Raw genomic sequence first — 72089 nt, 5'->3', positions numbered from 1 at the left:
CCCTTCATCTCCATAGAGATCACAACACACTCCACACTCCAGCCTCTGATCGTCTCGGGGCACCACGGTGCACCCGGCGTCCAGCACGGACGAGCACAGTGGGTCCTGAACCCACCTGGGCAGATGAGCCCGTTTCTTGAAATCTGCACGTTTTACCGCCGGCGATGAGTCAGACAAGCCTGGCATCCCTCTGCCAGCTAAAACCAGCAACAGAGAGGAAAGACAGAGAATGTTTTGCTCAATTTAGAGTCTACTTGAAATTAATGGAGAATAAATGTTCCAAATTCAAACCTTTCAAGGGACAATTTCCATTACGCCCAAGCTCAGCTTCATTTCTGATCCACTGTTGCAAGGAGTAACAGCTGTTAGGGGCACTATAACCGCGAGCAAGCCGCCGAGGCCATAAACTCTAAAAAGAAAACTCTCTTTCTGATGGTCACCGGGAGAAAACAGAAGTGAATGGCACATTGGATGAAATCTGATCACGCCTCCAGGGCCGGCCAAATCCTCGAAGCCGCAGTAAAGGTCATCATACGGAGACGCTGGCCCACCAGGCGCCGCCCGTCCACTCCCCTTCGGTGGGCGAGGCGAGCTGGACGGAGCAGACGGGCAGGGAGGGCTTGGGGACAGCACGCCCTCCCGACACGCGTGGTGTGGGGCAGAAAGCCACGGGTCCTGCGAGGAGGGATCGGGGCGGACCCCCTTCAGCCTGTCCGCCTTTCAGGCGTCAGGCTCCCCCGTCCAGCACAGCCCCAGACCTGGAATACGTGCGAGATCAAGTTCGCACACCCCTTCACACGAGCCTACGACCCAGAAAGGGAGCCAGCGGGGGTGTAAACACTTGTGCAAAAAAGACTTCCCTTTAGTGATGACAGCGGCTCCGGCACCTGAGCGAACTCGGCATCACTGTATCCTACAGGATGTCTGCTCCCTGACAGACCCGCTCTGCTGAGGTGTCCACGGGCCAGGCTGGACCGCAGGACAGCAGACAGGAAATGAGAGGGACAGCCCAGCAGGAAATGGCGCAGGGCCGGAGTCAGGGCGGGTGAGACTCCCAGGACCTGGAAACAGACCGTCACATGTGGGGGCGGTTCTGGTCTCCGTGATGGTGGTCCATGGTGCCGTACTGAGAAGGGCTGTTCTACAGGAGGAAGAGAGACTCTTCCAACCTGCTGCCCCCACAGTTCCCTCCGGGACCAACAGAACCGAACGTGACCCGTTGGTCTCCTAACAATGAGCGTCACACGTCCTGCGTCTAATTCAGTGATTACCACGCGCAGGGAGAGTGTATGTCCCAGGGGGGACAGCGTCAGCTGTGTCCAAGGTCTTCGAAACTCAAGTAAGATAAAGGCCAACATTTCCTGTTGGATTCTGCAACACAGAGGACGTTGGCTGCCATCAGAAGGACATTTTGGGAAGTGGTAGAAATACAAAGGAGGCAGGCGCCAGCTGGAGCGCCCAGAGGAGAGGACGGGCGGAAAGAAAGGATGGAATACACTGATGATCCCTTCAAAAAGCTCGCCGCCGTGCCTCTGCTTGAGGACGGGGACCATGACTTTCCATTTCTGTGTTGCTATCAGAGGCCCAAGCTCACGATACGAGGTGCACACGTGCTGAGGATCCAGGGATGAATGCATGCCTGTCCGGGGAGGTTCAGAACAGGGAGAGACCAGCACCAGCTGTGCAGGCTGCACGGGCATGGGACCGAGCGGAAACGGGCGCCTCGTGGAGAAAGCCCCAGAGAAGGTCCCCGCCCCAAGGGGGGTGTATGCAGGAGCAGGGTAGAAACGGGGCGTCCTGCCCAAAGGGACAGCAAGCCCGTGTCCCTGCACGGAAGGGCAGGCCAGACTCGCGGACGGAGTCTAGGCTGGGGGGGCCTCGCTGCCACACTCAAAGCCCTGTACTAACTTCAGGAGGTCGCGGGGAAATATCCAAGTCCTGTGAGCAGAAAACACCACGGTGGGTTGGACACGGACAGCTCTGAGAATATGAAGGGCAAGACGGAGAGACCCAGAGAAGAGCCCGAGCTTCTCAGCGCGGAGGCAGAAGGAGCTCAGCCAAGAGTGCGTGGGCGGAGGCCGGCAGAAGGGGCCGTTCTCCATCCACCAGCGGAGGCTTCGCGAAGGAGACTCGGTCTTGTTCAATGAGCCTTGGAAACTCACCGTCCTGGTATTTAACATTCAGTGTCTTGCTCGGTGATATGAGGAAACGCTACGATATAAGACCCTTTTGAAAATCTGAACGTGGCTCCTCGGGAACTCAGCACCACAGAGCAACAGCACATGCGTAGGGCTGGGAGTGGCGAGAAAGCGCAGAGGACTGTGGGCTGGGGGGGGTGGGCTCTACGGGCTCCGTAAATGAGATCCAGTGGGACACAGCTCCTGGGAGGGGGACGCACTTCTGGAAGTCTCCGGCAGCTCCTGCCAGGAGAACAGGATGAACCCGCACAACTACAGAGAACCCACCACGAGGGGAGAGGGTCGGACGCTCCAAAAGTGGGATGTTAGCCTTGGAAAGAGGAGGAGGCGTGATTCTAACTTTGAGAGCAGATGAAGTTCTAGGGTAGAGAATTAACCAGGTAAGGCCACAGATATAGCATTCTCCACTCACGGGCAGGAAGCGCCGCCCAGCTGGATGGAAGCTAGATCAATTTGAGTTTCTTAAAAATTGGATGGACGCCTGCATGACCAGCCCCGTCCACCCCCCAGAGCTCCGAGGCCCTTCTGAAGCAATCCAGCCATGAGGTCACTGGTGTCAGAATCCAGATGCATCCAGCTGGCTGAGTCCACTGGTCGGCAACGCTAAGCCCCTCTCCTGGCCGAGAACCACGTTTGCACCCCGGGGCTCAGTGTGTGCGTTGACACCCTGCTCTGTGGGGCTTTCTCTGCTCACAGTCAATGCACAGGGTAATCCCGAACTACAATGGCCCAAGGAGCACACAACAGACTTTCAAGTCCCCCTCGTTTTTCTATCACACATTTATCTAAAAAGAGCGAACAACGCAGTGCTTGGTGCGCCCGTCCAGGTAACACGGCTCTGTAAACCTCTGTACGGGTCAGCCGACCCAACGGCCAGGAAGGGCCCCAGAGGCCCTGCATTCCCGGTGTCCGAGCTGAGCCGGGTAGTCATCCCTGTGCAGGGGTCATCGGAGGTGCGGTGGGGACCCAGGATGGGGGCTTCCCTGAACACCCCCAGATCTAGGCCTCAAATCACTCTGCCAGTCCCTGCAGAAAATTCTGGTTAAACTTCACTTTAAAAATGAGTTTTTAGAAGGAAATGACAAAAGACACTGAGCACAGCGGGAGGGGTAGAAAGCCAGGGAGCCCAGAATGGCCACCCTGGGCCACTCACAAGCCTCCCACTCTCTCAGCTAAGACGTGTGGACGTGGAGAGAAAAGCAGGCAGTGATCTCCGTCCTTCCCAGCTTCCGGAAACTCCCAGTGACCATGCTCCTCTCCTAAGTGGAAATGCAGTCCTTCATCAGCAGCAAGTATGAGTTAAGAGGCACCATGTTCTGGGGCATTTGGGGGGCTCAGTGGGTTAAGCCTCTGCCTTCGGCTCAGGTCATGATCTCAGGGTCCTGGGATCGAGCCCCGCATCAGGCTCTCTGCTCAGCGGGGAAGACGCTTCCCCTCTCTCTCTGCCTGTCTCTCTGCCTATTTGTGATCTCTCTCTCTCTCTCTCTCTCTCTCTCTGTGTCAAATAAATAACTAAAACCTCAAAAAGAAAAAAAAAAGAGGCATCGTGTTTTCCCAGAAAGAGCAGTTCTCGGTCACTCTGGAGGAGCGGCTGCAGCTCAAGGGCCAGCTCCTGCCCCCACGGAGCATGGCTTCTCCACCGGGGAGCTGTCAGCAGTCCGCAGGCCCCGTGGCAGAGTGTCCTCCCTGGGGACGCGTCCATGGCTCCTGGGCTTCAGGGACCGGCAACACTTCCCCACGGATGTGCTCGTCTAGCAAAATCAGTCTGGCTTTTCATAAAGATTTCTAGGATCGGGATCTTCCCGCGTTATTTTCCTAAAGAAATTAGTATGGAAATAAATGCTCTTCCTGCTGTAACTATCAACTTTGATTCCGAAGCAGGTGGCAATCAGTTTGTATTTATTTTGGGAGAACAGCCTGGCCTGGATGCTCTCTCCTAAGTACCCTGCACCCTCCGAAGAGGTGGTGCTGACGTGATTCACCTGGAAGAGCCACCTCTCCTGATTAGCCTGATTGGAAATTCAACAAAACCTGATGGGCTGCTCACCGGGCAAATCCCCAAGCATGATGCTCACAAGCGCGCAGAAGTCCGTCCCAGTGACGACGTGGGGAGGAGAACCACGGCCTTGCGCCCCACCTCCCAAGTCAGACCCTCCAGAGCACCTGCCTCTCCACCACGGTGCAGGACTGGGCCAGGCGGCCCCCAGCACCCTGGCTGGACCTGCTGTCAGGTGTCGGGGCGCCATGCCCAGCCCAGTCCTGCTGGGGACGCACGCCTAGCACGGGGCTCTCCGTTTCCCAGTAAGTCACAATGATGCCCCAGGTTCCCCACTATATCTTCATGTGTTTTCCCCTGTCACACCTCTCACAACTATAATTAAACTATGACTTACATAATGACTTGATTAATGTCTGTTCCCCACCAATGAAGGTCTGTTATGCCAGGGACCCATCTCTCTCTTCAATCCCATTATCCTCGCGCCGACGAGCACCGTGTCTGACATGGAGGAGACATCCGGTGAGTGGCTGGTGAATCAATGAATCGATAAATCAACAAAGCCATGTTCTACGGTGACATCTATTTTCTCTTGTTCGGGGCATCCCGTTTTGAAGAGAGCTGCTCGAGTTTCAGGAAGGAACCGGGAGCGGCGGGGTCCCTCTCTTGGGCCTTGTCCAGCATATCAAAACAGGGTCCTGACGGATTCCTCTTCCAGCCCAATGTGTTTGGGTCCCATAGACAACGGACCCCTCGGAGGCCCGGGACAGTGAGCCCCAGACGCATCCCGGCCAACACAGACCCTGCTCCCTGGTCCTCGACGTGGGCTGGGGGTGGGCTGGCCAGCCTGGGCCAGCTCCCAAGGACTGACTCTGAATTGCCCCGGCCCCCCCACCCCCTGCCTCACTGAGACTGTGTGCTCCCTCCTGGTTACAGAGCAGCGGAGAGGCCACGGGTCTACGTGGGGATTATCGGATTTCCAGCTCAGCAACTGACAAACACAGAAAGACCTTCTGTTACCGAAATAGAAAACACAACGTTAATTTCTTTCCTCAAAAGAGAAAAGGTCCTTCCCAGAGATCTCAATCCCAGGGAAAGTGTCCCCTCTGAACGAGTGGGAAAGGACTCTCCGTCCCGGAGTCCTGGCAGGTAATCCATCCACACGTGGTGCCCTCGTCTTGAAAGGCAAGCCTGGAGCCCCTTCCGCTTTGGCAAAGATAGACACCTGCAGATGTGGGCTGACTGTCCCTGAAAATCTCGTGGGTGCAGGCGGGGAGGGTGCCAGGAAGGGCTCGAAAGCAGGGATCTGGTACAATCTGCGTTGCACAGAGGAAGGACCCCCCCCTCCGCTGCAGGACCCCAGAGCAGGCAGGGTCCTCCCCCGATCACCGCCTACCTGCTTCTTACACCTTTCCTCGTTCGTGCCCTCCCATCGCTGCCCCCCGCACTCACAACCCCACCTCCAAGAGGGAGGGATCCCCGCTGTCCCGTCGACAGGAACCGCAGGGACGAGAGAAAGCCTCTGGGCTGTGCTCACCCCTCTGCAGAGCTGACAGGTCATGCCTGACCCTCCTCACGCGGGAGCCCCACAGGCCACTTGCACCCCACCCCCGGCTGCTCAAGACGTACGATTCCATAAGGCTCATAAAGAGAAATATATGTCCTCGGTAAGAACAACACTTAATATTCACAAGTACGAAATCACAGCACTGGTAGCATAACAGTGTTGAGAACTTAATAACAGGAGGTTAATAACCATAACGTACCCAGATCCGCTTTCCTGCGGGACCAAGCAAACACTTCCAGCGGCTCGCCTGCTCAGAGCCGGTTCCTGGGAAAAATTTGGACGGAGCCAAAACTTCACGCTCCGCACACCAGCACCAGCGTGTGTCCCAGGCACGGGCCTCGAGCCGAGCTGTGCCTGGGCCACGTGCGTGGGGGGTTTCAAATTTGACTTAAGCTGCAGCGCAGATAAGACACAAACACACAACAGGAAACCTAGAAAAACGGTAATAACGCATCATAAAGTCGACACCCGTGATGCAAGTTTGTGGAATTACATTATTTCAGGTTTCTAAGTATTTTCAATGTGCCGAGAAAGGACCCTGAGGACAGCCTGGGCCCTTGCCCGCCCTCCCTACCCTTCCTCTCCGGTACCCCGGCCTCCCGGACCCCCCGGCATCCCAGACCCCCGTGCCTTCCCATCAGTGACAGGTCTTGTCTTTTCAACCATGTAGAAGTGAGTCTATTCTGTGCACCCCACGTGTGGAAAAAAATTAAAGTCATAATTAAGGTGAAATACAGTGACAAAGATGACGGGTTCTGCACACACCTGCTCAGACGCCCTTTCCCGAACCATCCGTGTGGTCGTCTGGGAAGCCCCGGGCCTGCCCTGACAGCAGGTGGACGGCAGCCTGGGGCGGGGGACGGGGCTTGGTGCTCCAGAGCGGAGGCTGGCGGAGCACGAAGGAGCGTGAGGCCCGTGTCAACAGAGCAGGCACGTGAGTTATGGAGGCTGAGCCCGCCAGGCTTTAAATCCCTCTGAAGGTCATTCCAGAAAGACATCTGTAGAATGAGCTGTCTCGTCCAAAATTCAAAACCCTCTTAGCTGTAAGGGCTCCAGGACATTTGGTGACTACGGTCTTGTGTGTCCAGGGTCAGGAGGAAATGGGGGGCTGCAGCCTCGTGTGCAGACACGCACAGAACCCCGCCCCCCGCACACACTTGTGCCCACGCCAAAGAGAACTTCAGATCCCAGCTGCCTCCCAAGCGGATCCCTGCAGGCTCCGGTGAGAGTGTGCGGCGGCCCTGGGGGGCGCTTCGTCTGGCCTCCGCGGCTCCACCGGAAGCCCCTGCTCCTACACGCCAAGGCAGCATGACGGGCCCAGCCTCCAGCAGTGGGGAGCCTCCCGGTGGCTTAGGGGACATTCCTCATCACACCAACAGAACTCGGGGTGAGCAGGCCCTTTAGACCGGGCTTGGCTGGGAGCTTCTCAGGCCCAGGCACGGGCCGAGCGCAGGGCGCCAGCTGCGCCCAGAGCCCACGGCCGCAGAGGGAGATGTGAGCCCCAGCCCAAGCACCGACCCTCTGCCTTCTGCCCCAGGAACGGTCCCTGAGCAGGCACAGCCGTCGCGACACAGCGCGGGAGCTGGTCTCACAAAACCCACAAGGGAGCGATCATGTTTCCTGAACTCAGTCCAGTACTGGAGCGGCCGCAGGGACGGTGAAATGGGTCCACGGGCCGTCCACCAGGCCTGGTCCACTGCCTCGCACGCCACGCGGGCCTCAGTGGCCGAGGCTGGGAGTCGGGAGCCAAGGGGCCCACGAAGCAGGCCCAGAAGGGTCGGGGTCTCGGGGTCAGGGAGCCGAGGTCGGAGGCTGGAGCAGGGGATGGTGGGCGTGCTGGGCCCCAGCTCAGAGGGGGGCTGTGGGCCCGGGCAGGTGTCGGGCTCCCCCAGTAGCAGCGGTGCATGGAGGCTGCGACACAGGGCGTGGGGACCCCAAGGACCCGGAGAGCCACATGGAGCCAGCCGGCGTCTCCCGGCTTGCTGTTGGGGGGCGCGGGGCTGGGTGCAGGGCTGCAGAGAGCCCGGGGGAGCCCAGGGCAGCCATTAGGTCTCAAGGGCTACAAACCACTGTTTGTCTGATTTCTCCCCCAGAATCTCCTTTCCTAGAAAAGGCTGAGTCTGCTGGATGCACTAGTTAAACAGGGAGGCCTCTGAGGGGGAGAGCCAGGGCCCGGAGACCCGCCACGGGCTGCAGCCTCCTCACTCACATGCCACGGGCACACGCGTGTGCACATGCAACACACAATGCAGCAAGCACACACGGGCACACGCACACACAATACACACACGCACACACAACACACACAGCACACACAGACAACACAGACATATGCATAGCACAGAGACAGACAACACACACAGACATATACACAACCTGCATACACACAACACACACACAACACAATGCATAAGCAACACATGTACACACATAACATATACATACAGCACAACATACACAAGCACATACACAAGGCAACATCTACACACCTACACACATCGCACACGATACAATATACACGTAACACACATAAACACAACGTACCTACAGCACACACACCACACAAACACACAAGACAACATACACACATGTACCTACAACACAACGTTCACATACCAGTACAACACACACACAGCACATACACAAGGCACACAGTGCAACATCCTCACATGTACACACAACACAGTGACATATACGGTGTGACACACGTAGACACACATGGTGTGACACAACATGGTGCGTACACTCGTGCTGCAGGAGCACACACACCCGTGTTCTGGAAGCACGAGGAAACTCAAAACACATCCTTCCCAGCAACATCCACGGGCCCCTTCCCGGGAGGAGCGACTCCCAGCCCTAAGTCTGGGCTGCAGACTCACTTCCCCCAGGAGCTCGGGAGGGAGGCGAGAGCAGCCTGGGGGCCCGGCGGACGTGGCCCCAGCCACGGGGGTGGAGGTGCGCATCCGCGTGGCCGGTCACGTGGGCAGGGCGGCCGTGGCTACGACGGGTGTGAGGGAGCCTCACTCTGCTCTTCCTTCCAAGAACACGCCCGGCTCCACCGTGGAGGTACGTGTCCAAAGTGCCCAGTCTGAGCCCTTCAAACGGTCGAGGTCGTCACCGCGAGGTCATCACAGATGAAGGCACTCGGACTGTCACCATCCACGGGAGCCTCGGGCCGCGCTAAGCGGGAGGGGACGCCCAGGCCGCATCCCGGGACAGGAGGTGGACACACGGTGAAACAGAAGAAAGCGTGCGCTTTCATCACACCTAAGGCATCTGTGCCGTGTGCCCGTCGGGACGCGAGTGTCACAGCAGGTCCGACGTCAGCCGTCGGGGACACGGCCGTGTGCGCTCTGGGACACCCCGTCCATCTTTACAGCTTGTCTGTCAGTCCTAAACTACACTCAAATAGGAAGTTTATAAAAATTACACTAGAATGCCATCGCCTTCGCCGGGGATGCTGCTGGAAGGGCTGCCTTCGTCCGGCGTGGCAGACTCTGCGCCCCCCACCGCGGGCTCGGGCCTCACTGCCTGCTCATACGCTGGAGTCTGCACCGTGCGGTACCTCTCGTAAGTTCACACGGTGGAAGAGGAGGTAAGTTCTGGCATACTGCAGGTATCACTGTTGAAAAGAAAACCGCGTCGTCATTATTCCGGAAACCAAACGGGACCTCGGTGGTGAGGCATCCCGCGCCCAAGGTCACGCTGCGGACTTCCACGGAGAAGCCCCTGGACAGCTGGAAACCTCACATACTCCTCCCTGCTTCCGCTTAAAGCTGTCCCTCCGAGCCCCCTCCCACAGCGTTTTGTCCCAAAGGGATCAATGTTCGTGCCTGAGACGGTGTCCCTCTCCCTCCTAACCACACGTCTCTGCTCGGGGGTACTGATGCCAAATACAGACCTACTCTTGATTGCCAGTGACCAGGGGCTCCAAGTGTTAAAAATAATCTTCTTCTGGATTGGATTTTTCTACATTATTACTAGCATAACAAATCAAAACCACATAAATGTTATCTGTATTTCGATAGACATACATTAAGCATAAAAATAAAATGTTAGGAGAAGTGCATCGTTTGACGAAATGGATGGGCTGGTTTTTCCAAACGGCTCATTTATCCTGCAGTGATTCCATTACTTACTGCTGGATGGGGACTGGGGTCAAGGATAGAGTCTATTTCCATTTATTTCTTACAGATGTATGGATGGAGGAAGCTTCCCCTAACGTGTGTCAATGAAAATGGAGTTTTGGGAGGGGTCTGACACGCACGGCCGCGAACTTCTTCCCGGGTACGTGTGGCTGGGCTGGAATCATCCACTAGGTTGACCAGACCAGGCCCTTGTTCGATTCTGTCTTAAACCCAGGGACTGGGAGCAGGACGTGGGCACCATGAACTTGGCTCACTTTGTTAGTTTCCCCGACGCGGTGGGCAACGTCTCCAGTTACCCCGACTGTTCTGGTCTTCATACCTGGGCGTGAACCGAGGTGCGACCAGAGGGCAAGTCTTTACCTGCCTTCCCTGTGTGAGGGGGGAGAAGGGCAGGCGTGGCGGGAAACAGCAGGGCACCAGGTGGCGGCCACGCTGGTCAAGTTGAGGGAGGGTAGGAAGTAGAGTACATGCAAAACGACTTCCCCAAAGTGTCTCCTGTCCACAGACACGCTCCCGAACGGTTTGCCTGAGCCCCAGAACCACTAAGAATTCATGGACCTTGGAGGTAAAATGCCCTCAGGAGTCCGTGGACTCCAGGGACAGTAGGACTGAGGGGCACGCGGACCCCCAGAGTGCAGGGACCCGGGAGCAGGCAGTCAGCACTGAGCTGTTGTTCCGCAGGAAGGTAGTGCCTCCCACGGCCTTCAGGAACCTTCCTGCTGTGCCATTTGTGGGGTGAGCCCCAGGAGCCAGCATCCACGCCATCGAGAAGAGAAGCACCCGGCTCTTCCATTCTACCTGGGGCGCTCGTCTCTCAAGCTAGTGGACAGCCCCAGACGAGCCCCTCGGTGGGAGGCCGCGCACAGGGCAGACGTAACACCTCTTAGTGCCCAGTGTCCCGGCCGGGGTGTTCAGGGTCACGGGCACGGCACCCCCTGGTCTGGCCCACCTCTGCACAAAGCGATGCTGGGAGGCACCCCCACCCTGAAACAGCCCCTAGACCGTGCTCCGTCGGGAGAGATCAGCCTCTCTGAGATTAGGCAGCTCAGCTCGCCCGCTGCCAGCCCGTCTCCCACGCCTGTCAAACCACCAGTCCTCCTGTCCCCCAGCTGCGGGGGGGTAAGCCTGGACCCCGCCTCCCTCATTTCTCCACGCCGAGGAGGCCGCCACGAGTGGACGAGGCTGTCCACTACTACTGCATAATGTGCCCGCCCGGAAGCCAAGGTGACCGTCACGTCCCAGGTTCCCTCTGCTGCGCAAGGAGAGGAGGGTCGGTCGGCCTCCAGCGCCGAGGGAGGACAGGCTCCTGAGGAAGTAAGGGAGTGGCCCAGGAAGAGGGCAAAGGAATTCTAGAGAATTCCTAACTGCAAGCAGCCATGACCTCTCTGGGCACATCTGGAGCCGCAGAGGTCAAGAAGGAAAGAACTGAGCATCTCAGGATTTCCGGAACATTCTCCCACAGGTCCCACTCCGCAGGCAAGGCCAGGGTCAGGACAGCCTGGAGCTCACAGCCCAGGGGGCCAAGCGAGGAGGTGGGGAAAGGGCCGGGGCCCCGATGGAGGGGTGTGAGGCTGCTTCTGATGGCGCCAGGCCGCTTGGGGGGCAGAGAAGCAAACGTCACGACCCTGGATCCAGGACTCAGACCCCAGGTCTGAGACTTGGTGAAGGCAAATCACTTAACCCCCTCCTCTGAGCCTAGTGTGATCCTCCGTGAACAACAGGGCCTCCCACGTGACCTTGCCAAGTAGGGAACCCCGTAGGGGCTGTGTTGATGGTCAGTCAGGAGCCCGGCCTTCTGGCACCGGCTGGGGCTCAGCACTGCCCAGGGCTTTCCGTGGGCGGACAGGCCTCCACAGCACCCTCAGCCCTACACGGGCTCTCCGCAGGAGTGGGCCCAGTCCATCGGGATGACTCAGCTAAGAAGAGCACAGCAGAGTGAGGGGCACACCTGCTGTGCGGGGAGGCCTTGGTGTGCCCTCAGCAAGTCCCAGGCCTGGGCAAAGGCCTCCTGCAGGCCCTCGGAGTGAGGCCCAGGGGCAGCCACAGCCCAGCCGCTGTGGGCCCAGAGGCAGCCCCTGCCCACTGCCACTCTGGAGGCCAACCAGCCCGGAGCTCCCATGACACACCCACAGGACAAGCCTCAGAGGTCAGCTCGGCCACACAGATGGCTCCAGGAACAAGTGTTTTCGATGTCTAGTGCGTGGCTCCCCCTCACTTAGGGCAGCAAAATAATGAGCGCATAATTACAGGCGATGGTCAGCAGTTTGGCTTCGGAAAGGAAAGGCCGGCCTGGTGCTGAGGTCCTGCGGCAGAGGAACAGACACGGTGTCGTCTGCCAGGACCGCGCCTGACACACACAGGACGCGCAGCCCATGTCCTCCCGGCCCCTGGGGCGATGCAGAACTGGCCGGCCTTCCCTGGGGACATGGGTCCTCGAGCATCACGTACCACCCCTGAGAGCTGTTGCATGGGCCTCGAGGGCTCGGGCGCGGGCACGGCCCTGGATCCCGGGCTGGCTTCCAGGCTGATGAGTAACAGCAGGCCAGCATTTATGACGTCCTGTAAGCTTATTTGCGCAATTTGAAGTAGCAGAACACTGAATTGCATTTTCTATTTTAGCCGAGCTCCAAATCCCAGAACTGCCACGTTCAAGGCTGCAGAGGCTTTGTGACACTGCCTTCAAGAACCAAAGAACAATTACTGGCAAAAAGCAGGAAAAAAAAACAAAAAATAATGTTATGCGTATCGGTCCCTGGCTGAGGAGGTCTCTTGGGGGTTGGGGCGGGGAGCAGGGGGCACGAGGAGACGCCTTGGGTTCTACCTCCTTTGTGTGGTGTCCGCGTCTCCGGACACACTTTGCAGCCCTCCGTCTGTGCCGGAGACACGGGTCTGGACTGCTAACGACACCGGCTGCTTTGAAAGCCTCCCTTGGAGTCGAACATCATAATTAAAATTCACAGCAGATGCTACTGAAAACATGTAATCTATGCGCAGAGGAAAAACAGGGAAACAAAGAAATAGACCAGGCCTGGTAAATTGCTAAAGAAAACTTCAAATAACCAAGCGCGCGCGCACACACACACACACACACACACACACAGAAAAGGAACGTGTCACGGAACATCTCTGCGGACAGAATAAACGCTGCACCCACAGGGAACGTGCCGGACCCCGCCCCGCACACCCCTGCACTCGGCCCGGTGGGACACAGGGCCCTGCAGAGGCGGTGGGCGCTCCTCCCTCTTCACTCCCGCAAGGGACTGCGTGCCCCAAGAGCCTCCCTTGCTCTTTGGCCAACCATCGATCTGGATTTCAGAAGAAAATGAATGCAAAGATCTGGAGTTCTCTTCTCTGCAGCCGTCGACAGTGGACACGGCACCTCTCTGACTCTGAGTTCACAGGGAGGACACGCCAGCGGGCAGTGCCCCAAGGCCATCTGCTGGAGGACGCCGCTCACAGGCTCCCCCTGCACAGCCCCTCCCTGCTCCCTCCCCAGCTCCTCCCTGCTTGGCACTGACACCTGAAATCCTCGAAGAGGCCAGTGCAGGGGACACGGGGCGGGGGGGCGCTGGGCGGAGCACAGCCTCGGAGGACCCGTTGCAGGGATGCAGGGAGCTGCTTGGAGGTCATTCTACCAGCAGGAGCTGATCTGGCCTTGCGGCTCCCACACGGGACTGTCCTCGGGGGCAGCGCCCCCACCTCTGGCAGCAGAGGGCGTCCCCACTGTGGGCCTTGGCCTCCATCCACGGCATACGCGGAGTTCGACGCCTCGTGTGTGTCCCGAGGGCAGAGGCCGGAGGAGTAAAAACCAGGGACGCCACAGATGCATCAACCTTGTGGAAGCAAGCGCCGACCAGTCTGACGGCTCCACGGCAGTGTTTAGGTAAGTGCACTGTCTCGGTGAAGGGTAGCCCCTAGAATCTGCAAACATCCATCCTAACAGATGCTCTGAGATCGCTTCATCAGGAAGCCCCCCACTGGTCCACGCCGGAGATGGAAAGAGCAACTCCTCACCCCCACACCCGCCCCCGCCCTCCCGCCGGCAGACCCTCCCCAGGCCCTGGCCCAGGACGCGCGACGGCCAGCAGTCTGTGGGTCCACGTCCCACGGGCTCCCGTCAGGCCTCAGCACCCGACACGGTGCTCAACCACATCCACGGGCAGAGGTCCAGGTCCCCTCACTTCTCGGCATTTCAAGACACACGCGTGTTTTCTAGACTGTGACAGTACCCTGGGCGAGGTTCTAGAGATCCAGCGGGTCGCGGACCAGCTCCTGCTGGAGTCACAGGCACCAGGCAGCCTTGAAAGCTCACGGAGCCGGATGCCGGTGGCCAAGCCCGAATGGGACTCCCAGGCTTTCAGAAGGCCACGACCAAGCACAGGCTCCTGACCACAGCCGGGCTCTCCCCCAGCAACCAGTCAGCCGCCCCTCCGCGCCTCGGCGTCCATCCGACCCTCCGGCTTGTGGAGAGGGAAGGGTTTTCCTGAAGCCAAAGGGTTGGCCTTTGCTCTTGGGTGGGTTCAAACAGCTCTCTGCCGGGGCACAGGTCCCGCTGCTGCCCACCAGCTCCTACCGTGTGCAAGCGCGTCTGTAAATGGAGACACAGTCCTGGAGGATAATTGAAATTTCAAAATATGAAGAACTTAGAGTTTTAGGGATTTGGTTTTATAACAGAAATAAATAAAGGCTTGCCATATTGGCAAATAAAAGCTGACAGTTAAGAAATTAGATTTGCATACCAAATATTTTATGTTATGAATTAATTGGCAGCAAACTCTGCTCTCAGCCAGCCCATAATGGGAGGGGCAGGTACTGACCCAGAAGACTTCCGACGCAACGCGCCCACTGAGTCTAAAAGCAGCCCCGGAGCGCTCCAGGGCCTCCGACGCTGCTGGATGGTGAGGACTGCAGGGCTCCACACTCCACGCCCAGAGACGCCCTCCGTGAACCTGGCTAGGCGGACGCTGAGATTTCCCTCCGAGAGCGACATAGCCCGCGAGAGCCAGGGCAGAGCCCAAACATAGTGAGGAGGACGCAGCCCAGGGAACTAGAGTGATCTGAAAATACCCAAGTGCCGGCTTATGTCTTAAAGACCCATGTCCCCTCGGTCGTCCCCCTCCCCCCACACCCCAGGGGCAGCTGCTCCCGGCCCCCAGTCACCTGGAGAAAGCTCTCCCCGGTCCTTGCAGCTCGAGGACACAGCGGAGGGCTCCAGCCAGGGCCGTGGTCAGCACTGGCCAAATGACAAATGACAAACGAACCTGGTCCCCATCCCCCATCTCCCGTGATGTACAGAGTCGAGCCAACCTGGCTCCCCCAACCAACGCCAGGGGGCACAGCTCACATGGGATCTGGTGTGACGGACCCCCCAGAAGGGTTCTGCCTGGGCGTATGGTCACGGCTGTCCTTGGAGGGGGACGGGATGCCAAAACGGCAGGCCCAGCAGACGGCGGGGGCAGAAAGTCGAAGGACATCACAAAATGCGTCCTTGTCCCAGAAGTGGCAGTTGTGAAATGAGCCGTGTAACGTGATGTCTGCGCACAGTCAGGACACACGGCTCCGTGGGAGAGGGGCGCCTGCCGACGGCTCCCAGTCGGACAGCTCAAGACAGGCACTCGGCAGCCCCACCGCCCGCCGGGCCCAGTTTTCCCCAAGAGACTCCCGTGGTTCACGGAGTGTGGACGGGGCTCCCGAGCAGAGGTCGGGGTGACACGTCAGGCACGCAGGTGCTCCCGGGTCACCCGGCAGCCACCAGCGTGCTCAGGCCTGGGCCGGCTGGCACTGGGAAGGCGGCCGGACACTCCACACAAAGTAAGGCCGTGCCGGGCTCGTCCGCCATGAAGCGGGCTTCTCCCCAGCATGGCCAGTCAGCCACAGCCTCTCCGCACTGGCCTGAGCTCCCACGCCCTCTGGAAAGGGTCCAGTGGGACTGGCGATGGAAGAGAAGCAGTGGATCGTCTTCTAAATTAATGCCTTGTGATTTTGTGGAGTGACGGCTGTGTGCCGGGAAGTGGTCTAGAGGCCCCAGAGCCAGCGGTGACCAGACCAGACCAAACCCCTGTGGTCACGATGGCCACATTGAGGCAGACAGCCCGCCGTGAACGTGCCCAGTGCGGGAAGTGCCGTGGGAACAGGGGACAGGTTGGAATTCTGGACCAGAGCTGCCCGCACACACGGGGGCCCAGGGAGGGCTCAATCGGGCCCACAGCCCGAGCCACTGGGCCCTCCAAGCCACCACAAAGAAGAAAATCCCCAGCAACGGGTGTGATGTCCTGCTCCCGAGATGTCCCAGTCCCGCTCAGAACCTCCTCCGGAGGCCAAAGGAGGGGCACTTCCACGGGGAAATGAGGGCGGAGATGTGCCTGACCACGGCAGCCGCGCTTTCTCAGCCAGTAGGCGGCCGGACCAAGTCCAGAGGCCCACGTGTGCTGTGTCCCCACGTGAGCTTTGTCCCCACGTGAGCGTCCTGGCTGTGCGTCCTTCTCGCCAGGCGCTGTGGGCTCACTGGTTCACCAGGAGATGAGGGACACTCCTGGCACCACACCACAGCACGGAGGAGGTGGTGTCCCTGAACGGAGCCACGGAAGGAACAGGCTTCGCAGAACGTCAGGGGACAAGAGGGGCGGACGGGTTGGGGGCGGGTGGGGGCAACGGAAGGGGAGCCACCCAGAACCAGAACCTCCGGCACAGATGCCGGGGACCCTTCGGAGACGGGACAGGGTGAGGACTAAAACTTGGCCGAGAAGGGAGTGGCAAGCACGAGAAGGAGCCTGTGAGCTGCCGCGAGCCCCTCCTGCCTGACCCAGAATTCCTCAAATGCTCCTTATCCCAACCCTTCACCAAGCAGAAGCTGATATTCATAATATTAGTCACCCGTTGACATACTGTGAGCCAATTAAGATAAAGTTGATTATCACCGCTTAACACATATTCAAAATATTTGGCTGACACCAAAAGAGCCTGGGTCATTTCTCTCCATCTAATTACCTGTGAACATGGCCTGGGACCCACTCCCGTCAGCACGGAAGCTCTCATCCCTCCAAGACAAGCTGCGGCATCTCACAGGCACTTTGTGGAACAGCGCATGAAGCCCACCCCGGCTCACTTAGCCATGAGCGGTCCAGTGGAGAACCTGCTTTATTTCTCACCCCAAGAAGTTGTCAAAAGTCCTTAATGAAAACATAGCCCCCGAAATTGTTTTAAAACACATTATATTATAAGAAACAAACCTGAGCCAGAATCTAATCTTAATATCACAGAAGGAAAGAAAAGGCATGACTCCTGAGCCCTCTAGAAAAGGGTAAAGACAGCTGAGACCAGTCTCAGAGAGCACTTCCTCCAGGAAGCCTTCCTGGTCCTCCCCAGTCACAAGCAGTCTCCCGAAGCCCCATCTTTCTGAGAGAGTGCTGTCTACCCCATGATAGAAAAATGTTTTCAGAGATATTCAGGCACAATTCAGAGATATCGTAAGTTTGGTTCCAGACCACTGCAACAAAGCAAATATCGCAATAAAGCGGGTCAGGTGAATTTCTGGTTTCCCAGTGCACATAATCATCAGGCCTACGGGACACTGCAGCCTGTTAAGTGTGCAAGTGCATTAGGTCCACGTACACACCTTCACTAAAAACACTATTGCTGAAGCACTAATCATCATCTGAGCTTCCAGTTAGTGGTAACAGCTGATCACAGATCAGAATAACAAATGTAATAATAACAAAAAAGTTTGGTATGTTTCAAGAATTACCGAAGGGTGACACGGAGACACCGAGCGTACAGATGCCGTCGGAAAGATGGAGCCAGCATTTGCGCGACGCAGGGCTGCGGCCAAACTTCAAGTTGTTACAAGCAGGGCATCTGCGACGTGCAACGAGGTGAGCGGCTCGGAAACAACGTGCGCCTGCCACGGGCTCTACAGGCAATCGTTACGGGTACTGCGGTGCACCTGTCCCCCTCGTAGCTGCGTCCTCGAGGAGGGCAGGCGTGTGACACACGCATCGTGGTGTTCTCAGCCTGTTAGCACGTGATCATCAGCTCAGGTGACAAAAGCCAAGAAGAAGGAACCTCCCAAAAAGGACCCACCAGGCTTGGGAATGCAGCCTGGTCCTGTGGAAGGAGACTCCGGCAGTCCTGGGCTCGTCCTGCCTCTGCAGCGATGGGTCCCACGATGGGGACGAGGCTGACGGACGCAGGAGCAACGGCCGGGCAGGGGAGGAGCTGCCCAGTCGGGAGGGGACACTTCCGCACAGTCCCCTGCACAAGGATGTCTTGTCTTTCGGGTTCTGTCCACAGCTAGAAAACAGTATGCTCCTTCTTCCCGCCCTCTCTTCTAGAACCAGAGACTCACCTCTTGGTTTTAGTTTTTATCATTTTTAAAGATTTATTTTATTTATTTGAGAGAGAGAGAGAGTATGTGAGCACCACGGCTGGGAGGAATGACGGTGGGGGACAGAGCGGGAGGGACAGAGAAACCTCAGCAGGCGCAGAACTCCATCTCACGATCCTGAGATCACTCCCTGAGCCACAATCAAGAACAGGAGCTTAACTGACTGAGGCCCCAGGTGCCCACACCTCTTCATTTTAAAGACAGAGAAAGAGGGCCTGCTTTTTTTTTTTTAACTTTATTTTTTCAGTGTTCCAAGACTCATTGTTTATGCACCACACCCAGTGCTCCATGCAATCCGTGCCCTCCTGAGTACCCACCACCAGGCTCACCCAAACCCCACCCCTCCCTTCCATAACCCTCAGTTTGTTTCTCAGAGTCCACAGTCTCTCATGGTTCGACTCCCCCTCCGATTTCCCCCAATACCCTTCTCTCCTTCTAATGTCCTCCATGCTATTCCTTATGCTCCACAAATAAGTGAAACCATATGATAATTGAATCTCTCCGCTTGACTTATTTCACTCAGCATAATCTCTTCCAGTCCCATCCATGTTGATACAAAAGTTGGGTATTCATCCTTTCTGATGGAGGCATAATACTCCATAGTGTATATGGACCACATCTTCCTTATCCATTTGTCTGTTGAAGAGCATCTTGGCTCTTTCCACAGTACAAAGATCAACTAGAAATGGGTAAAAAAACCTCAGTGTGAGGCAGGAACCCATCAGAATCCTAGAGGAGAACACAGGCAATAACCTTTTCAACATCGACCCCAGCAGCTTCTTTCAAGACATGTCTCCAAAGGCAAAGGAAACAAAAGTGAAAATGAACTTTTGGAACTTTACCAAGATCAAAAGCTTCTGCACAGCAAGCAAACAGTCAACAAAACAAAGAGGCAACCCACGGAATGGGAGAAGATATTCGCAAATGACACTACAGACAAAGGGCTGATATCCAGGATATATAAAGGACTCCTCAAACCCAAAGCACAGAAAATCGATAACCACATCAAAAAATGGGCAGAAGACATGAACAGACACTTGTCCAAAGAAGACATACAAATGGCTAACAGACAGACAAAAAAATGTTCATCATCATTAGCCATCAGGGAGATTCAAATCTCCCTGAATCCCTGGTGGTACATTGAGGTACCACCTTACACCAGTTAGAATGGCCAAAATCTACATGACAGTAAACAACGTGTGTTGGAGAGGATGTGGAGAAAGGGGAACCCTCTTACACTGTTGGTGGGAATGCAAGTTGGTGCAGCCTCTTTGCAAAACAGTGTGGAGATTCCTTAAGAAATTAAAAAGAGAGCTTCTCTATGACCCTGCAATTGTACTACTGGGTATTTACCCCAAAGACACAGATGTCGTGAAAAGAAGGGCCATCTGTGCCCTGCTGCTTTTGGGTGAGCCTGTGCATTGGGATGGAGGACAGAGCTGGTGTGGGAGTGGGGAGGCCTGCAGGCTAGTCCCCACCTGAGCCCCGGGCCCTGTGACCCTGGGCAAGTCCCTGTGTCCCCAGCGTAGGGGGCTGCAGGAGACTGCTCCCCGGGGTCCCTCCTGCTCTGGCCCACAGTGGGGCGAAGCAGTGCCCACAGAAGGCACCCACTGTCATCACGGGAGCTGTGTTCACTGTAAAGCCGAGAAGAAAGGGAATACCAACACCGCTGTACTCCGGGGACAGAATGCCAGATGCGGGGCACGGGGCGGGCCTTGAGAATAATGTTGTTTTTGTGCTATTTTGAAAATTAGGTTTTATGCCATTTTACATAAGAAGCATATACTATAGCTTTATAATCCTAAGACGACGATTCTTAAAGTTCACGCACTTTGGCACAAGACCAGTGGCGTCTCTGAAGCGGCATCTGCGGCTACACTCGCCCCCGTTTACCAATAAAACTGGGTGGACAAACGTTCAGCCCACGACTCCGAGTGCCATGGAAGACCACGGGTGCTGTCAGAACAGGCCTTTCCTCAGACACACACCCCGGCTGGGTGTTTTTCCTGCCTTCTTCCTCCTGCTGGAAGCTTGTGGGATCTAACTGGGGGCCTCCCACGCCACCTTCCGTACACAGCTGGCCAGTGACTCGGTGGACCCTGGGGCAGGAGGGGGTGGCAGCCCCGGCCACGTGCACTTTCTGAAAACGAAGGGCCCGCAGCTTCTGTTCCTGACTCAGCCCATTACTCGCCAGCGTCCACACCTGGGCCTGAAGTTAGGTGACTGGTTCAGGGAAAGCTTCGCCCTCCCCAGCATCCCGGGAGGGGACACATCTGAGGCAGAAGAGCAAACCCCAGAGACCGCCCCCCCCACCAGGAATGGCCCAAGGGTCTCTCTGCAAGCTCAGGAGCCCCTGAACCACTTGTGACCGCCCCACACCCCCACCCCCCCTGCCCAGGCCCACAGATGGTGGGGTCAAGAGACAAAGGTCATCAAACCCACCCACCCCATTTGAAAGGGTCCTGAGTCCCGCGGTGGTGTCGCCCGTGCGGGAAAGCGCTGTGTCCATCAGCGTGCTGCCCACGCCTCACCCTGGAGTCGGCAACATGAGCTGCCAGGCTCTTATGGCTCTCGTTACGCCCATTTCGCGGACTGATGTTGACTCAAGGGTTATGTCGAAGTGTGACGAAGACGGACCTACGGCTGTGTCGCATGACCCATCAGATGGGGGGCAACTGAGGATGTTCGTCGAAAATGTGGTGAGCAAGGAAAACAGATGGACCAGAAAGCACAACATGCCCTGAGGCGGCCGCGTCAGCCACTTTCCCCCTCTTATTTAGGGGAAAAACGGGGCTATGTGCCACTTAGTTTTCCTTTAATCTAATATATTCTGACTTTACGTAAACTGTTTTTGCAAATATGATCATGTAATTGGAGCATCTGTCTTGTTCATCATTTAGCAAATGTGTCCTTTTAGCACCCGTCCAAATGAAATTTGGGAAATTCAGCTAATCACAATTTAACAGATGTTTTGTCCAGTTCTATGCAATCTTCATTTCAACAGACACACGCCTCCACTCACGGCGGCTTTAATTGGCGTCTCTCTACGCCTATACAGAACCGCAAAGGTAAGGGCATCATAATTTTATCACATCCAGCCTTGTTCCTGCAGCTTTAATTAATTAAGTGAAATCCCATTTGACCCTGACAATAGCAATTATTTAAAGCAAGCCTTGACAGTGTGTTTCGCGTAGCACGCATCTTCTCAACAATGCATCTCAAGAGCCTCCCGGCTCTGACATCTGAAATACTCCACAGCTGGCGTTCCAGGCTCCTCCACGAGGGCTCCGACGAGAACGTGCCTGCACAAGCACAGAAAGAACCAGAGTCTGTCTCTGTCTCAGCATCCAGGAGGGGCAGAGGGCAACCACTCCTTATAGGAGATGGTGGGTGTCCTACTCTTACCGAGGACAGCAGGGGACTCTTCACATCAGCCCATTATCACAAAGACTGGAGTTTTGCAAAAGCCTGACACTCCGGTTCCTCCTTGTGCAGGAAACCCAGTTCTCTCCCCTTGGGAATGCGATTCCCCAGAGGCTGGGGTCACTCTCCTCTAAGCACTAGCTTTCGATCTCAGGTGGCTAACCAAAGGAGAATTTCTTGTTTTACTGTGAATAAAACCAAGTGCTCTTTAAAAGAACAAGCAGCACTCTCGTGTCAGGAAATGAATGGAAGAATGACGGTCTGACTAAGAAATGAGATGATTTTAGTGACGGGGTGGCCCCTGGCCTGCACTGGGCCTGCGTATCGCACAACTGGGCCCCCTCCTGTGCACGCTGAAGGGTCTCCACCACTTTGCTTGTGTTAAAAACACGTGCTCTCTGATTTCCTGGTCTGCAATGGAAGAGTCGGCTTAGTCCCTCCCTGTTCCCAACAACCACAGGAAGCAGGTGCTGGCCTTACTACCCCATGCTCAGATCAGCCCCTACTGACCAGCCCCACTGACCTCAACAACCTCCTGAATCCACACGTTCTTCATCCCCAAGATGAGGGCAGCGTAGCCCCATCCATCAGGGCGCTAGAAGGAACGCCCAGGGAGGGATGCTGGTGTTTCTGCAGGGGGGGCTCTCAGAGGAGGCCCACGAGACCTGTGGCTGGACCTGGGGGCCCCCTGCCACTCCACTGGCCCCACGCCTCCCTTCTCGACCTCTCCTGCACCCCACAGTCATTCGTAATCTCGCCGGCCACCCCACACGAGTCCCCTGCCTTCTGGTTAAAAAATGCTCGAGCACCCATGGTCACACGGCCTGGGAGGAAGGGACGCGGCATCACAGGAGTCCCTGACGGGCTCTGCTGCATGGAGTCTGCCACCTCGGCAGTGGGAACCCGTTGGTCTCGTGCATGTCCATGTCCCCATAGAATGGAGTGTACATCAGACATTTAGCCATGTGTGCAACCCTGCAAGCCAGCCTCATGGGCACAGCTGACCTCCCAGCCCAAGACTGACACATCTGAGAACGTCTCCACCCCCAAGAGATGTCGAAGATGCTTTCAAAAACTCCTCACCACATTAAATTCATTCTGAGTTTTAAAAAAATCCACGTGAAGAATATTGAGTAAATGCATTAAAACAAGATTTCTTTAAAAAAAAAAAAGATTTTATTTTTCACTTATTTCAGAGACAGCAAAAGAGATCACAGAGTAAGAGAGAGAAGCAGACACCCCACCAAGCAGGGAGTCCAATGCAGGCAACAACCCCTGGGATCGTGACCCAAGCCGAAGGCAGACGATCAACCGACTGAGCCACCCAGGAGCCCCTAAAATGAGATTTCTTAATTTCCCTTAAGTAACCACGAAAACACACAAATGGAAAAAAAAAAAAAAAAAAACATGCTTCTACTGTAGAACTACGGAGGTATTTAGTGAAAAGAACCCAGGCTTCGGGAGCCAGAACGGCATCGAGCGGGAGCCCCGGCCCCCTCTCAGGAGGGCGATGGACGAACGTGTGTGACGTGCCGGGACGCACCCCACTTCAAGGGCGCCGTTAACGCGTGGACTTCGCTTGTACAATTAATGTGACTTAGTAGCCTTGCATTTTGCAAAGAGGGAATGCCCGTAAGAAGCGACATTCGTGTCCTCCTGACCGGCCACCTCCTGAGCACGAACGTCAGTAAGACAAGACGGTAGCTGCGTCCCTCCCCGCACGGCGCACGCACGGCACGCGGATGAGGGAAGCTCGCCCCTCTGGAGGCTTTCGTCTGCCTTGGTCTGCAGGGGGAGGTTAGTGGACTTCGCCTCCAGGGTGCCCCTCGGACTTCCTCTCATCCTCCGACAGCACCTGCTGGTCCCTGGAAGCAGAGAGAGCCTCCGCCAAAGAAGCCTGCTCACCGGGACGGGGACGTCACCGCGGACTCGCAGTCACAGCTGTGACCACCGAGGTTTGCCATCTGCCAGCTGCATGAAGGACACAACCATGTCCCTTCGTGTCTGGGCCCAAGGAGTCCGAAGCAGAGGCCCTCAAGCATTCTACGCCGGGTTTTAAATAAAAGCTTCTCCACCTCATGGACTGCCGTGGGGAAAATGAAGACAATGAGTGCCCCCGGAAGGCTTTCCAGGACCTCTGGGATCCGCGGGTTCCCACTGACAAAGCAGGACCTGAGACGGCCCTAGGACGGGGCGAGGGTGTGGGGACCCCGGGCTCGCCAGCGCACCTCCGACGCCAGCGGCCGAAGGACTGAAGCTCGGCCCCTGTGGCCTCGCCCTTTCAGAGGGAGCCTGGGTCGGTCTGTCTTTCAGAAACACAGAAAATGCTTTAATGTGTGCCTCACGATGAAATCCCGTGGCTGGGAAGAATGAGAATAATATCCCAGGGATTTGGAAGAAACGTCTGCTGAACTACATTTATGACAATAAGAGAATATTTCATAAAACATCAGATTCAGGCTTCCATGAAGATTCAAGAGGGCGTGACGACAAGAGTGGGGGCAGGCAGACTCAGAAGATGCCGAAGGAAAACCAAAACAGCAAATTAAAATCCACACCCGATGTGCCACAGAAGCCACGAGAGGAGCAGGGATGCACAAAACACCCCATGGTGAGGGTAAGAACGAGAAGGAGGCAAAACGGCCACTGGCCACAGGCCTCCAGATGAACAGCGCTGGGGTTTCCCAAAAGAAAAGAGAAAGGAGCAGAAATAGGGTCGGGACACACGGGTGCCCTCCCGGCCGGGGGTGCCGCACACACCACGCCTGCCCGCGTTGGTCCCAGAGCCACTCTGCGGTCCACAGGGAGGCAAACGGAACAGTATCCTCAACACACAGGATCCCCAGAAAACGGACTCCCCTTGCACTGCCACCGGGAACCTCCCTCCGCTACATTCATGACCAAGGGCGAAGTCAAAATGAAGGACAGAAAAACGGAGAGATTAAAGAAGACGTGGTAAGCATGACAATTTAAGAATGTATAGAAAAAAGGGTCTTTGGTAAGTATGGAATAATATATTATAAATGATTACAATACTATATTAAATTAGTTAAGTAAAGCAGACAAAGCAAAAGTTTAAATGTTTTGCTTTGCATATAAATTATGATAAATTCTATTTTATCAACTACCAATTTGACATATGTGTTAATCAGCTTTTTCTGTTTTTGCTGCGCAGGTAACAAACACAAAATTTCCGTGGCTAACAATATCAAACATTTGTTTCCTACTCATTGGTTTACAGCATACAAAAATCAGAGAAAGTACTAGATTTGTTGGAGAAAGTGAATACAACCCTAATACCAGAAACTGACAAAGAGAATGGGAAACTACATATTTAAAAATAAAAGTAAAGGGGCACTTGCATGACACAGTCAGTTAAGCATCCAACTCTTGATTTTAGCTCAGGTCACGATCTCGGGGTCATGAGATCGAGCTCCCCTCTGGGCTCGGCACTGGGCGTGAAATCTGCTTGAGATTCTCTCTCTCCCTCTCCTTCTGCTCCACCCCTGCTCACATGCACGCTCACTCTCTCTCTCCCTCCCTGTAAAAAATCAAAGTAATAATAGTAACAAAAATCACTGGAAGATATGAGCAAAACAAACAAACAAAATAATCAACATGATATTAAACAAATTATCTTGCAAAACCAAGAAGGTTTACCAGAAAATACAGACATTTTACGTGAGCTGATAAACAAAAGCCCATCATTTTTCAGTAACATGAGAAGTGTGCTTATGTGCATTGTAGGCTTTATAAGTGGATTTTTCCAATTTAACACTTATTAATATTTTATCTAAAATATTAAATTTTTATATCCTATCACAGTGTCACCCAGGTATTATTAACATGGTAGTACAAGTGCCAAGTAATGGAAGTCAAAATCAGTAAATTTGGGACAAAAGTAAGATGTGATAAAATGCTATGGATATTCAAATATCTCATTATATTTATTGTGCTTAAATTGAAGCTTTAAAATTAAAAATAAGCAAATAACCTTTTATTTTGATTCGTTCATACACCAGTATAGGTGCACAATGCGTACACACACACACTCACGTTTGTTCCTGTGGGGAAATTATTTATTTTTTTTTCCATTTCCTTACACCACACACAAAAATAGATTCAAAATGGATTAAGGACCTCAATGTGAGAAAGGAATCCATCAAAATCCTTGAGGAGAACACAGGCAGCAACCTCTTCGACCTCAGCCGCAGCAACATCTTCCTAGGAACATCGCCAAAGGCAAGGGAAGCAAAGGCAAAAATGAACTTTTGGGATTTCATCAAAATCAAAAGCTTTTGCACAGCAAAGGAAACAGTTAACAAAACCAAAAGACAACTGACAGAATGGGAGAAGATATTTGCAAACGACATATCAGATAAAGGACTAGTGTCCAAAATCTATAAAGAACTTAACAAACTCAACACCCAAAGAACAAATAATCCAATCAAGAAATGGGCAGAAGACATGAACAGACGTTTCTGCAAAGAAGACATCCAGATGGCCAACAGACACATGAAAAAGTGCTCCATATCACTCGGCATCAGGGAAATACAAATCAAAACCACAATGAGATATCACCTCACACCAGTCAGAATGGCTAAAATCAACAAGTCAGGAAATGACAGATGCTGGCGAGGATGCGGAGAAAGGGAAACCCTCCTACACTGTTGGTGGGAATGCAAGCTGGGGAAATTATTTTTAACTAGCCTAACATTTAAAAACCCTAATGCTATTAATGGTTACAAAAAACGGATATCCTCAGACACTACATGGGAGGGTACATAAGCAAACCCTTTCACAAAATAATCTGTGATTTGTAAAGGGAACTTTAATACCAGCTATCCCATGATTTCTACTTTCAGAAAATTGGAAAAAATATTCTTCTTAGCCACATTTATAGTAGAAAAATAAAGCATAAACACAAATTACCTGTCTGATTAAAATAGTTAACCAAATTAGAAAAAATATAGAGGATATAATATTATGTAATTGTTAGCAATGATGCTGGTAAAAAAGATAGAAAAGAACAAAATCAACAGAGCACCAGTGAGCTATGGAACAACCTCAAGTCACCCAACCTGTGTCTTTGGAGCCCCCGAAGTAGACTCCGGGGGGTGGGGGGACAACAAAAGTATTTGAAGAAATAGGGGCTGAAAACTTTCCAAGTTTGATGAAAACTATAACCCTATTAATCCAAAGAGCCCAATGAAACCACAAGCAAAAGGACCATGAAGAAAAGTATACCAAGATACATAATAATTAAACTGCTCAAAACCAGTAATTAAGAGAAAAATCTTAAAAACAACCAGAGGGAGAAAGAACATTATGCACTGAAAAACTAATATAAGGATAATGGCAGATTCCTTGTCAAAGGCAACGCAAAAGAGAAGACAGCACAGCAACACCTATAAAGGCATGGAGGGAAAAATAGAGCTGTCAACCAAGAACTCTATGCCCAGCAAACACAAAAGCAGACACCAAGGCAAAATTAAAAGGTTTTCAGACAGACAGAAGCTGGAAAAATTCATCACCAGCAAATTCATGCTACAACAGATGCAGGCAGAAGGAAAATGACAACAGAAATACAGACCCACAGGAAGGGATGAAGAGAACCCCACACCGTGACTAGCTCAGGAGGTACAGAAGAGCTGTTCCTATTGTCTCAATCTCCTTAAGAGATAATTAACTATTTGGACAAAAGCCTGCATTGTGCAGTTTTTAACACATGTGTCTCTCAAGTGTACGACAGAACAGTGTAAGAACCAGGAGTTAAGAAATGCAAGTGTGCTACGGTAAGGCTCCCATGTTCAAGGGCACAGTACAGCTTCACTTGAAGAGTGACAGTGGTAAGTCAACAAGACATGCTACAAACCCTAAGGCAACCATTAGCAAAAAAAAATAAAAGAAAGAAAGAAAGAAAAGCAAACAAAAACTGAAGACTTGTAGCTAATTAGCCAATAAATGATATAAAATGGAACTGATAAAAAAAAAAACCCTAGAATCCAAACAAAAAGGCAGAAAAAGAGAACAAAGATGATACAACAGAAATACAAACAGAAATCTGATAGCCAAAAATCCGACTGTATCAGTTCTCTCAGTAAAGGTCTAAATATCTAATTTAAAATATTTTGACAGATTGGATTAAAAAGGCAAGATCCAACTTTATGATAAGGACAAGAAACACACTTTAAATATAAAGACATAAGTTCAAAGCAAAGGGATGAAAAAATTATAACAAAGAACAAAACTGGAGGGCTATCACTAGCTGATTTTAAGACATTATAAAGTTACAGTAATTAAAATAGTGTAATATTGGCATAAAGATAAAGAATTAGATCAGCTGAACAGGACGGACTCCAGAAATAGATCCACTATACATGGACATTGCAAATGAGTTCTGACAAAGATATAAAGGCAATAAAGTGAAAAGGGGCAGGCTTTTCAAAAAATGGTCCCAGAATAACCATTTATTCTAGATACCCATATGCAAAAAACAAGAACTACAAGCCACACATCATAACATAACAAAAATTAATTCAAAGTGGAAAACAGACCCAAAAATAAAACCTAGAATTACAAAACTTCAAAGGAAAACACAAGATAAAAATCCTTGTGACTTTGAATTAGAGTTCTCAGACATGACACTCCAAGCACAACACATAAAAGAATAAATTAAGAAATAGGACCTCATCAAAATTTAAAGCCGCTGCTATTCAATAGACAGTTAAGAAAATGAAAAGACAGACTTGGAGGAAACATTTGCAAAGTATAAATCTGAAAAAAGAACCCATATTCAGAATGTATAAAGAACTCTCGAAACTTATCAGAAAAAGGTAGAAAAAAAAAGTGGACACCAAAATATGCTCCCATTCCACCAGAGAAGATCTCCAGACGGCAAATCAGCCCACGACAGGACGTCTGACCTCAGGAGTTACTGGGAAGCGCAAACGCAGACAGAAACCAGCTGCACCTAATAGAAAGACTAAAATTAATGACTGGCCCCGCACTGGAGAGACCCTGCCGAGACGCGAACGCTTACACATCACTGCCAGGACTGAGGGATGCGATCGCCCCGCTGGAGAGCCGTTTGGCAGTCTCTTAAAATGTGACACGTGCAGGCCGGTAAGATCCGGCCGCTCCACTCACAGGTAATTCTCTTACGGAACGGAAGCCCACAGCCATACGAAGTCTTGTCCGTGAGTTTCCAGAGCGGTTTTATTTACAGCAGCCAAACGTGGAAACAGCCCAAACGCTGCTCAGCAGGTGAGCGGGCGAATGAGCTGTGGTAGATCGACCCATCGAACACGACTGGGCAAGAAGAAGAATGAAGAGCTCAACACCAGAAACACCCCCAAATAATCCAGTTTAAAAATGGCAGAAGACCTCAACAGACATTTCTCCAAAGAAGACACACAGGGGCACCTGGGTGGCTCAGTCGGTTAAGCATCTGACTCTTGGTTTCAGCTCAGGTCATGATCTCAGGGTCATGGCATCGAGCCCTGGAGGGGAGAGGGGAAACTTTCCAAAGTGCTGGACTTGTTCCCTGCCCTGATTGTGGTGATGGTCTCACACGTGCACACTCACCACAACCTCCAACACCGCGCTCGTGAGTGCGTCCATTTACGGCGTATCAGTGACACCGCGAAGGGGCTCGTCAACGCTCGCGAAAATAATAAACGTTTTGTAAGGAAGTCTTGCGAACTCTGAAACATCGTAAAATGCTCATGATAAAATGCTACAAGAAAGGAGCAGAAACTGACATGTTACATAAAGTTTGGATATTTTATGTAATTTTCAAAAGCAGCTTGATGAAGAAAAAGAAAAGACTAAAAAATAAGAAAAAGTGGACAGTGTTTGTGTCTGCATGCTGAAGGCTGTGGACAGCAACTCCCTAAATGTTGGTCCTTTCTTCGTGGCTCTTCGAGACCCCAGAGACCCGCCAGAGTGCTTCTCAGGAGGGAAAAGGTAGGAAAAGGCATGTTTCCATCCGAAACCAGAAGGGCAGGGCCGAGGTGTGGGCAGGAACACGTTCTCGAAGCAGCGGCTTCCTCCTGTTCCTCGGAGCTGGACACCCGCCCAGGCCACCTGCACCTGCTCCCTCCGTACCACCGTGGCTGGTTCGGAGCCTGGTCTGCCTCTCTCTGCTGTAGCTCCAACAGGCTGCCAAGGGCCAGTCCTCGGCTGGCCTGGGACCCCAGAGACCCGCAGGCCTGTGGTGTCCATCAGCATTTGCAGTGATGGACGCCCTCAAGGACAGCAGCGACTTGCCCTCAAAACACCCCCCCACCCCCCCAGCGCTGAGACTGATTTCAGACTTTCCCCAACGCCGCTCCTGAGTTTTCCTAGAACCTTGGGGCAGGGCCCAGCGACGTGCCCAAAGGGAGCAGTTTGTAAGAAAAACCAAAACAAGACATTTCCTCCGACCTGATGAAGGTTTTCCACCCAGTGATACAAGCCTTGCTTCCGTCCTCGAGTAAGAAAAACACACTGATTTAAAAACGAAACGAAACAAAAACCAACAAACGAAACACAAAGGAAAGCGATAATAAGAATCACTGATGAAGGACGCAGACACCACGCAGAGGCCCTCAGAGGGGTCCGCTCATTTACCCTCACCACCCGCGAGGTGGGTCTCCAGGGAAGACACACACAGGGAAACGGAGGCACGGGAATGCTGATGTTAGCAGCAGACAGTGGGGAGTCAGGATTGGGACCGCGAGAAACTGATTCCTACCTCTGCGTCCATCAAACACTCTGAGCTGCCATACGTGGGACCCCAACCATGGACAGCAGGGACCAACAGGGACCAGCCGCCTCTGCCCCGTTTCATGTGATGGGGATCGGCCCCCTAGTGAGGCCGTGGGGTCCCTCACATGACGGGGATCAGCCCCGCCCGTGAGGCTCTGGGGTCCCTCAGCCATGATTCCCGGAGGGCAGATGGCAGCCTCACGGCTCCAAACACACCTTCCGTCTCACACACCTCTGTCCACTTTCCCCTCCCTGCAGCCTTCCCCCCCCGACTTTACACCGTAATGCCCTTCTGCTCTGTGACCCCCAGTGCACTTACTGATGTGCTTGACCTGAGAATTTTTTAAAAAGTAAAAAAAGTTTCGGAATTGCTAACCCGTACTTCTGTGAGAAATAAGCCCAAGATTAGAGTTGAAATGTGTTTAGAGTTATTTTTGTCTGCAGCCCAAGGACGCAGAGTCCGGTCCTGCGTGCAGACGTCCCTGCGTTAGCCCCACCGCGGCAGGCACCCCCCTTCAGGGGGACGATGTCCTTCATTTCGAGGGGGGAAGTTGCTTATGTTCTCTCCCTGCTGCATTCTAGACTCACCCCCCCCCACCGAGGCCGGCCGGACGCCCGCCCTGTCCTTCCGCCCGGTCCCCACCCGCGCGGGCACCGGTCCCGCGTCCCCGCTTGCGCCGTGTGTGCGGCTGTTGCACAAATACACGAATGCGCGTGTATTTTCGAATCCCCTATTTCACTCACGCGACACAGCACAGCATTCTTTCCCCCGTGCTTTGCTTCTTGCTTAATAACACGCCCTGGGCATCGCTCCGCTGCCTTCGTGCGAGGCTTTCCCACTGGTTTGGTTACTGAAGTGGAAGGGACAGACGGACGGCGGCCCATCGGCGGCAGGTGCACGGGGCATGGCTGGGATGTGTGCGGGCGACTCAGCCTCTGTCCCGCCCAGGAGCGGGTAACTGTTTCCAGAATGTCACCGTTGGAGACGGCGCGGCAACAGCAGCTTTCCCGTTGTACTCCGGTGACCGTCCGGCGAATTCCTAGAACCGAAACCCACACGGAGAACGACCGCGGCTCGTCCGGCCGCTGCACCTCCTGCGAGGGCCCACGGGCGCGCGACCTCCCCGCGCGGCTGGCCTGGCCTTAGCTCTGCTTCCGTCTTCCCTGTGAATCCTTCTGGTTTGCTTCCTGGGCCTTTTTCTAGCTTTTTTGAGAAAGAGGACTCATTCCTTCTTTTCTATTCTTTTACTTATAACGACATTGAAGGCTCTAAATCGTCCTCTCGCTGTGGTTTTAAACACACACCACGGACCCTGATTCGTGGTTGAAGGGGCCCGGGGGGCGGCCCCGCACGCGCCACTTGGGCAGGAGGCCCGCCGCAGCCTCGGGACCCGCTCTTCACCTCCCCCTCCACGACGAGGACCTGCTCCGGGAGCGGCCGGCCGGCCGGGGCGCCCGCACCGTGACGGGAGCCAGGTCCGTGGACAGGCGGGAGCGGGCAGAGCCTGTCGGATCCCCGTCCTCCGCGTCCCCCTGCGCCCCCGCGGCCGCAGACGTTGGTGAACCAAACACTGACTTTCTCACCCTCCCGGGCGTCGCGCTCCTTCCCTCTGACGTCCCAGACCCCAGCCCCTTGTCCTGAGCTCACGGAGACACGGGGACCTCACGGTGCCCGGGGGTCTCTGGAACCTGCACGTGTGCGGGCTGCCCGCACGCACACCCTTCCCTTTGATTTCCTGCCCGGAATCGGTCTGGGTCCGTGCGACTCGCAGTCCGGCCAGCAGGACCCAGACGGGGACGGGGGTTCCTGCTCCCCGCCACAGTGTTTCCATCGTTACTATTTTCTGTGAATTCTGTAATTTGGCTTCGTATTCTCCCTTCATTCAGGAGTTGATAGAGTTTTAAATTTTTGACAGAAAGGTGTTTTTTTTTATTTCTTTAGTGCCTTCTACTTTCATTGCATTTTGATGGGAAAATGTTCTCTGCAACCTTCCTACCCCATTAAACTCAACATCATTTTCCCTGGAACCTGACAAGTGGTCAGTTTTTGTTGACATTTCCTGTGTTTTATGTGAATATTGCAAATTATAAGAATGTAAATTATAACATTTCCAAAAATCTACCTTATTATGTCTTCCACCTCGTCTGTATTCTGACTGGTATTTTGAGCCCTTTCTCTCCCTTGTATGGGAGGGCGTGCTGAAGACTCCGTTCTGTGTGAGCCTCCGGGAAGCTCTTGCAGTCTTTGCCTTTCAAAGCTGGTTCTTTGCCATGAGGAATACAAATATTCATAATTATTGGAACCTCTTTGTGAACTGAGGCTTTCAGTCATAAAGGGTGTCTTTCTTTGTTGCGTGTGTTACTGCTTTGTGTTTGGAGTTTACTGGGTCCGATCAGAGGGCGGCTACCCCAACCTTTGTTTCAACACACAGCACGCGTAGGCACCTGGCTTTGCTTCCATGACCTTGAACCCTCCTGCTGTAGGTGAGCCTGCCCATGCAGAACGTTTCTGAGATGCCCTTTCTGAAGCAAACTCTCTTACACAGAGGGCTCAACCCATTCACCTGCATTTTGGTAAGACTGATACATTCGGTCTCAACCCTGTTACTATTTTTTTAACAACTTTATGGAAGTATAATTTTCGTATCATAAATTTCACCTGCTGTAAGTGTAAAAGTCAATGATTTTTTTTTAGTAAATATACAAAGCTGTATAATCAACACAATCTAATTCTAGAATACTTCCCTCACCCCTAAAAAATAACCTTCTGAAGTTGATCCTTCTTCCTGTCCTCAAAGCAGGCAAATACGAATGCTACGTTGTGTCCCTCCAGATTTACCTTCTCTGGATATTTCATATGAATGGGGTCACACAATATGTGGTATTCTCTGTCTGCTTTCTCTCACTCAGAATCGAGTCTTTGAGCCCATCATGTTGCAGCAAATGCTACTCTCTCTCTTGTCTTCGTGGGTAGTACCCCCTTGTACAGATCTACTCCACGGCATTGAGGCTCCCCGGCTGATGGAAACGTGGGCTGTTTCCATGTTCTGGCTATTACGAGTGACGCCACTATTCACAGGAAAGACTCTGTGTGCGAATGTGTCCTCATTTCTCCTGGGTACCTATGAGGACAATTTTGGGGTCTTGGAGTGAATATGTGTTCAACGTTTTAAACAACTGCAAAAGCATCTTCCAAAGGCACTTACACCAGGGCCACTCCCAGCAGCACAGAGGGGGCCTCCTGTGTCTCCAGAGACCCTCACCCAATCTCGTTCCTGCCGTCTTTTGGATCAGGAGCCACTGTAGTGAGTGTATTAAAGGACACCTCACTGTGATCTTAATTTGCATTTCACTAACAACTAACGCTGTTCATCATCTTTTTTATGTGATTATGAGCCATTCACATGTCTACTTTGGAGAAATTATTCAAGCCTTTACTCTTAATTTTTTCTGTCTTATTATTTTGTAAGAAAAATGTAGGCCTTCTGGATATAAAGCTTTTGTCAAATATATGAGTTGCAAACATTTTCCTCCACTTTGTGGACTGTCTTTTTATTTTCTTAACAGTACATTTTGACATGCTGAAAGTCGTAATTTTAATGAAGTCCTGTTTATCGTTTCTTTCTTCATGAATTGTGTGTGTGCTGTTTAATCTAACAAATCTTTACCTAACCACAACTCATGAAGACATTTCCCTTTAAAATTAGTGTGGAACACCTGAGTGGCTCAGTCGGTTAAGCATCCGACTTTTGATTTTGGCTCAGGTCATGACCTCAGGGTCCTGGGATCGAGCCCCACGTCGGGCTGTGCTCAGCAGGAACTCTGCTTGGGATTCTCTCTCTCCCACTGCCCCTTCCCCTGCTCTCTCTCCTCTCTAATAAATCAATCTTTTAAAAATGTTTTATAGTTTCATATCTTGCACTTAGATCTACGAACCATTTGGAGTTCATTTTTGTGAACGGCGCGACAAGGGGGCTAAAGTTGTCTTCATGTGCGTCTGAGCACGGTTTGTCAAAATGACCTCCTACTTGGTCATCGTAACGACGGGGTGAATTATATTTGCTGTTTTGTTGTTGAGCTGATGTGTTTCCCTTGCTTTTTTATTTAAACTTTATTTATTTTTATACTGATGACAGTTTGTATTTTTGTCGTGTTTGTATTCACACCTTTTTAAACTGTCTTATTTTCATTGAATTGTTCCAAGTCCTGCTTTCAATTTTCCTTTTTATAGTAGTTTCGTGTGGATAAAAAGTCTGTGCTTCTGCATGTATGCAGACGGCGCTGGGGCCTGGCGGGGTTGATGAGATACTTGGTTCAAACTGCCCCTTCTGTTCCCTGTCCGCGCAGCGGGTGTGACCTCCTCCTGCAGGGACCGGCGTCCTCAGTTGGGAGCGGCCATGAAGGCGGGCAGAGCCTGTCCCTTGACTTTGCTGACCTTCTGGACCCCACGTGCCGGGGCTTCTTTCCTCTTCACAGTGTAGCGTTCACCCCTCCTTCTCTGTGGCCCCAGGTCTTCCCTCAGCATCGGCCTCTCAAGAGCCGACTTCCAAGCCTCTTCTTTACAGCAGGTCCTCTGACCCACGGGGAACCTGGTGTTTTCATTCCAAGGGAGCCCTTCTCTTTCCGGCAGTGACTTCAGGTCGGTTTCAGACCCACCAGCAGGTCCCCTGCGCCCCGCGAGCTGTGCTTTTTCTCCACAGACGCTGAAACCGGGGGGTCCTTTCCCTGAATCTGGAGCTTCGGTTCCTCATTACAGAGTTTGTTTGTTTTTTATTGGATCATTCTTGGTCCTCCAGTTATGCTGAAGACATTGGTTTTGCAAGGTTTTATTGTTTTCCTGCCTCCTCCTTATTTTACTCAGGGGACACTAAGGGATCCGAAATGCTCCAGATTTACACGGGCACCACTGCCTCCGCTACCCAGCATTCCCAAGAAGCTCATTTTTTAAAACTCCAGCTTATACTGGAAAAGAAATACAAGCTTTTGTCCAATATATAGGAATATATTCAAGGCTCTTAAAATAAAAGAATGTTGCCTTGTGTCTCACTTCAAATCACCCCTCTGGCTCCGCTTTGGGAAACCTGCCCACACTCCCACTGTTCTTGCTCCCTTAACGCCCATCCTGTCCACCGTCTGAAGGCCAAGTTTGCCTTTCCAGGGCTTCCTCAGTGGCCACGGCTTCTGTGAAGCGTTTCCTGAGAACCAGCCGGGATGCCCCCTTCCAGGGATCCCCCTCGCAACTTCGCGCGCTGTCTCTGGGTACGCTCAACTCACCTCCTCCTTGATGATAATCGTTTGTCTTAAAACCATGCCGTTTACCTGCGTTCCCTCCCCGGCACTTGGCGCACAATCAGGACTCAACACGTGCTCCTGAAATAAGCTCACTTCCTGCCCCCAGCACAGCAGGGAGGAGCCGACACTGGTAAGTGTCCCAGGTGCCGCCGTCCTGAACCACGCGCCCACTTCCCCGGGGCTTGGGGGTCTTTCCAATCTCCTGCCCACTGTCCACGAGCCCAGGGCACGGATGTTAGGACAAGAGCAGTAACTCTCTCTGAGATGAGGGGACGACACAGGAAAGAGGAAGGAGACCGTGAGCCACCACATCACACGCAAGGGCAATGCCATGAGTTGTGCCAAATGTCCGAGCTGGCCCTTGTCTCCCATCCATGAGCAACCCTGAAATGAAGGCATCTCTGATCCAGAGCCAGCCGGCCTCACTATAGACCAGGGAAGTGCGTGACTAGGAGACATGCTGAGCAAAACCGGTTTCCTTTGAATAAAAATTCTCCTGAGTTTACCAGCATATGATTTCTAAACCGATTTCTGGGGACATGTTTAAAGCCTCACCTACTAACAGCTGAAAACACCTGTGGACAGCTGACCACGTGGCCCCGTGCAGCCTCCCCGGGAGCCGTCCGCTGGAAGGGCACCTTGTGTTATGCGTATAGAAGGAATCCAGAATGTCAGTCCTGGAAGAGGCCTGCACCCAGTCCCTCCCCTGGGAGATGAGAAATTTGAAGCTTCAGATCCAAGCTCTGGCTCCAGCCCACGTAATGCCCCTGGGGCTAGAGCTCGGTCCTGGGCTCCTGCCTCCGCTGGGACCTCCTGCTCACTGCCTGTGCCCCTCGACTCCTCCAGGCGTGCAGTGACCCCAAGGCCATCAGCGGGCGTCCATCTCGGTGTGCGCAAGGTGTGCAGACGGGGTCCCGGGTGCCAGGTGTGGGCACCAAGGGAGAGGCAGCCTCACTTCCTGTGCCCAGCATCATACCACCTCGGGGGTCCCCATGGGTGGGAGACCCAAACTGTTTAACACCACAAGGCCTCCTTGTAGAAGAGCTTATCACTGGGCAGTGAGCGGCTCGGCACAGAAGATGAGGCAGGAACTGAGGAAATTGGACTTCCACTCAAAAGAATAAAAACGCTTCATTTTGGTTCCTTCTTCCTTTCCAATGGTTGGGGGGGGTTGCTCTTTACTTGGTGTTACAGGCGAAGTACAGAAAATGCGGCAGGGCCTCCTTTCCTATATGAACGCGTACACGTCACACATTCATAAAGCTTCCCACAGGAACAGGAGGACCCGTGATGAGGTTTAACCGCGCCAGGACCCCTCTGAAGGACCCCAGCACCTGACGGAAAATGAAAGTACCCCTCAGCCGCGTTACCTCTCCCTGCCCCAAGAACTTCCTCAAAGGGTCGATTTCTGGCCAGACCACTGACTCAGATCCCAGGAGTGGGCCAGTGTGAACCTGATGTAACAAAGGGGTTGCTGAAACTATTACAAGAAAGAATATAAAAAGAGAAAATCCAAAACATCATTATATTCATGAAGTTCTATCAGCATTTTTAAATTATAACCAGAAGAGTCCTGACTCAAGCTCTCACAGAAATTTAATTCCTACAATCACGCCGACACGTAAGATTTATGTGTTACTGATCATGCTCCCCTCACACACAAGGTCATGCCTGTGGTGGGGTCTCCTTTCGGGAGGCTGGGGCGTCGCTGATGACTCCACCCCCCATGTGCTTCTACTCCTCAGCAGAAGGTCTGGGTTTCATGAAGCAGAAGGAAAACAAGTGGTTCCCGGGACCTGACGTAGGTCCACGAGAGACACAATCCAAATGCTGTAGCATGTCAGGCTTTGGGGCAATCTGGAGACTCTCTCAGAAGAAGGTGGCGTCAGGCAAGGATCCTCTAACTCAGGCAGGCACACGTAGGGGTGACCACACAGAACCAAGTCCTGAACACACAGCTGGGTTCACGGGACCCTCCACCAAGCAGCCACTTCGCTCCTGAGCTCATGAGTGCCTTGTGTATGATTCCGCAGACGCAGGAAGCAGAGCTGACAGCCCCAGCCGAATCGAAGGACTGACGGGCAAGGTTGAGTTAATCGCCCTTAAAAGAGAAGACTTCAGTGTGACCAGCAGGTGGGCTGGGTGGGGGGCACCTGACCTGTGTAGACAGACCAGAGCCCGTGTGGACAGACCGCAGCCCGTGTGGACAGACCGCAGCCCGTGTGGACAGACCAGAGCTTGACTCCCTCATCCATCTTGCAGGAGCGTTCAGAAAAGAGGACCCAGGTGAGGTCTTGGGAAGCAGCGGCGCAGAGGACAGCTAGAGATGAGGCTATGGATCTGCTTGCTTCAATTTATAAGAATCATGCCCTGTGAGCAAGCTCGGCAAAGGAACAAATGAGTGCACTGCTTCCAGGTGACGAATCTGAAGACATCTGTAGCTCGTGGTGGGTTTTGATAGCAGAACACCAAAGAATGGCAAGGTCGCCATAGTTAGACACGAAGATCTTAGTGCCTGGAGGAAGGAGGTAAGATGATAGAAAGAGAGATGAAGGAGGGAAGGACGGACGGATGATAGGTAAGTAAGGAGGTAGGTCGGTGGATGGATGGATGGATGGATGGACGGACAGACAGTAAGACAGACAGAGATCTGTATAGGCTCCATCTGTGGTTATCGTATTACAAAAACTTCCCACTCTGAATCTGCCTCTTGATGGTGTCCTTTGACTGCCAGAAGTTCTTCATTTTACACATTCTGATTTTTAAATCTTATCCTTGATGGATAGAACTTTCATTTTCATTTTTCCTTTTATATTATATCAGCAGATTGGCTGGCATTTGTTCTGTTCACGTGGTGAAGCAATGCTGAAATTTATTTTTTACCTGCATGGATATCCCGTTGACCCCATACTATCTACGGAGAAAAAGCCAGCTTTCTATCTGCCTTCAGCACCACCATTAAACTCAATCAAGTGTTCATACATGCTTAATTCTGCACCGAGACTCGATGCTATACCTGTAGTCCCTCTAATACTGTTATTAATAGCAAAGCTTTTCAGTTTCATTTTCTGATATCCATTGGTAGTGCAGAGAAATAGAGTTGACACTGAATTCAGAGTCATTGTGGAATGAGAGTGGATTAAACCCAGTAATTTCTCTATACACGCTTTGGGAATTTTGTGCACATAAATACACCATCTCCAAATAGTGGCAGTGTTATTTCTCCTTTCCAATTACTATAAAGTTTATTTCTTCTTCTTTCCTATTGCACTGATTAGGAGCTCTAGCGCAATCCAGAAGTGGCGAGAGCACCCTCTGGTCTGTTCCTGGCCTCACGTGAAGAACCGGATATTTCAAGCTCCGATCCGAGGGTGTGTCTGGGGAGGGGGTGATTTCCAGCTCTTTCATCGGTTTAAATGATATATACTTTTATTTCCTTATTTCCTAAGAGTTCTGTCAAATGCTTTTTCCCCCATTTGGTAAAAAATCATGAGTTTTTTCTTTTACTCTGATAATAAGCTGAATCACATTAGTTGACTTTCAAATGTTAAATCAATCCTGTGTTTTAAAATAAACATCACTTGGACATGACACATTACCTTTTCTATGCATCACTGGACTCGGTCTGTTAATACTTCAGGGTTTTAAAGTCGACTTTTGTGAATGAGGTTGAACTCAATTTTTCTGTTCTTGCAATGTCTCTGACAAATTTCAATTTTTCACATTACGTGACTCTTCTGAAAGAAATTGCAAAGGGTTTCTTCTTGTTCTAGCCTCTGGAAGATTTCATATAGAGGTCGTGTGACTTGGTCCAGAAGAGTCTGATAGAACTTGCTGATAAAACTATGAACATAGAGTATATCCTGTGTGCCTGTATGTAAAAATATTACTATAAATTTAACATTTAATTCTGATAAGAATATTTCACTCTAATAAGAATATTCAGATTTTCCTCCTTTTCTTGGGTTCAATTTTTAACTTATGTTTCCTGGATTTGGGTAATTTCACCTAAAGGTTCAAATTTATTTCCACAAAATTGGTCATCATGGTTTTCCTCTTATGATCTCTGTAGTGACAGCAGTATCTTTAGTAATATCCCCTCTTGGGTCCTGATATTTTCCTGATGTCATCAGGGATTTATCAATTTTCAGAATTTTTTTCTTTTTTTTAAAGATGTATTTGCTTATTTGGGAGGGACAGAGAGAAGGTACTGATGAGAGCAGGGGAGGGGCCGAGGGAGGGGGAGAAGGACAGAAGCAGACTCCCTGCTGGGCTCCATCTCACGACCTTGAGACCATGACCTGAGCCCAAGTCAGGAGTCAAACACGCACTGAGGCACACAGGCTCACCTCAGAGATTCTTTTCAAAGAACCAGCTTTGGCTTTGTCTCCAGACTGCATACTTATTTTCTATTTCATTACTTTATATTCCTGTATTTATTTCCGTCTTCTTACTCTCTTTGTATTCAATTTGTTTTTGAGGTCAGATTCTCTGGTGATTCATTATTTAGCTTTTTTTCTAATAGATACACTTAAGGCTACATTTCCTTCTAACTAGAGCAAGTTAGCTGCAGGGGCTCCTGGGTGGCTCAGCCAGGCAAGCGTCCAGGTCTTGGTTTCAGCTCAGGTCCCAATCTCAGGGTCGTGGGATCAAGCCCCGCATCGGGCTCCCCGCTCAGCAGGGAGTCTGCTTGGGATTCGGTCTCTGCCTCTGACCCTGTCCCCATTCATGCACACAGGCTCTCTCTTTCTTTGTGTCTCTCTCGAAAATAAACAAACACGTCCTCAAAAGAAAAAAAAAAAAAAAGCAACAATTTAGCTCCCTTAACCACCTCCCAACTTGTATGCTATTTTATTTTGAGATTCTCCCTGCATGAAAAACCCATGACATTATTATTACAAACAAACATGCTTTTAAATACCCCCTCCTGTTTACCCCTTCCCTGGCTCTTAATTCCTTTCTGTTTCCCTGAACGTCCACCTGCGATCATTTCTCTTCTGCTCGTAGAAGACCACTGGTATTTATCCGTCCATTCTCTTTGATGATTCTCGTTAGTCTCTTGTCTGTCTTTACGGCTCCCGTCCGAGAGCTACTGGCCCGGCGTGGGAGCGCCCCAGGCTCTTGGCTTCCTCGCCCTCCGGCCTGCGTGTGCTCCCCCGGGAGCCTCCTCCGTCTGTTGAAAAGTCAGACCTCAGACTTGTTATCGCTTCTCTCTCCCGAAGGAATATGTGGGCTTCTGCTTCTTCTTCTTCTTTTTTTTTTTTTTTGCTTGCTTTTTGGCTCTTTTTAAGATTTTTCTCTTTGCCTGTGGTTTTAGCAGTTTTGCTATGATGTCATTAGTCCTCACAAGTCACCTTAACCCAGCTGGGGTTGAGGGGCTGAAGCTAGTCTCTGTGGCCTCCTCTTCTTCTGGTACAACCTTCTCCCCGAGCTGTACAGGTTGGAGGTCTCAAACCAAAGCCTCGGGGTTGTTGGCGCATTCGAGGCGAATGCGCACTCCTCCAGTTTGCTTTCTGCCTGCCCTTCCTCTTCCTGTTCCTGCGTCTGTCTCTTGCCCACTTTCTGATTCACCGGATACTTTCATTATCCTACTTGTTGTCTCTGTGAGCTTGATGCGTACATTCTCTTCTGCAACTCTCTCCATGCTTGTCCAGGAGGTCACAGTTGGCATCTTTTAGTCACCAAGGTCTGACTCCACATTTTGGATTCTCAGCTGCCAGCACCCACCGAAAACTCGCTTGTGTCCTCGGTTTCTGAGCCGCCAGCTCCGGAGCGCACAGACAGACGCAGCCTCTGTGTCTTCTCCTCCCCCCGAGCTCCGCGGTTCGCCAGCACTTTTGAAGACAGCATTCAGCTCCTCCTCCAGCTCCTCTAGCCGTCCTCAGTGGGAGGGCTGGTCCCGACCTCGGCTGCCATCACCGTGTATGGAAACCAGCTGTCATTGCCCGGACTGACCCTTGGCTCACCTCCAGTTTTCTGAGTTTTCAGATGCCAATACAGGGACTACATATCATGCGGGGGCTTTGGAATTACTTCAAATACCCAAGATTTATTGCTAAATTCTTACAATGTTCGAAGACACGGGTCTAAGTACTTCATCCCACAATAAGGCTTCGAGCTGGGAGAACTGTTATCAGCCTGCTACACAAGTCACAACGGGACGCACAGGGGAGAACCTGCGGAGGCCGTGCGACGTCGCTGGGCAAGGGAACCTGAAGGGTCTGACCTCCAGATCCCATCCCTTCGCCACCGCGCTAGGTCGGCCGGCTGGGAGGGAGTCACACATTGTTTGAAAACCACAGCCCCTCGGCTGGTCAGGCATATGGCAGCATGAAGTTAACAGACTTGAACCAATGCACTTGCCAGAGGGAAGGAGCCAGAACAAGGGGAAAGAAGGCGTTTGGATGAGCAGCATCTGCCCACAACGGCAAGACGCACATTGGTAAGAAGGACACTTTCCTAAACATACTGAAACCCTGAATTATAGAAAATGCCATGGAAGAGTTCAGTAGTTACACTCTTGAGAGCAATAAAACCGTATTTATCTGGGTCTGATTCCGGTATTATTCTCAGGAGGATGACGCAAACCCCTCCAGTTATAGGACCCTGTGCCCTTGGGGGGCAGAGCGTCCCTTCATCTGTCATCCACATGGGGAAGGGGGAGCACAGGGGAGGGAGGGGACCCAGCCGGTGGCAGGGAGAGAGTTGGTGAAGGGTCGCTGTGGCCACCTGGCATCTTGGCTGACCCCTTTCCCTGGGGTTCCAGCAGCAGCGGCAGCAGGCGTCCTAGGGGGCAGGTCCCCTAGACGGCCTCACTGCCTCCTCCCCCCTCGATGGCAAATCAGGTGGCCAGGGCCCAGGTGCTGTGCCAGCAGAACCGGCTTCAGCACAAGAGGGGCTGGCTCCTGTCCTCCAAGCCAGGATGTACCTAGAAGGACTCTGGTCCCAAGAACCCGGTGGACAGGGAAAATGACATTAGCAAGGAAATCATTGTGGCCGTCTTGAAAATCCCACTTCAGATTTTCCCCAAAATGTCACAAACTGACATGGAGTCAAACCCAATTTCTTTACCAAAATGAACCATCAGGAAATGATGTCTGTGAAACCTCCACAGGCATACAACACAGGTGGCTGATCACCGTGACTCTCCTGGTTGCCCCAGCTCTGGCGACAGTGCTGTAGAGATAGAGATGCCTCCTGCGGGAAGCCACGGGGACCGGGGAGGGAGAGCAGCCAGCTCCGAGCCTCTCCTGCCAGCAGATTCAGGGGCTCACACCATGCAAAGGAGCCCCCCTCAGGAAGGATCCAGAAGCCCGCCGGGGCCTGGGGACTTTGGACCTATGACCTTCGCTTTCCCATGCCAGCTTGCCAACGCCTACAAGATCTCCCTATTCTACCCCGGCCCGTGGTGGCCTGAGGGATTACTTGGGAAATCACACCCAGGCCGTATCTTTGCTTTGTGCAAAACACCCAGAGTTACGCAGACACACACGTAAAGCCTGGGTTCGAGAGAGCACTGCCCTCTGAGCTGCTGAGAGTTCTAACACGGCTGTGTCCGGGGGACCCGCGACCACCACCTGCCACACAGCACCCTCGCTGGGGCCACAAAGCAGGGTTGTCGCTCGAACGAAAGAGCGAGACAGCACTGAAACCGAGCATCGAAGCAGCCGGCGCAGGAGCCTCGACGTAACCAAACGCTCGCGTAGCAACTGTTGCTCGAGTAGCAACTGTTTTCCTTATTTTATTCCAGTTGATGGTCTATTTGTGAAAAGCCCTTAGAAAACTATTTGAGGAGGAACCGTGCACTGTACAGTCAGAGAGCAACGTTTTTCCACTGTGTCTCAGGCTGAGTCCGGCTCCTGACCAGACAGCACTCGGGACGGCGTCTGCGCCACCAGGCCCGGGGGCCAAAGGCAGCTTTGCGCACAGTGAGGTCCAGCGGAGGACTCGTGCCCGACCTCCCAGGACAGGGGGCTCTGAGGTGCCCTGAGGGGTCGAAGTCTTCCTCCTCAGGAAGAGAAGGCAAATGCCTCGGGACCCTAAGTGAGGGGTTGCCACCTCCATGGCCCCCGCAGAGCTGAGCTCACTGACCTGCCGGAGAAAGCCAGCGGCCACGGGCGGAGAGCCCCCCCTCCTTCGTCACCTCCTCCCTGCGTCTGCCGCTCTGTCCTCTGGGATCCCCCCTCCATCCCCACCACCCTGGGGCTAAGAGGAAGGAGAAGCACGGGGCAAGCTTCAGGACGGGCAGCTCCCTCCCCAGGTGGAGCGGATTTGCTCCCTCACCTGGGTCACTCCTTTCCTGTGGAGAGGACCAGGGCCCCACGGGACCATAAGCCTAAAGCAGTACACCCGCTGAGTCAGCTAATTTTTATCCCCATCGGCATACAAACCCCGTTGATGATGTGCCCGTGGCTTCCACGAGGCCACCAGCAGCTCAAAGCAGCTGAGAATGAGCATGACCCGGGGTGAAAGCAGGATTTCAGCGGAGTCTCCCGGGGCCAGAGACTGCAAATGGTACCCTGAGACCAGGCTGGCCCCCTGGGAGCCCTCCAGCCAGAGTCCGCACCTGCAGCTGGGCTCCAGCCTCTCCCGAGACGAGCCTCAGCCCAGTTCCTCCCCTGACACGCCACGTAGCCTCTCCCGGAGAGCGTGGTCCCCGGAGGGAGGGAGGCAGGCAGCCGGGCAGGAGTGGCTAAAGCCCGGGGTGGACTATCCATCCACCCCGCAAACCTGCTCCCCAGGAGGTCAGAGTCCGGGTGAACGTGCAAACACGTCCTTACCACAGTGTCGACCTGAAAACCCACACCTGCAAGAGGCCTGGGGGGCTCCGTCCAAGAAGCGCCTGCCTTCGGCTCAGCTCATGCTCCTGGGGTCCTGGAACGAGCCCCGAGTCCTGCTCCCTGCTCAGTGGGGAGTCTGCTTCTCCCCTGTCCGTCCCCCTGCTCATGTTCTCTCTCTCTCTCCCTTTCTCTCAAATAAATAGATAAAATCTTAAAAAGAAAAAGAAAAGAAAAAGCACAGCTTCACAGGTACAACCTTTTCTCTCTGGAGGCATCGTCCCAGGAGCCTCGCGGAAAACCGCTCTCTCTGCTTCTCGAGGTTTCTCCAGAGCGACGGCAGCTGCTGCGCCTGCCCAGACCACACGCAAACACACGGGACAGAGCTCCACGCGCCTGCCCCCCCGCTCCCCACTCTGAGGACCCACCGGCCCCGGACGTGGAAGGTCCCTCTAGAACACAAAACCACCCATTCCCAAGGCTTCTCTCTGTCGCGCTACGAAAGAGCGAGTCACTATTAGCTTTCTCTCCCCCTCTATTCGCAGAGGTTTGGGGCATCTACCCGATTCTTACCTTCATAGGAAATACTTCAGAAGAAACAAATTGCCCCTTGTCAACTGAATTTTGGCTTCTGAAAAAGAGTTATATGATAATTCAACCCTAAACAGCAGTTCAGAGCTAGAAAAATAACTTTGGATGTGCACTGAATGTTTCTGGAGGTGCTTACTTTTACTAGTATGTTGGAATTATTTCTCCCTGAAGCATGAACAGAAATTTCACAAAATGCAAATCTCAGGACACTTGAACTCAATAAATTCACTTCTATTATCCTTCTATTCCTTCCTGAAGCCCGGCCATCAGTCCGCTCAAGAATTAAATCAAGTAAGAACCGCCCCTCGTTTAACGCAAGCTCTCACCTTGGCAGAAAGCTGGTGGCGGTCTAATGTATTATACACTGAAAAAATTTTTCTTAGGAAAAAGCATCATAACCATCATAGCTACTAAATTTTTCCCTGGGAAAAAAAATGCATTTTAAAGTAAGTGGTGTGTTTTCTTCCTTCTCCCTAACTTGAGATTTCCCTCGGTGAAAGCCAAGAGAAGAGTTTCAGCGTGCATATCACTCACGGATCAATCCATTTTCTGGAGGCATTTTTCTCCATGAGAAAAGACCGCCACTCGCTCTAATCATTTTGGATCTTTTGCCTGACATCACACTTGTTTCCTAGGGACAAACTAAATAAGCAGGTTCCATGAACTGAATACATTTTACAGTGCTCTATCTTGAGAAGGCTATGGAAAGCATTTTAGCATCAAAGGCTGGCTGCTGCAATCAATGGGTGACGTTTTAAAAACAAAACAGGGTGAAAAGTTAGAAAAAGAAGACCCAGTTCACCTGTCTTAGTAAGGTAACGAAGAAGGCATTTATGATCCAGAATTCTTGTTAGTTTTAGTACTTTTTGATAATGTTCTAAAGATGTGCCCATCAGGAGAAGCTGGGACATAACCCAGATTCAAACAGGCTCAGACCCTCGGCGAGTGCAAACGGCAGGACCGTCCTTGTCCTTCATCTCGCGCGTCCAGTGTGGCCCAGGGTGGTCACGGGGCAGCCCGAGCCGCTCACACCTGCACCCGGACCCACACACTCCCCGCCTGGAACTGACAACCCACTGGCCAGAACTGGTCACGTGGCCACACCTAATTTTTAGGGGACAGGGATATTTTCTGACCGGAAGGCACCCCACAGGTCACTGAATTTTGTGATGTTGGTGAGCCCCATGATACCAAGCACATCTCTTGCCTCTGTCTTTACCAGCTGATGGACCCCAAGACCTGATGCAGACATGCAGTTCCCAACACCAGCCACCCATTCACGGCGTAGGGAGAGCTTTGCAGGGCCCGTCCCAGCTCAGCAAACCCTCATCTCCAGGGTGGGGGTCGGACATCCATGGCCCTCCAAGGTCTCGCAGGTGATTTCAGTCTGCAGCCCTCCCTGCCGTGGCCCAGCTACGCTCAGCCTCAGCCTCTGCCCCAGCTCCAGCCTCCCCAGTGCAGGAGGAGGAGGGTCTAGACCCGCAGGCTCGGGATCTCAGCCCCTGCAATGGTGCTGCTGAGCACCGCCTGTGCCAGTGCCCATCTGCCGGAGTTTGGATTCTTTGCCATCCAGATGGGGCCTGGGAATGTGCATTTGACTGCTGCCCGTTCCCCCTGCCATGGGCTCTGAAGTACACCGCTGAGAGGTCCCCCTCTGTGATGGTCAATTTTATGTGTTAACGTGATTGAACCAAGGGACGCCCAGATTGTTGGTGAAACGTAATTTCTGCGTGTGACTATGAGCGTGTTTCTGGAAGAGATTAGCATTTCGCTGATCAGACCAAGTACAAAATATGCGCTCCCCAGCACAGACAGCTCATCCAATGCACTGAGGGTCCATCTAGAACAAAACAGGGGACGTGTAAACGGGCTCCCTTCATTTGGGAGGAGACAACCATCATTCCCGCACGCGGACACCAGCGCCCCTGACTCTCCAGCGTCTGGACCCACAGCACTGGCACCCCCCACCCCTGGGTTCTCAGGCCTCCAGGCTCAGACAGAACTACCCCACCAGCCTTCCCAGCGTGCAGACGGTCTCCAGCGTGCAGACGGCGGATCGGGAGGCTTCTCGGGCAATCCCTGCAGTAAATCTCCTCTTAGGTGCATCTAAGAGGATGCACCTACCCAGTCCCAACTGCAATCCTTGCCGCTCCCACTATGCCCAGTGCAGTCCTTGCCTTGCTTGGTTTCCCTGGCTCCTCTCCAGAAACCCCTCCCCAGGCTCCTGTCGGGGGAGAGCTATCAACCACCTTTGGTCTGCTACTTCCCAAAATGAATCAATGTTTGCTCAGATAAACCCAGGAAAAGCTGCACCGGCCTCACTTAACCTTTCGATAGCACCTTGCCAGTGGCGGAGGGGTCTAGGGAGACCAGGAGGGCATGGGAATGACAGACGGGGACAGAACGTGCCCGAGGCTCCAGCGGTTCACCCTGGAATTCACGCGTTCCTACCCTATGTAAATATTTCTATGTGTAAATAAGCACAATACTGGAAAATATAAAACTTGATTCTTCTTTTCCCGTCTCTTCCTGTGAGGCCAAGATTCTGGAACACAGAGGAAGAGGTTTGGTGCTGAGGTTCTAGGAGAACAGAAGAAACCGCTTCCCCCTCAAACAGAAAACACTGTTTTTTGCCTCAGGATCCAAATAATTTTTCCACCATTTCTGGGTGGAGAGCTGGAAGTCCATTTCATCACCAACTCTGGAAATGATCCACTATTGTGAAATGTGACCCCAGCTCCCGAGCAGGAATGTCCAGCACTCATATTGCAGCAAACGGAGTGGACCACTGCCGGTCACGCAGGGCCCGTGGCAGCCGGTCGCTGGGGGAACAGGTGGCTGGGCACGCCCCACACAGATGGCCAGGCGGGGCACAGATGTCCACACGGCCCCAGCTGGATCAGCCGGAACGCAGGCAGGATGCCTTCGGTCCCAGTCAGGCCACCCGTGCTTTTAGAAGGTGTCAACCCTCCCTACAGGGACCAGTCTTCTGGCCAGCGTTTAGGAAGGCCTCCTGCTGCACCAGTGTGATGGGCACTGAGGGGGCAGGGAGAAGCCCACTTCCCTTCCAAGAGGCCCCAGCTGGGAGGCTAGCAGGAGAGGGAAGAGCCTGCCTGGTCCAGCTCAAATCCCCTCCCTCCCCTGCAGCTGCCCCTCGCACCCCATCCCTCCTGGAGGACGCGGTCTGTTCCCGGGCTCCCTGGGCTTCTGGGTTTCCCGACATCTTGCAAAGAGAGGAGAAGAACTGGGGTTTCAGGGTGCAGGGCTCTCCCACAACGGAGACAGGAAAGCCAGACCCAAGGTGGGGGGTGCTCCTGCCACATCTCAGGCCGGGACCGGCTGACACAGACGGGCTGCCTGGGAGCTGCTGCAGGAGCCGTGTGCCAGCGTCCTCGCACAGCGGCCGGCGTGGGCACGGGAGGTGGCGTCCAGAGCCACGTCCTCTGCCAACCTGCCCCAAGGGCAGGAGAAGGGCATCTGTGAGCCTCATGGGTGGTCCCTGAGGAAGGTGCTCCCCCTTGCAGATGGGCATCTGGTCCCAACATGTCACAGAGATGGGAAATCCCGAAAGAACTTTTAAGTCAGGACTCCGCTCCTTGGCCCTCCCCGGCTCTGGAACACCCCCTCCCCCGCCTCCTGAATCCGCAAGGACACACCCTAAAGGACGCCTGTCACTCACTCCCACCTGGGGTCTCCTCCCTGGGGGACCCCCGCTCTCCCCGATGCCTGTCGGGACCCCCAGGGCCGCCCCGACTGCACCAGCAACTTCACCCACACACACATCCCTGGTGCTGAGCCCGTGGCTCCTGAGTCTACGCCGCCTCCTACCCGCTCCCTCCCCGCCTCCCCTGCCCCCACTCCAGTCCCTCTCCAGCCTCTGCTTTCCCGACCCCATCTGCCCGACCCACACCCGCCGACCCACACCCGCCATATCCCCTAATGTCTACAGATACCATCTCCCGTGAGAAGGCTCCAGACCCCAGCTGGCATCCAAGGCTCTCAGAACAACCCCGAGGAGGTCCTCCATGGCGGCGGGGCAGGACAGACACTGCACGGAAAGCAATTAAAGCTGCTCGCCGTGATGTTAGAACACGAACCCCTACAGACAGCCCCAGGTAGGGCACGTAAGGGGTCTCCCCATGCGGAGGTGGGACTGCAGAGGGCGTGCGCTCTCTCCGCCCCCAGGCCGGGGGGGAGGGGGGACTGCCCGGAACGCCACAAACCTGTCCCTATGCAGGGCTGCTGTCGGAATTCACACTGTTCTTTTGTTTATTTTTAAAGAATTTATTTATTTATGTGACAGACAGAGATCACAAGTAGGCAGAGAGGCAGGCAGGGAGAGAGAGGGAAGCAGCCTCCCCGCTGAGCAGAGAGCCTGATGCGGGGCTCGATTCCAGGACCCTGAGATCATGACCTGAGCTGAAGGCAGAGGCTTAACCCAATGAGCCACCCAGGTGCCCCTGGAATTCACACTGGTCTTAATCCACAAACATCAAGCAGGAAATTTGAATTAAGCTGGTGCCCGGGATGGAAGGAAGAGGTACATGCAGAGCGCCTCTGGAGGAGATCAGTGTCAGCTCCGCTCTCAGAGCGCCCACGGCGTTGCGGGAAGGGAGCAGCTCGTCCTCCAACGGAGGAAACGTCCCCGCGAGTGGGGAATGTTAAGGCAACCGAAGCAGACAGGGAGAGCCTCTCGTGAATGATATTTTGAAGAAATAGAAGGGGGATGCCTGGGTGGCTCAGTGGGTTAAGCCTCTGCCTTCGGCTCAGGTCATGATCTCAGGGTCCTGGGATCGAGCCCCGCATCGGGCTCTCTGCTCAGCGGGGAGCCTGCTTCTCCCTCTCTCTGCCTGCCTCTGTGCCTACTTGTGATCTCTCTGTCAAATGAATAAATAAATACATCTTTAAAAAATTAAAACAAGATAAAGAAGTAGGAGGGAAAGACTGGAGCAAAGAGCAGGGTTGAAAAAATAAATTTCTAGTTATGAAAAGTGCGATGATTAAAACTAAAAGGTCCTCAATCTTCATGGGTCCAAAAAGCATCAGAAAGCCATTCCTCTGCGAAGTCCCGTTATCCCTAAACCCCGCCATTATCCATAAACCAACAGAGGAGGATTCCAGAGGGTGGAGAGCAGGCAGCCCGACAGGGCCCTGGAGACCCGAAGGAGATGTCTGGGCTCCCTTCCTCCGGGGTGTGAAGTAGAATAAACCGGCCCCCGGGACACCCCAGCAGGAGAGGACAGGGAGCCCAGCAGAAGCTGCTCTCTCCAGTCACAGGACGGCGAAGGAGGCCCCCATCAAAACGGAAAGCTGCTAGACTAAATGGCTTTGCTCCAGCTACGGGAAACACTGTGGCCGCCCCACCCCCCCGCAACCAGCAGAGGCCTGGGGGCAGCCGGGACGTCCACCCCCCGCTGGAGGCGTCAGACCAGACCCAGGGCAGGACTCCGAGCAGCAGCCGGCGGGAACAAGGCCACCCGCTCCCCAGGGACCGCGCAGGGAGCCCAGAGGAGCTCCACGCCCACACCCCCGCTCGGGTGGGTCGGTGCACGGGTACTGGGGAACCTGGGGCTTGTCCCCTCCCCGCAGTGACAACATAGCACAGCCCCCAGAACCGTGCATCCCCCTCCGGCTTTAACCCAGTCATCAAAGCAAATGAAGAGCCCAGTCCCTCTGTGGGGGACGAGGCTCGCGCTCCACGTCTCCAAGGTCACGTATGAAAGAACCAGACCTGTCTGAGGACCCACAAGGTCACGGATAAGAGCAACAAAATACAAAGTAGCAAGTGGAAATGGAACAAAATTGTCACAAGCCTCTCAAGCAGAAAGTTAGAAACTTGATAGCAAAATAGTAAAGAAGATCCATGGAAGGAGCCAGAAGCCAGGCTCTTAGAACCTCAAGGTCCTGGGGTTCTCTCTTCAAACGAATCTACAAATTCCTTGCAAGCCCAGCGAAAACCCCAAGACGTTCACTTTCCATACAGAGCCTGAAGACTGTTCCAAGTTCTCTCTGCAAGGGTGAGTGACCAGACTCCCGGGAAAGGGTAGCAGGAGGATTTCCTTGCCCAGACATCAGAACATAGCAGGACCCTACACACATCCTGTCTTTGGGGAAGGGACTGGACATGTTGGAGGACCCGGGGGTGAGGAGGAGGCGCGCCCACCGAGCCCCATCCCCGCGGGGCAGAGTGCAGACAGCGGCATCCACATTGCAGAAAGCCTGGCATCACCTAGTGAGTCGTACGTGTGCCATGTGCTGCCCCCCCACCCCAGAAAATGTGCCCTGTGTCATGTGCCAATCAAAGCCGTCCCCCCGAAAAATGTGCCCTCGGGGCCCATCCTTGAGAACCCGCTGCCCCGTGCGCGGGAGGAGAAGCACGAGAACCCCAGAGCGAGCAGCAGCAGCCCAGCTCACAAGGGCTGACGTGCCCAATGCCCCCGCGACAGTGAGGGGTCCGCCCAGACAGGGAGGGTTCCCCAGCAGTACAAACAGACCAGCCAGACACAGGGACATAAACGAACCTCCGGTCACAACGTCGAGCAGAGAAATAAGCCACCTCCAGCCTGCACCATCCCATCGCTAACTCGAAGCAGAGAAAAACCTGAAAGATGAAGCAGGACACAGAGGAACAGCTCAGCTCTAAGGAAACGCCAGGGATGCCGATGCGACTCGGGACAGTGTTGGGCAGGTGCGGAGCTGGAGAGAGACACAGAGAGGGAAAGGGAACCACTCCCCACTTCCTAGGGACTGGGGTGTCGCGGAGACGTGGGAACTCCAGCACTAAAACCAGGACGCTCTTGGGCAAACACACAGGCGGCGAGGCCCCACGGAGAACGTCTAAGGTTCAGGAACATTCTGACTTGACCCCGCCTGTGCTTCGTTTCATCAGGAACTTCTTGACTGGGTGTAGCAGGTTAAATAGTGGCCCCCCAACCCGTGCAAGAAAAACAGATGTGTCCAAGTCCTAACACCCAGTACCTGGGAATGTGACCTTATTTGGAGAAAGGGTCTTGGCAGATTTGTAAATAAACCAAGATGACACCATCCCGGAAGAGCCAGGTGAGGCCCGAATGCAATGACAAGTGTCCCTGGAAGAGACAGGTGACACCAAGGAGGGGAGACAAGGCAAAGGCTGGGCCACCCCCGCCCCGCGCCGAGGGCCACGGGAACTGAGGAGGCAGGAAGGACCCCGTTCAGAGCCTCGGAGGGAGGGTGCACACCTTCACTTCTGTTGTTTGAAGGTTTTCCGAGTTTGTGGCCATTGGTTGCAGCAGCCAGAGGAACCAGCAAACTGGGCACTCAGGTTTGCAGACCCTGCTGTGTGTCTATTTCAAGATAACTCCCTCCTGTCCTTCCAGGAGCAGCTTAAATCCTGCTCCCGCACCAAGCCCACCACCGACGGCCCTGACTCTGCATAAGCCCCGAGTGCATGTTGGAAACTCCGTGTTCTGGCCTCCCCCACATGTGTGAGTAAATGCCTCTGACCTTCCCTGTTCGATGGAAACCCCCGAAGGCATGGCCAAGACCCGCGGACATCTGGTGGCCCACATGCTGTCCGGAGCAGGGGCGCACGGCCATGCACAGACGTCCTGAGGCACAAATGAATGTCAGCACACCCAGCCAGGGCAACACCGGGTCCGGTGGGACCCCGGCACATCAGATGTCGGAGACCCTGGAAGGCCACACCTGGCCCCTCGCAGGCAGCCTGGAGCTGGTGGGAGGCAATCCTGGTCAGACTGTCCTCAGTTTCCAAATGCGTACCCGGCCCTGCCAGTGTGTCTGCCCTGCCAGCTCCTGGATCTTGTTCTTCCGGGATGCTGGCGGTCACTCGTCAGCGGGACGCTGGCCACCCCGACCCTGGCCGTGGACTCGGGCTCTGATCCCCGCATGGCCCCGCAGCCTGGCGATGGCAGCCGTTATCAGAAGCTGCCCAGGCCCCACGTCCGGGACTAAGGCACCAGGTCCCCACCTTGTTGGCTCCACGTGGCAGCCTCTTCCTCTCATATCTCATCAGTCTGTGGCCACCTGCAGACAGAGCTTCTGGACCTTCCTGGGGTGACCCTGCTATTTCCATGAGCGGTCAGCAGGGTATGACCGAGGCATGAATGACCCGTGAATCAGGAGTGTCCACCACAGCCGGTGGTGATGGAGCTCACCCCCTGGTGATGGAAATTCTATCTGACATGAGAAAGCGGCTGCCAATGTCTGTGGAGAAGGAGGAATGTTCTGGAACTCCCAGCACATTGAAGTGCATAATCTCCAGCCCCATTTGGGAGTTTCTTTACAAAAATACCCAAGGCTATGATCCCCTTATCCACTGCGTCTTGCTAACCTTTCTGAGCCAAGAAATTGAGCGGTTTGATAAGTTCTTCCTGGTTGTGCATAAATCTTTGAAAGACCTTCAACTTGCCATAAAAGGGGAGATCATCCTCACCCAAGAACTGGAGGAAATATACAACTCTTTCCTTAGTACGCGAGTACCTACGCTGTGGCAGAAACATGCCTACATGTCCTGTAAGGCACTGAGTTCCTGGGTTAATGATCTCATCCAGCGAGTGAATTTCTTCAATACTTGGGCCAAAATGGCTTACACCACGATACATCATCGGTATATGAAATTCGTCACAACCTGGCAGCATTCCACGCCATCATCTGCCCAAGGCCCCAGATACCCTGACAAGGAACACCGTGATTTCTTTGAAGGATTTCCTGCAAGATTTCTTCTTTCCACAAGCCTTTCTTACTGCTGTGCTTCAAGACTATGGACGGTCCCAAGGAGTCTCTCTAGACACCCTCACCTTTACCCACCACGTGGCCTCGGATGCCACTGACATCAAAGACGAGGAGTTCTCCATAATCATCCAAAAGAAACTCAACATCGTCAGGAGAGCCTTTAAGGGAACAGACAGCACACACGTTGGAGTGCACATTTTTGGTTTATTCATCGAGGGGGCAAGGTGGAATCATGAACAGAAAGTTCTAGAAGACTCGCTGCCTCGTGAACTGTGCTGCAGTTTTCCTGAAATCTACTTCTTGCCAACAAAGATCTCTACTGACCGAGCACATGCTTCTGAGCAGACGGATGCCGAGCTCTACACGTTCGAATGCCCTGTCTACCAGACACATGAGCGGTCAAGGACTCTGACGACCACTGGCTTACCGTCGACCTCTCTAACCTCAGTGTGTCTACCCACAAGGAGACCTCCTAGTCACTGGGTCACAACGCAGGTTGCGCTGCTGTGTGAGAGGAATGAGAAATAAACGCAGCTACCAAACCAAAAAAAAAAAAAAAAAAAAAAAAAAAAACCACTCAGTGAGTTCTGCCTGCCTTGTCTCTTCACCCGAGGGTGCAGACCAGCCTCACAGCCCAGCTCCAGAACATGCCAGAGCCCTCGGGTTTCCCTGTATTCCGCCCACATTACCTTAACCTGCTGCTGAAGTCCCCTCAGATCGCCCCATCTGCCTTCCTCCAGGACCCGCAGCAGCAGGACCCCAACGCTCCCAGAGCAAACTGGGTGGGCACGCTCCACAACCAGGCACCAGGACTTCCACGCCCCGGGCATGAAGAGACGAAGGGCCAGACCCCGACAGAGAGCCCGCAAGTGGCAAGTGGTGGGGGCCTCTGAGAATGGGGTCCAGATGTGCCCCCCTCCAGGGCCAGTTGCCCGGGACCCCTTCCAGGTCCTCCCCCAGCCCAGCCAGCGAATCAGGAACGCACAGTCTCTGCAGTCAGGGCAGGAGCTTCCCCGGGCCCCGCCCCCCGTCTGCTCCGCTCCCCACACCTGCGCCCCGGAAAGTCTGATCCCGCCACGAGCTCCAGCCACAACTGGGCCACACAACACGTGTGGCCAGACAGCCACATCTCGGGCTGGGCGGCAGGTCGTAAAGAGTCAGCAAACTGCCCGTGCTGGGCTGGTAAGTAAACCTTGCAGTGGCCGGCGGGTTTGGGGACGCTGCCGTGGGAGGAGAGCAGAGGGGTCCAGGGGTCAGCTGGGACCCCGCGTGCCCCTGCCCGGGCAGCACAGCTTCCGGTCTGAAAGTGATGACACTCAGCTCTGAGGTCTGGGGGCCTGAGGGACAGAATTATAATACAAGATTCTATTATGTCCTTTGTCGTTGATTTTGACCAGAAAGTCTGTGATTTTACACACACACACACACACACACACACACACACACACAGTTGTCAAGGGGCTCCCTTGTCTAGTCACTCCTTATAAGCGAGCAGAGGCCTGTCCTGGACCTCAAACCTGTTGGCCTGAGCGTTGTCTGACCCACAAAGCAACGATCCTTCCTGTGAGTCCCACGGTAAGGACCCCGCCAAGGGGCCTGGACTCGGGAACTGGGCAGGCCAGCAGTCAAAGTCACTCTCTGCCTCAACGCTGGCGGCCTGTCTTCTTGGGCCAAAAGTCACTGTCGTTAAGAGGTCGGATGGTGTGCTCCATTTCACGGGGACGAGCTCCTGGTGGCCATGACTTCGTGTACTGAACGAACACACTTCCCAGAGAGACGTGGCGTCACATGTCCACTTCCGAGGAGACCAGATGCGCCCGGCCCCGTGGGCAGCTCCCACGATGGCATCTGTGCGAGCTCGTGCTGGGGTCCTACCGGTCACTGCAACTCCCGGGCATGGGAGCCGCGAGGACTTGATGGTGATGGATGACCACATCCGACCAGCCCTCCCGGACGGTCTCGAAGCACGACTGCCCAGTGCCCACCACGGCGTCCTGCGGCCACCAATGAGCCTTCGGTGGTCACACGCCGTGCGTATTCTGATTTCAACCTCCTTACAGAAAAGAGTCGCAGAAGAGCGATACAATGGCTTACAAATATGGAAATTATGCCCACAGACATAACACCTGTGTCAGAGAAGGTCTCTCGTCCACTAAAATAGATGAGAAAGCGCTAGGGCATCAGGAGCAACAACTCCTGGGCCCTCACTATGTGGCTGGACGTGCTTTAAGTGTGATTCACCTCCACTAATGCTCAGGAAAAAGCCACGAGGCAGCTATCACGGACGTTCTCGTTCTACAGCGGCGGAAACCGGGCTAGCTGCTCAAGGGGCAGAGCCCAATTTCGAACTGAGCACCCCCAGGTTTAACCCGCACTCTGTGGCCCAGACCCTGAAATACCACACACAGCAACTTCCAGCAACGCCGTGGGCGCTGGGCCTTAGACAGCCACGGCGACGGGAGGGGCAGGCACGCCCGGAGCCCGAGTGGGCTGGTCCTGTGAACCCACGACACCGAGGTCCCAGACGAACCGTCCCCTGCTGGACTCTGAGTCTCGACCACACTCCGCGTCTTCCTGATCCGACCCCAAGGCAGCTGCCACCTCCCGGGTCCTTGCACTCCTAGCAAGTCCCCCGTGGAGTCCCCCGACCCACGGGACACACGCAGTCATCAGCCTCCAAGAAAGGGTCACCCTGGATGTGTGGGGCCTCCGGACACACACGGAAATCACTGCACCACTCTCCACTGTCTGACCGCCTGTGGCTGGTCCCTCTTTGACACGAGTCCTTCCCCCGAGCTAGAAGCCTCCCTCACTCGTGCGTGACCTTCCAGAGCTCAGTCTGGCACAGAGAAGGTACTGCTTCCTCTCCCGTGGCTAGAAACGGCATCCGGTTCAACTCCAGCCGTGCAAGCAGAACGGCTACGCGGCTGACGGAGAAGAGAGCATCACAGCGGGCAAATACTCTGGGTTCTCAAGAGAAATTGAGACCAAGGCCCTGGCGTGAGGACGGCCCGGGCTGTCTAGCAGGGCTACAGGAGACACGGCAGGTGCCCAGCGCTCTGCAGACCCGAGTCTCTGTCCGGCTCTGGACGGACCCCGCCCGGGGCTCCAAAGGCAGCGACTCTCCCCATCCTCCCGCTGGGTCGGCTCCCTCGTCACCACCCGAATGGAGCCCAGGCCTATGCTGGATCCCGGAGATCGTCGGAAAGCTTCTGCTGGGAGAACCCCGGTCCCAGGCACACCCCCGACACCTGTCCCTTAAAAAGTTCTCACTGAGACGTGCCTCCGTGCCCTCCACACCTCTGCACACACCACCGCAGCTCTGCGGGGCCAACAGCCCTGGGAGGAGCCGGCCACTCAAGCCACCACCTTCCCAGCATGACCAAGCCGCTGGGGAGGAAGGGAGCCTCTGGCTCTGCAGCCTAGACCCCGCGTCCTCCGCACGGCTGGCAAGTACCGGCCTCCCAGCCTTTTGAAGTGGACAGGCTTCCCGGGCGTTCTAGAAAACTTTATCCTGCTGCCCCAGGAAGAGCAGACACCCCGAATGGGTTTTCCACACTCACCGCGCCGCGTATCTGTGCCGCACAGGGCGAGATCCGCGGGAGACAGCACAGAGCTCTGCGAAAGGAAGGAGACAATCCCCTTACAGTCCGAGTGAACCGCTATCGCAAACTGTAACGATTTAATGTGTTTATGGAAAGCTAAATTTCCCGCATTTTCAGCACACTGTCCTGCCCCGTGGGATCTCTCATACAGTTCCAACAGCCAGCGAGCCGTCCCCACCGGCTGTAAACGCTGACAGCCCAGCACTGCTGGACGGCGTGCGGTGTGCGTGGCGCACTCCACTTCTACAGGACAGCACCAGGAACACAAAAGCCATGTGCGACACAACGCAACTGTTTTCCTTCCTGTCCCCGGATCTAAGGAAGCTCCCGGGAAGGTCCTGGAGGAAGCTTCCCTGCATGGGGTCTTCGTTCCTGTGGGGCGGGGGCTGGAAGTTGCAAATGGACCTTTCAAATCCCTCCTCCATCTGAGGACTCGTGAGGCCCTGATTCAGAAAGTTATTCTCCAAATGAATCTGCAGAGGATTCTCTGCGGCACCTGGATCCTCCTCTGATCACGAATTACGCGTGGGGAGGGGGTCCAGTGCCTGTCAACAGGCTCGGCCGAAAGCAGTTGGCCTCACGGGACAGGCCCCAGCCCAAGAGGGCAGGTGGTAAGCACGGGTGCCGCGGCCGAGACCAAGGCTGCCAGGCAGGTCCGTGCCTACAAGGTCCGCAGCGAGGCCCCGTGGTCCTGCCCTCTGCTCCAAGCACCAGGGAGGGGCGCCGCTGTCCCTGACCTGGGGGGCCAGCGTGCCAGGAAGCAGCTCTCCAAGCACCACCGAGCACGTCCTGGAAACCGTTGATGTTGGGGCACGAAGAGCCGCAGAACCGAATGGTTCGTGGCCATCGCGTTTTGTCGTGAAACTTTCAAGCTCAGAACGGCAACAAATTGTTTACGGCACAGCAGACAGCCCTACAGCTATCACATGCACCGTGTCGAGGGAAAGATGGAAGGCCTCCTGCAGGCATTTCCAGCATTTTCCGGTCAGAACAGGGCTGCCTGCACCGTCCTGGGGGGGGGGGGCCTTCCCGAGGGACCACGCTTTGGAGCTGGGACAGGGTTCCCGGAGCAATCCCCGGGGCCAGCCCTCTCGCCCAGGGCATCCCAGCTCTGCTTGGATCCTGCGGAGTGAGGAAGGCACGTGCCTGCCCCCCCACCGCCTTACCAAGCCCCCCCACACACTGCCCCGTCTAGCAGGCAGCAGCAAGAAAGCACGTTCCCACCCCGGGCCCACAGGACTCCTGACAACTGATGGATGATGTGGACTCTGAGTCCTGAGACGAAGGAAAAGGCTCCCCTGGTGCCCGTCACTGGAAGGTCTTTATACAAAACGCTGCAGCTCAACCGCGTTCCCCAGAAAACCATGCCGGGGGACCCAAGTGGCTCTCCCCCAGGAAAGGCCACTAAGAGACACAGCACCAGGAGCAAAGGCACAGTAGGAGCCTCTCCACCTGCCAGGGGCTGCTCCAGGACCAAAGTCCGTCCAGCTCTGTCCCTACTTTGGGATGCTCGCCGCCCCTACCCCCAGCCACCTGCCCATGATCCTGTGTCACCTCATTCACGCTCCTGGCAAACTTGCCTTCTCGCTGGTCCTGCTGGGAGAAGCTGCACATTTGCCGCGGCAGGTCCCCACGGGGCTGCGTGGGAAGGAGGCCCCAGAAAGCTCGCACACACGGCCTCTGCACTGCTTCCGTGTGCCCTTCTGCAGCATGGTAGATACGGTGCCGCTGGTTTCCTCCCGGAGCCACAGCAGGTGCTCAAGAAACATTAACTGTCCCGACCCCCCCAGCCCAGGCCGTGGTGATGTCAGAGACAGGGGCTTGGTCTTACTTCCACTTCACGTTAATGGAACAAAGGGAATGAAACGTAAAGGGACGAACGATAATCATAAACCGTCATCCACAACACTTAAATGCTCGGCCACTATTTTTCAGAAAAGCACCCTCCTTTGCTACTATTCCTGTATTTCTCGTATTTATGGAGAACCGTCGCACACCACGTATCGGGCTAGCTCTTCGCTAAGCAGCAAAGAGAAGTTACCGTCCCACACGCACACACCTACGCGCTCAAATACACAAATTCACACACACAGACACGCACACCAATCCGTGCACCCAGGTGCACAAATATGCGTGTGCAAAACATGCAGACACGTGCACTGACCTGCACGTGCACAAGTACAGACGGGCCTACGTGAGAAGCGTGCGGCACGCACGCAGGGCTTGCCCAACTGTGTGCGCGTGTGAACACACGGGAACACGCGTGCACACGAAGCACGTGCGCGTGAACACACGCTGACACGAGTGCACACGGCACACACGTACGTGCAAAGTCAGACTCGTACAAGCACGCACACTCGCGCACACACGGCGGAGCAGTCCCAGGGCCCGCTCGCGGCCTGACTGCTGAGACCGCCCGGCTCTGGATGACCGCAGCCTCCCTGGGAGGAAACGCGGCTTCCCACGGCCAGACAGCGCCCCAGGTTAACACTGACCCTCCGACCTCCAGCGGAGCCCGGAAGCCGGCCCCAAGCCCCCCACCACACGCCGGAGAGGGAAGTGGCCCGAGGTTTGATTCAAACTGGAAAATGCACTTGCTGGTTATCCCCAGGCCAGCTTTGATGTCTCCATCTATATGGTAATACATCTCACCCTGCTTCTCGTAGAGATGTTCAAACACGCGTGAAAGAAAGAAAGCAATCTAGCGATCCCCATGGGCCCGTCGCCAGCGTCCCGCCCGCCCCCATCCACCCCAGCCCCCGCCCGCTGGGTGGACAGCGGAAGTGAGACCCGAGCACCCTACAGCACCCGGCGGCCCGTGAGCACGGAATCCGCAGGGGCGAGCAACTAAGAGGAGCCCTGGCTGTCTCGGACACGGAGTCTGGACAGCAGAGCAGGCCCGAGAAGGAGCCCAGGTCAGGTCACGGGCGCACAGAGGCTCACGGGCTGTTCCCAGGCTCTGCTTCCTGCCCTCCAAGCCCCCTGAACCTGACGAGGCAGCTGCACGGGCCTCGAGGACCCTCCTGCCACCTGACGTCACGGGAGCCTAGGACGCAGAGTCACTGGTATCTGAACTCCAAAACGTCACACCGAAAACCAGAGGGACATTCCGGAGACATCACTTGTGTGAGTCTAGCCAGCACAGGTCTGAGAAGCACCTTCCATTCAGTCTGAACATCTCTGTTCTCAAAAAAAAAAAAAAAAAAAAAAAATTTTTTTTTAATTCTGCCTTTAACTGCACGGCGGGACTCGGTTTCCCCGAGTTCAAGGCAGGGACGCCGCACACCACGCGTGCCCCCTCCCGCCTGCCTCACTCCGTTCTTGCCATGCAGTCCTCCGTGCACAGAGCACCTGACTCCCCGCCCGCTTCCCGAACCCCGCGGAGAGGCCTGTGGGAGGGCGCGGGCCTTCACAACGGACCCCCCGCGTGCCCCGGAGTCCACTCTCCCCACGTCGCATCCCGCGCTCACAGGTCTGCTGCCGCTCTCCCCGCTCAGGGCAGCCACCCCCGCACCGAGGCCCACAGGGCGGGAAAAGGTCTGCAGAGACCCGGAGCACAGCACCACGGGACTCTCCAGGTCAGGGCCACACACCTGTCCTCAGTCCCCGAGCACCGGTGGCAGAGCAGCTTCCGTGGTGGACTGGCTTCCTTTACGGATCAGAGCCTGAGCTGGGGAGAATACAGCAGCCACCAGAAACAGAGGAAAAGGGGGATTAGAACCTCATCTCCCACAGCCCCCTGTCTACACGCTGTGTCCCACACATCCCTGTCCCATGCCCCCATGTCCCACACCATATGTTCCATGTCCCCTTCCCACAAACCCCTGCCCGATGCCCCCATACCACATCCCCGTCCCACACCGTCCCATGCCCCCCATTCCCTCTGTCTCACACTCCCCTCCCACACCCTCATCCCACACCCCCATCCCACACCCTGTCCCATGACCCTCTGTCCCACATCCTACATTCCACAGCCCCCATCCCGCCCCTTATGTCCCACGCTCCCGTGTTCCACACCCTATGTCCCATGTCCCGCGTCCTACACCCTCACGTCCCCATGCCCCATTCACACAAGCCATGCAGAGCAGGAAACAAGGAGGCAGACATGGCAAATTTCGCACAGATGACGTCTGACCTCAGCCGGCTGGGCCGTCCTCTCCTGCTCTTCCTCCTCTAAGCTCAAACCTTTCATGACCGTTTGCTCTGGCGGACAGTTCAGAAAAGCACCGCAGAGTGGCTGGGACCGGGGGTGAGCGGAGGGGCAGGGAGGCTCGGCGCTCCCGGATTAAAGTAAATGAATCGTGATTTGGTGTTTCCAGCTATCGCGTGGGCGTTCTCCAGGCACGAGCAAGGGCTGTTTGCTGTCCCGGACTCATTCCCTTTGACTGTGCTCCGGCACATGGTCTGCCCGGCCCCCGGCTGCCCACCCCCCCCCCCAGCCGGCCGTCGCTGTCGTTCCGGGGCCAGCAGGTGCCCGGCACTTGCACAACTCCGCAGCCACGTTAAATATTCCGACAACACGGGGCGCACTGACTCCTGCTGTCACCCACTGTCACCCGGTAGAACACCCATTGCACGCCGGGGTGCTACCGGGCCTGCAAACCGCTCCTCGGCCACGAGTTCCTTCTCAGCGGTGCGTCCAGTGAAATCCTGCCTCCCCACACCGGGTGCCTTCCTCCGCCCCGGCTGGCCCTCGCTTCTCGACGGGCTCTAAGAACCGGCAGCTTGACTCGGAGCCGAGTGTCACTTTGGTCCCAGCCCGTCCCATAGCTTTCAAGGAACGTGTACAAGTCCTTCAGTTGAGCCGTGGGCTACACGAGAATTTTTCCGGAGTGTAAACAAACACGGTGGCTTCCGCGTGGGAGTTAGTGAGGAAGGAGCCGTTCGCAGCTGGGTTTGGGAGTAAACGGCTCAGGGGCCGGCTGGGGGGGGCGCTAGAGAGCGCACCCCAGGCTGGTGCGAGACAGACCTTTCTCTCCAGATGAGAAACCGCTCAAAAGCCGACGGAGGTGTGATGCCACGCGAGGGCCTCCTGCCTCCGGCGGAACCGCCCTCACGAAGACCCAGGCAGGCCGCGCGGGGCTGATCGGGGCAGAGAGGGAGCAGAGCCCCCAGGCCACATCCTCACCTCCGAACGCCGGACGCTCACGTGCCCCATAGACAAGGCCACAGTCCTTACACGGTTGGTCCCTTCCTGTAGCAGGTTACACTCCTGTGGCTGGGTCTTTTCTTTTTATCTTGGCAACTTTAGACCCTGGAACTATCCTTCTCAGCCTTAGCTGCCCGCCAGAATCAGCTGCAGAGATTCAGACATACAGAAGCCTGGGTCCCAGCCGGGTTCTGACTTGCTTGGTCCAGGGCGTGGCTGGCGTCAGCCTTGCAGGGCAAGAGCAGCCCAAGTGCAAAGGCCTCTGTTCAGAGCATCTCTGGGATGCCAGCCCAGCCAAGGGAGGAGCCTGGAGGTAAAGGGGGAGGGGCAGCAGGGGAGAGAGGGCCTGGGGCGGAGGAGCTTGTGAAGGACAGATAACAGCCTAGACCGCAGAACGCGTCCCCTGAGCAACAGAAGGAAATGTCCCATGTGTGCTTCATGCCTGAGAAGGCCACCATAGAAGCAGAAATTCAATGAAACAGTCACTCAAAGGCAAGATTATAAAACAAGATGAGATGAGAACGGAAACTACAGACTCCGGGAAAGAAAACGGCCAGAACACGCATTAGAGAAATACCAGATGAGTCCAAACATCAGGAGAGAAGCCGCGCGAACCCCACGGGGCGGCGTGGGACAGAGGCTGCGAGCGCCAGGGAAGCAGGGAGGGTCAGACGGACAGAAGGACGAGAGGCAGGTCGGGGCAGCAGTAATCAAACACAGGGAAACCCGGCTCCCCCAAAACAGAGAGCCCAACCGACATGCGGAGCCCAAGGAGTCAAAGATAGAAGAAAAGATTTCATAGAATCAGTTTGTGAATCTGCAGCTCAAATCTCCCACCATGTTTCAGGATAAAATTACACAGAACAATCACAAAACAACATCCTGGTTAAGGCACTGATTTAAGTTTAAGAAAGTGATTCCTGGGCCATCGGGCTAAATAAAGATTTCACCTCCCAAAGTCAGTGCTGCAGAAGAAATGGGGCACTTGCCCCAAGTTCTGAGGAAGAAAACCGTGGTTCCAGCCACACTTTCCTGCGGCTGCACAGACGAGAGGCAGATGCTCACAGACATGAAAACTCTCAGGACGGCCTGACCTGTTCGGTCACAAAGCCAGCCAAAGGGAAGGAACATCTTGGCACGGCTCCCATTCCGGACACCAAAAGGCAGTAGGGGAACTCCATGGCATCCTTAGAAGAGAGGAATGCAGCGTACAGAGAGGGATAGACATTCCCAAGCTCCCAGAGCCACAGGAATATGGTAACTGGGTTTGTCTAGAAAAAAAAAATCACTGACAACAAATCCAGCCAACTAGGAAACGAAGAGAAACAATCTAGAAACAAAGCAGCCTTCGCTACAAGGACTGGAGGTAAAGGGGGAACCCACTGAACACAGAACCAAGACCAAACACGTGTGGGAATTAGATAGAAGGTGAATGCATGTGTTGGCAGGGGTGACGTATTAAAATCACAACTGAAAAGCTTGAAGGGGAAAGGAGGCGTATCTCCATATCTCTCCTAACACAGAAGCAACCAATAACTGGAAATGAAAACATGAAGGTTAGACAACACGACTCCATTCCAACCTGACCTTCCCACATGACTATCTTCATAACCTTGGAGGCGTGGCTATGTCACCAGTATCTCTTCTAGTTAGAAAAATCTGAAGTCAGCAGTCTCTTCAAGTTTACTTGCATTTCTTTTATCTTCATGCAAAATTAAATTTCATACACATTCTCAAAGACAGCATACGCAGTATAATGTCATCTTAACTTACAGCGAACTCCCTGCACCAGCCACCGGGCTGAACATGCGTCCTCCTTCCTTCCATGCGGACCTGTGCAAATGTCCACCAAGTATCCTCAGGTAATGGGCAACTGAGTCAGCGCCTTTTTCTCACTTCCTAATATGCAGCCTCTTCACTACATACCTTCCTTCATACCTTCATACCTTTCTAGAAGTCTATACACCATCATTCCTAAACCAGGGATACAAATTTTTAAAAAAACTTTTTCTAAAGTTTTACATACAAGACAAAAACTATAAAATCCCAATTGCCAGGTGTGGTTTCATTCGTCTCCAAGCTGAGCCCCTTCCCCTGCTCCCAGAGGCCTTTTGAATGCACCGTCTCCCCCTCAGTCTGCACCTTCCTTCCTGTGCCCTCAACCAGTGCCCTCAACCAGTAAGTCCTAGGAGGATGAGCTATGGAACCCCAACGGTCCCCAGACTCAGGGACCAAAGGCTGGTGGTGGCACCTGACGCCATGTCCTCCACACCCCCTAACAGCGGAGGCGCTCCTTATCCCAGACAGCAAGAGAAGCAACCAACACCAGATTGTTTTAGTGAAAGCCGGCAATATGTAAGGTAGTATTATGAAAACTTCACACCCAGAAATACAACAGCATAGCTGAATCTATTTTCTAGTCAAATTCAAAATACAAAACTGACATGGTGAATGCTTGCTAAGGTTTTGGTTTTTAGTTTTTTTAATGGAGGAAAAGTTTCCAGCAGGGAAAAAAAAAATGTGCACGTGAGCACAAGGTGCCTGCCTTCTCTCAAAAAGGAGAGACCAAGAGGACCAGGAACAGGGCGCCCTAGGTGCACAGGACTCAGGGCAAACCCTCCTACAGTTCATGGCATGACCATGAAAAGCTGGCAGTCCACTGTTTCCCCAAGCAGCACCTGGTATGCCCCGATTCCGGTAAGATGGAGGGAGCAGTCATAGTTGTGGTTGCATTCTGGGACAGTCTCCGTCTCATCTGTCTGGATCCAAATCCAGGCTCAGAACACAGTTCTGGAAAGACCTGGGGCCAAGGGAGGTACCATGGTGGGAAATCAGAGACCCAAGAGTGAGGGGCAAGGGTTTGGGCGGTGGTTCCTCCACCAAAGGCCTTCAGGTTCAGGGTCCTCTCAGAGGGCCATTCTGCGCTGGGGAAAAGGGCACTGGGCACTGCCGAGCACCGTTCACCTGTCGGCCCAACTGGCACTGTGCTTTCATACCTGAGATAGGTAAGGCTCTGGAGAGCAGGACACCACCTCTAAGGGCTGGCTGAGGAGGAAATGGGAGCAATCTGGCCCAGGACGCTGGAATGGAGTAGGAGGTCAGAGTCTCAGTCACAAGTTCTGGAATATTTCCTCTGTACTGGGTTGGATGGTGTCTTCCCCCAAAGTTCATGTCCACCCAGACTGTCGGAATGCGGTCTCATCTGGAAATAAGCTCTTTGCAGGTGTGCTACAGTGAGTGTCCTTGTAACAAGCAAAGAACAGAGACACACACAGAAAGAAAGGCCGTGTGACATCAGGGGCCCAGACGGGAGGGCTGCAGAAGCTTCCAGAAAGTAGCTAGAGGGGGCAGAAGGTCCTAGAGCTTTCTGAGAGCGTCCTGACTGCCAACTGCAGGATCTCAGACTTCGACCTCTGGGGGTTTGTGAGGCAAAGCAGCCCCATGACCCTTATCTACAGGGACTCAGCAGGATTTGGGGGAGAGTCCCGAGTGTGGGGGTGCAGGGGAGAGTCCGAACATGGTGGACTGCTGACATGAACCGTCTCCTGCCCCTCCTATCACTATGGTGCCTTCAGCTCACTGCTCATTCAGCAAGGCCTGGGACAAGTTCTAGAACTTTCCCAGCATGCTCCCCTATCAAACTGTATCACCACCAGACTCCTTCAAATGCCTCTCTCCATCTGACACAAATCCCACTCCCACCCCAGGGGCCTGGCTCCATGGAGGGGGCTGGGCAGAGCCCTGTCTGCCCACCTCAGAAACAGCAGACGCTCTCCGGGCCCCTTGGCCCTGCAGCCTGACCATCCCTTCCCCGGCTTCCAGTGGCCTCGCGGACATGCTCCTCCCCCAGTCTCTGCTAAGCACCTGATTCCTCAGCTCTGGGTACAGCTCCGGACGAGACAGGTTGGCAGTGGGCACTCCTGGAGCTGGCCTTCCAGTGGCTTCCACCACTTCCCAGCACGTGCTGGTCGAAATGCCAGGACGAGGCCAAAGCTCCCGTCTCACTGCTCTGCAAGCTGTCCTCGTGCCACAGGCCAGGCTGGGGGCCCACCGACGGGGGTCGTGGGGGACGTGCCCCTTCGGATGGAAGGAAGGAGGAAGCGAGGCTCATGCTGGCACCCCCTTGGACTCTGCCTTCCTCGGGCCGGGCTGCAGGGATGAGGCGCAGGGAGGTCTGGCCCCCGGACTCACCTGGGGGAGGTTTGTGACTCTGCTGCCCGCAGTCTCCTCTACCCAGAGAGGGTGGCCATGCAGGCCACAGGCCTGGCTTTCGAGGGGCAGGTGCCCAGCCCCTTTTTGTGGGTTGAATTGTGTCCCCAAAAAAGATTGTGTTGAAATTCTAACCCCCATTAGCTCGTAATGTGACCTAATCTGAAAATAGGGTCCTTGCAGAGGTGACCGAGTTAAGATGAATGTCCCCAGTCCACGCACCATACGGGAGGGCCCCGCCCACCTGGAGCTTATGAACAAATACTTAGAGAACAACCCGCGCTCTAACACTGCAGGTGCGGGCGGCCGGCTGGGCGCTTAGTAACCGTGAGTCTATCTGTTCGCTCAGGATGGCGCGCCGCCCGCCCCATGGGTTCAGGTGCCAGTTCTCCAAGACAAGCCGAATGGGCATGGGACACCCGACTGCAGCAAGGCCAGTCTGATGCCCCCCACCCCAGGATCTGGCACTGGGATGCGGAGAGAGCCTGGGAGTTTCTGCGAGGAAGAGGAAGCCGCGCGGGGGAGGTTCCAGATGTGTCTGCTGGGGTTTGCTTTGAGAGCAGACCCAGCCCAGCTCCACGGGGCCGGCAGGTGAGCTCTTACTAGGATGGGGCCGTATATCTGCAGCCTTAGAAACCCCCTCCTTCCCCCGGGCGCTTGCGTGGGTTTCTCTCCCTTGCAACCAAGTAAGTCCCAGGAGGAGATGCGCCCCATGCCAGGTTCTCTGTTGGCCTGTGATGCCCCTGGTTCTGCACGCTCGGGAACCCTTACTGAGCTGCACGCGTTGGCCCAGGGCACGCCATCCTGCCTCTGCAGATGAGACGCAAAGTCGGGGCATCAGGCGCACAGGGAGGCGCACAGAACCCGAATGATGCAAGGACAGAGCCTCTGCAGGTGGGCTGACGCAGAGCCTGCCTGGACAGCCAGCACAATGCTCATGTCCCTCCTCAGCCTGGGCCTCCACTCAGCGCTGGACCCGTTTGCGGGACTCCCGGTTTCTCAGGACGACCTCCCACAGCCAGCATCAGCAGCTCCCCCGTAAACGGGGACCCCCGGAAGACAGTTCAGAGTACACCTCTGCATGGGTGACGAAAGCAGCTTCCAGCAGGCAGGGGCCCACAGACGGGGAGAGGGTGCTGCAGACGGGGGGCCTGCAAATGGGGCCTTGTCCCCCAGGAGACAGGGCCCTGCAGATGGGGGAACCTGTCTTCCTTCAGACAGGGGGCCTGTCTTCCAGTGGATGGGGGGCCAGCAGTCACCTGATCGGGCCTGGCAGGACACAGAAGGTGGTGTTCACTTGGAGCACTTCAAAGCACCCCCTGGGACCAGCCTGGCAGGGTTCTCCAGGTTGCGCTGCCCTCAGCCCCCCAGGCAGGGCCACCGCCCCGACTCGGTGGTGCCAGAAACCACAGGATCCTGATGTGTTTGGGGCAGCCCCGAAGGCAGCTGTGTGCTCTCCAGCAAATCCTTCGAGGACAAACAGACTGAGTCTGGAGGCAGGAACATCTGGGGGGCCGTGAAGAACAGGGAGGCAACCCTCCAAGATGGCATCACAGAGGCCTTGGCTGCCAGCCGGGTGCCCACACGGCCCGAGAGCAGCCAACTGTGCTCATTAATCCGGGTTTCCAAAGACACAGCCTTGTCACCATGGTGCCTCCCGTGGCCTGCGCTGGCGGGTTGCTCTGAGCCAGGGTTTACAACTCTTCCTCTTTTCTCCCTAAATAATTTTTTCTACTTTAGTCACTTTTTTTTAAAAGCCGACTCCATGCCCAGGGTGGAGCACAGTGCGGGCCTTGAACTCATAACCCTGAGATCGTGGCCTGGGCTGAGCTCAAGAGTCAGACACTTCTCCGACTGAGACACCCAGGCACCCCTCTGATCACTATTTCTACAAGACCAACGTCCGATTCTATGCAGCAGGCTTAGTTGTTCTTGAAGTGGGAGAAACACCCACAGTGAGGGTCCAGGACTCTTCCCTTCCTCGCCATTGGGGTCAGTCCTCACAAGGACAATGAGGGGACGATGCATACAAAGGTCTGTGACAATCCGGCATTTGGGACAAAGGTGGGAAGGAAAAAAGGCCCAGAAAGTACTTTTCTACACCAGACTGGGGAGCCACGTGGGAACAGGGCAGACCCAGAGTCAGAGACTTGGGGCGTCTTCCCAGTCACAGGGTCAGCTGGGGTGAGTCGCTCCTCCTGCCTGGCTTCCCACTCTGCAAACATGAAACGAGGCCAGAGGACTGGGTGAGTCTGTGACATTCTTCTACAGCTGGTCTGGCCTGAGTGCGATGCTTTCCCCCTACTCAGCTCCACGGGAAGTCAAGAAAACAGACAGGTGTCGGGGACCTCACTGTGGGTAGGGAGGTTCAGTCTGAGATGCTGACACGCAGCCTCTCACTACTACCTTCCAGAGCGCTCTCTGTGAGCACACTGACGAGGGGCCCTGGACCAGCCACGGCTGACCATCACGCACCCTCCCGAGCCTGTGCTGATGCACTCCGCAGACAAAGATTCTGAGGCTCAAAGTGGATCAGTGTCTCTCCGGGTCACACAGCTGGTAGGCACCAGAGCCACAACGAAGGTCAAGGCCACTCCAGGGCCAAACCCCACTCCCTTTGCCACAGCAGGTTAAGTCCACGTGGACTTGTTCGATGATTATGAGCATAATTGTGGTTATTACCAAAGTATAACGAGAGCACAGAAAAGAAGCATGACGGGCACACGTGGCGAGCTTGTGTTAGAGCAGATGGACCCGCACGAGGCTGTGCTCTAAATTCAGCATCAGGAAGAGAGACACTGGACACTATTAACACCATCTACTACTTCTCCCAGGCCTTCCCAGGCGAAGCGTCTTCACTTAAACGGAGATTTTTTAGAACGAGATTTCAAGATGGTGATGGAACCAGAGAGAGGTAACGAGCAGCAGGACCAGTTGCGAGAGCCTGGGGGGCCTTGGCGGCTCCCTGTGCCTGCCCCAGACCACCTCCACATTTGCTCCTCAGGGGACAGACGTCCCAGATTCCTGTCTGACCCAGGTCAGGAACGCATCCCCGGCACGGTCAGGTGCCAGAGCTGGCAGGAGGCCGCCGCCCACGTGACGCCCTGAGCCCAGGAGCGCGAAGGCTGCCCACGCCCAACCACGGCCGGCGCTTAACCAAGCAACACATGGAAAACAGCACAGGATTCCTCAAGAAAACAAGAACAGAAGTCCCGTAGGATCCAGAAATCCCCCTCTGGGGTGTATTTGAGTTCCTCAAAACGAGTGCCTGGAAGAGGCGGCCGCACTCGACGCCGACCGCAAGGTCGTCCACAAGAACCACAGCGGGGACGCAGGCCACGTGTCCCTCGACCGACGAGCAGGCAAAGAGGGCCAGTGGGTCTGCACCGGGAACATTACTCAGCCGCGAGAAGCAAGGAGATCCTGCCACTTGAGACCAGCCTGGATGAACGTGGAGGACATCAAGCTAAGTGAGACAAGCCAGACACAGACAGGGAAAAAGAAAACCCAGCCTGATCTCGCTTACACGAAAACCTAAGCAGTCAAACTCAGAGAAGCAGAGGGTGGCACGGCGGTGACAGGAGTAGGGAGGTGGGGAAAATGCTCCAAGGGTACAAAGAGGCAGGTACGCAGGGTGGACGGGTCTGGGGAGCTGAGGCACGCCGCGACGGCGACAGCTCACGATACGGCCCGCACGCTAGGAATCTGCGGGGACAGGAGACTGGCCGCCATGCGGGACGGGAACTGCGTGAGGCCGTGATGCGCTAACTGCCGCGGCGTCCTAATCCCTTCACCGCGCATGTGTGTGTCCAACCGTCGTGGCAGACATCCCAAATACGTGTAATTCTTCCTATGAAGAAACTTTTAAAACCCGAGGATGGCCAAACCAAAGAACACATCAGACTCAGTGGGGAGGGAGGAGGGAAGAAGAGGGGAAGGAAGCAGGGAACGGACTGAGCAATCTCACCTCCTTCCTCGGCGCACTCGGGCCATCGGTGCCCCTCCCTGCACGAGGCCGGCACGCGGGCAGCTCACCCTCCTCTGGGACCTCTCTCCTCCCGCCTGCACCCCTGCTCCCAGGACGTTGCACCCACACCCAGCAGAAACCATTTCAATAAATCAACCACCAAATACTATTTTCTTCGACCCCTTTACAAGGCTAATAAAAATGCAAAGTATTGCCATAATTAAAGTTTTAAAATTAAACCAAAATAAGTTAAATCGTTCCCATTACTCATCTTATTGCTCAGGCTGATATAAAAGACAATATTTACTAACCAGCAGTCATAATGAAAATTAATCTTTTATGTACTTAATGGGTTTTCTGATAGAACTCAGCTCCCCCCACCCAATTATTCCCAAGCAATTAAAATTTTAAGCAGTGGTCTTCCCGTAGTTCATGTCAGGAACCAAGAGGAGGGTCTGAGGGCACGGAAGGACAGCAGCCGAGACAGTCGCCCTGGAACAGGGAGCCCCGCCAGCAGCTGTGAGACAAGTGGGAGTCCGGGTCTCGTGCACGCAGCCCTCCCCCGCCTCCTTCACATCCTCCCCGTGCCAAGAAGACTGCTCTGACGGGGCTCCCAGTATCCCACGAGGACACAGCGCCCGGGGTCCCACCTTAACAACTACCCATGCCAGGCAAGGAGAACCCACAGTCACTCTCCGACTGTGAAGACCCATCACCCACCCCCGCTCCTGCCGATGTTAAGTGGAAATAGTGCTCTAGGGGGGATGGGAGTCCTGGCCTGGAAGCTCCTCTGGAAACAGGGGGGCGGCTGGACCCCGACATGGGTGGATCAGGCCATGGTGGCCCAGACTGTGGTCCCTGCAGCTCCAGGGCAGGAGCCCCAAGGCACCCTCGCGACGCCATCCCCGTCCCCATTCCCGTCCCCGTCCCCACGGAGGAAACTCACTCACAGCTGCTGATTCTCCTGAGCCCCCTGGGCCGAGGCTATGCCCCTCCCAAATTCGGCTACCACATCACAGGTCGCAGCAGGTCAGCCTTAGAAGCTGTTCCCAAAATGTAGCTCTTGGTGCAACCCAAGCGCTGGGGCCAGGCAGTCCCCCGAGGCCTCGCCAGATGCTTGGCCGCCCGCCCGAGGTTGGCGGGAAGAGGCCCCACGCCGCTGTCTGTGACTTCGAGGTGGAGTCTCTCGGGTTATCGCTTTAGGGAAAAGCAGTCAGTGCGACAGGGTCTGTAATGAGGAAAATAACTGCACGTTTTAAATTTGGGTTCTCCTTAAATCCGTCACCACGCCACTAACCTC

The sequence above is a fragment of the Neovison vison genome, chromosome 2 (genome assembly GCF_020171115.1).
Source record: "Neovison vison isolate M4711 chromosome 2, ASM_NN_V1, whole genome shotgun sequence".
NCBI lineage: Eukaryota > Metazoa > Chordata > Mammalia > Carnivora > Mustelidae > Neogale > Neogale vison.
Note: the sequence above shows the minus strand (reverse complement) of the source record.